The sequence below is a fragment of the Vulpes lagopus genome, chromosome 5, assembly GCF_018345385.1.
Source record: "Vulpes lagopus strain Blue_001 chromosome 5, ASM1834538v1, whole genome shotgun sequence".
NCBI classification, from domain to species: Eukaryota; Metazoa; Chordata; class Mammalia; order Carnivora; family Canidae; genus Vulpes; species Vulpes lagopus.
In genome coordinates, this window is record NC_054828.1 from 398,168 (window position 1) to 468,332 (window position 70,165).

At 55.7% G+C, this 70,165-nt stretch overlaps 1 protein-coding gene across 5 annotated transcripts; it reads right to left on the reverse strand.

The window, feature by feature from the left end:
- Positions 1 to 2,233: 2,233 nt before the first annotated feature.
- On the reverse strand, positions 2,234 to 50,888 carry SHANK3 (SH3 and multiple ankyrin repeat domains 3). Of its 5 annotated transcripts, XM_041755479.1 has the most exons (23): positions 50,577 to 50,888; positions 50,168 to 50,371; positions 49,564 to 49,635; positions 47,431 to 47,539; positions 47,201 to 47,352; positions 46,946 to 47,113; positions 46,710 to 46,826; positions 46,280 to 46,357; positions 45,295 to 45,361; positions 39,567 to 39,840; positions 36,221 to 36,414; positions 35,107 to 35,220; positions 29,837 to 29,912; positions 29,463 to 29,545; positions 28,845 to 28,969; positions 28,611 to 28,743; positions 27,572 to 27,652; positions 23,361 to 23,384; positions 19,725 to 19,855; positions 19,113 to 19,197; positions 12,902 to 15,161; positions 5,772 to 5,799; positions 4,588 to 4,749 (listed from the first exon to the last, which is right to left on the reverse strand). In XM_041755479.1, exons 1-23 carry the CDS (start codon positions 50,871 to 50,873, stop codon positions 4,729 to 4,731), a joined length of 4,893 nt encoding a protein of 1,630 aa, XP_041611413.1. In that variant the 5' UTR covers positions 50,874 to 50,888; the 3' UTR covers positions 4,588 to 4,728. The 5 variants fall into 5 exon arrangements, with proteins under 5 accessions (XP_041611409.1, XP_041611410.1, XP_041611412.1 ...); XM_041755475.1 differs by lacking the exon at positions 5,772 to 5,799 and having other exon boundaries at positions 2,234 to 4,749; XM_041755478.1 differs by lacking the exons at positions 4,588 to 4,749; positions 5,772 to 5,799 and adding an exon at positions 4,320 to 4,523.
- Between the last annotated feature and the right edge of the window lie 19,277 nt (positions 50,889 to 70,165).

A 70,165-nucleotide genomic window follows, 5' to 3' on the forward strand; every position in this document is an offset into this window, starting at 1 on the left:
ATGGAACCATTAGAGTTTTGATTGTGTAAGAAAACACCTATTCAGGAGTTTTTACAGGATTCTGATGGGCACAAAATTGATATGGTATTTAGGTCCATTCTCATGATTCCATGAGAATCATTTAGCAGAATGATGTAAACATTTATTTTGATGCCAATATGTACAATTTTCCAGAAATCACAACCTTGGCAAGTATTTAAACATGATGAAGATGTTAGTCATAAACTTCAAGATGAAAAGTAGTACCCTGGTTTTTCAAAACACTTAGAGTCACTCATAACAAAGTTGAAGACCCAAGGTCTAGATTCTAGAAGACAACTACTGTGTGACTTCACAGAGTAACACTCACTTCTGATTCTAGAAGGGGCCGCCAGTCACAGCACCTGCCCCATGGCCACAGGAATGGCTGGAGGGATAGGTGCGTGGCCCACCCAGGTTAATTTTGTCATTAACCCTAATGGAGGAAGCAAAAATCTGAAATGAGTGACGTCATTTGGCTTCTACACTGTTCCAAAGCACAGGGGAGAGAGGAGGGTACCAGACAGGACCCTGGGGCCAGAGGACGCGGTCCCAACGGCTACCGGGGGCTTGACTCTGGCCAAGCTAGGGCTCCCAGCTCCCCAGATGATGGGTTCCCCAGCCCCAGCCCCTTCCACCTCCCTCCCTCCCTGCCCTCCTGCATTCCCACTCTCATGTCCTCGGGCTTACCCCAGCCTGCTTCCTGCTCCTTGCCTCCGAGCCCCTACCCTGCCCCCACAACGTGATCCCGCATCCTGATCCCTAGCCCCCTCAGACTCCCCAGGGACGCCCTCTGCAGAGCGGACACCAAGGTGTCCACAGGTCCTCGGGCAGGGGTGCCTGGGCTGAGGGAGGCGAGTGCGCTGCAGCCAGGAAGAGTGCCGGTGAGTTGCCTAGGGGCCCCCAAAGGACATCCTGAGGCCATGAGGAGACCTTGGCCCCACAGCGTCTGGGGCTGCAGCTCCCCCAGCACTGAACCTGTGGGGTCCTCTGCTGTGTCTTCTCACAGGTGGTGAAGATTCTGACTCGCCTCCCCCAAACCTCTTGGGGTGGCAGTGCCATTTCCACGGAAGGTTTGCTGCCTCTTCTTTCCTTCTATGGAAAACTGACCCAGGCCCAGAGAGACCCAGAGCTCCGTGTGCAGCTCCGAGGACCCCAGCCCCTCCCCCACAGAGGCGCAGGCCCAGGGCGAGTCGGGGTCCCACTCCCATCCCTACACTTTGACACCCCCGCTGGCACGTTCTCTCTGACTTCCTTCACGGCCTCTTCTATACGATGACTACAGCTTCTAACTTAAAAGTGAAAATTAAAAATTTGAAAAAGTGGGAAATTTGAAATTGTGGGGCTTTCTAGATACACTGCCAGCCCCTCAAGATCCAAGCTCGGCAGGGCCTTCTCCAGTCCCTACCAGCCCATCCAGACCCACACATGCTGCCTCAAAGCACCTCCACCGGCCCGCACCTGCAGTCGGAGTCGGCTTCCCTTGCCACCTGCTTCGCTCCCTCTGGGATCTTCACGCCTCCCTGGTGGCGTCTCCTGCTGGCCCCGCCATGACCCGGTGATAACCCCGGTCCAAGTCCACATTTATCACCGTCGTGTCTGCGCCCCACCTTGACCCGGTGGGGCTTGGCTCTGCAGGCACTGCCCTCCCAAGGCCTTGCCATGGGCCTGCTCTGTGGGACAACATCCAGCACTCGCCGCACTGTGAACCCTTCTCCCACTCACCAAGGGGACCCTGCCCTTCCTGTGGACAGACCACCCCCACCGGGTGCCACAGCAGGCTGGCCATCTCCTTGGCTGCTCGCGTGACTGGGAGCTCAGAGCACGAGGCGAAGTCTGACCAAGGGCTGCAGCCACAGGGGCAGGACAGCTGGGGCAGACGGGAGGGGCTCCAGGGGCAGGAGCTACAGAATTCCGAAACAAAGGGCCTGGGGGAGGGGGGGCAGGCGTCACAACTGGACTTCTAGCTCAGGAGGGCTATGCAGCCAGCTGATGAACAGAGAAGCTTGCAGCTCAGGAAGCACAGGTTGAGGTCCAGAGCACTCGGGCAGAGCTGCAAGCCTGGCACGTGGACGTGGATGTTAAGGAGACGGGGTCAGGGCCAGGGCCCCGAATCAGCAGGTACTCATGTCAAGGCTGAGGAGGTCTGTGTCACCCTGTGCAAGGGTCAGCAGTCTGTGTTCCGAGTATCTCCTCAAACAGGCAACTGAGAAGGTTTCATTTCTTATAAATTTATTACATAATAATATTATAATAATTATTATCAATAATAATAATATAAGAAACATAGATCTCTGTGGGGTGTATCACAACGTCAGGGTCAGGAGGCCTCAGGACTGGAGCAGGGGTGAAATCCCCTGGATGGAACTCCATACAAAAGGAGGGGCGGAGCACAACTGACCCTGTAAAGTTAAAAACCCAAATTGAACGGAACCAAAAACCCACAGGTGAGTGTGAGACCGAGTGTGTATGTGGCAGTCTGTTACAGTGACTGCTGCTGTGTGTGTGACCTGGTCTGTCGGTGAAGGGGTTACTGGGTGTGACTCTGCCCAGGGAGTGGGGCCGGCGGGCCAGGGCGGGGCAGGCGGGCACAGACCGGCGTGCCAGGCCCCTGGGCTGGGAAAACTTCAGTTTTCTGGGTTTTTTTTTTTTTTTATTAAAAAAAGCTAGAAATATAAACAGAAACTTGTGAGTGACGTGGATGGAGCTTAGTCCAGACTCCAAACCCTAGGTTTAAAAACGTCCCAGGGCCCCCCACCCCACAGGTCATTGCTGAGTGTGAGGAGTCACAGTAAGGGGGGCTGGGGTGTCCTCTGGGGTCTTTGCCTCTCCCCAGGGCTTGTGGTGGCCTGACTCTAGGGGTCCTCTATGAGCCCCCCAGAAGGCCAAAGCAGGGGGGGCACTGCCTCCAAGGGCCCTTGGGAGCCTGTCCCAGCAGCAGAGCTTCACCAAGGAGGCCCGCTCAGGCTAGAGGAGGCTCTGCAAGGACAGGCTGGGCAAACAGCAGGTCCTAGGGTGCCTCTTTCTTTGGAAGTGGAGATGGGGTGCTTTCACGGGCACACACCCATGCACGCACCCTGTGCACACCGCTGAAGCCCCCACACAGAGTGGCCTCTGGGGACCACACTCCACTCAGGCACACACAGGGCCCCGATGCACTCAGCTGCACCCAGAGTTTCACACACTCGCACATGTGCGCACACACACAGGGCAGGAACGGGAGACTTTGGGGTCTGAGGCAGGGAGGCTTCTCTGCTGTGGTTGCCCGACAGTGTGGGGAGGAGGCCAGGCCCCTCCCGGGAAGGGGCCCCGTGAGGGACTCGGCTGGGGGTGGCCGCCGGGGCTCTGGCCTCCCCAGGGCAACGGTCTCCCAGGCCACCTGACCTAGCTAGTGCCCAGCAGGACTTGCGGCCTGCCGCCCCTCCTCTGCGCAGCACCTGAAGGGTCGGTGGGGCACACTAGAGCTCAGCGAGGGGAGAGGGCCCAGCCGGGCCTGGCGGGCTACTAGGACCCTGGCCAACCCCAGACCAGCTGGAGCGTCCCCCGCCCCATGTGGGGTGGCAGTGGCAGTGAGGGGCCAGAGATGGAAGACTGGGCAGCAGCAGCGCAACCGGTGGGGGGCTGTCGGGGAGGGGAAGGGAAGCTATTAAGGACAGAGATATTTGTTCCTTTTCTCGTTCCAAATATAGAGTGGATTAAAATATGCAAAACAGGGGGGCTCCTAGGCCCCCAACCGAGAACCCCAAGTCTCCCCCCTCCCCCCGAGTCACCAAGGTGTGTCCTGACCTCGCATGCTGGACTGGGTCCCCCCCCCCCCCTGTGGGAGAGCAGCCGCCAGGCGCTGTGCGGAGGTGGTCAGGCCGGAGCACCCACCCCGGCCCTCTCCCGCCCCAGCCGCCGGCCCCTCGCCCTTCCTGACCGTGTGCTGGGTGGGACTCGCCGGCCGGGGAGGGCACTAAGCAATGTACAGGGCAAGTCTCCGAGCAACAGCAAACAGGACGATTCATGCAACATTCCTGGCCCGGGCGCCGTGGGGGGGGCGGGCCGAGCCCGCGGCCCGGGGGCGGGGGCGGGGGCGGGGGCGGGAGGGGGCCCTGCCCGCAGGGCGCGGCCGGGGCGCGGGGCGGGGTGGGGGGGCGTCAGCTGCCGTCCAGCTGCCTGAGCGCGCGCTCGATGTTCATGCGGTGGCCCACGCGCGTGACGCCCAGCTCCACGAAGTCGTCCTTGGTGAGCGCCGGCAGGTGCGCGCCCTCGATTTCGTGGTCCTCGAAGCGGTCGCGGTGCTCGCCCAGGTGGATGCTCTCCAGCCAGTCGCCCACGTCGAACTTGCTCCAGAGCTGCAGCGGCTTCTGCTGGAAGGGCCGGCGCGGGCCGGGCGCCCCGGGGCCGGGGCCGGGCGCGGGCGAGGGCAGCGGCGACGGCGAGGGCGAGCGGCTGCGCGCGCTCACGCTGCGCACCACGAAGCGCACCTCCTTGGGCTCGTGCGGGATGGAGAGGCTGGACGACTTGAGGATGGTGGGGGGCGTGAGGCCGAAGGGCCGCCCCGCGCCCCCCGCGCCCGCCCCCAGCCCCTCCACCCGCTCCAGCGACGCGGGCTTCACCGGGCTCGGGGCGCGCCTTGCCACGGGGTAGCGGCCGCCGGGCCGCACCGGGAACGAGGCCCCGCCGCCCGGGCCCCCGGGGCTGCGCTGCGCTGAGATGGTGCTCAGCTCACCGAGGCTGCTGAAGAGCCTGCGGAGGGAGAGGGGGTCAAGGCCAGGTGAGGGGCAGGTGGGGCGGAGGGGGCGCAGCCTTGGGGCCACAGGAAGGCAGTGGGCTCCCAGGGCTCCGGCGAGGGTCGAGGGATGGGCGAGGGGCGCCGCTGCGTTGGGCCCCCAGGTCAGGCCAGGGCCCTGCACGGGGAGAGGGGGCCCCGGGCTCAACGGAGGGTGCTGTGAAGACTAAACCCAGTGGCGTGGCCCCCTTCAGGCCAGGGGGCCCCCAAAAGCTGCCCACCGGAGGAAATGTGGCCTCTGCCGCCAAAGGGCTGCTGCCCCAACCCTGACCCTCGGCCCTGGCTCTAGGTGCTGCGGTGCACCCAGGCCCTGGGCGGGGAGCCTCTGACAGCACCCCACCACCACCACCACTCCTACACGCAGCTCTGCTCTCCTGAGGAAACCCAGAGAAGCCTGGGCGGGCTTCAGGGATGGCTGAGTCATGACAAAAGCTGGTGGCTGCACAGACTGACCAAGTCCATGAGTCAGAGACAGACAGCAGGCAGCATTCGTGCCCACGCAGAGCAGCGGCACGTGCAGGCCAGGTACGAGGCAGCGCCACACCCATGGCACGGCCTCCCCGCACAGGGCAGCAGGCTCAGCAGCAGCACCCACACGCGGCACAGACATGCAGCAGCGGGGCAGGAATGGCGGTGGCCTGCTCGCTACAGACGCAGCAGCAAAGATGTGCACGCACAGACACACACACACACACACACAAATGGTACCTCGCTGCCCAACATCACCTGACAGGACCCCAGACCTGCAGCCCTCTCTCTCCAGCACGGCCATGCTGGGAGGCCCACCTGGGAGGACCTCCGGAGAAAGCCCACCCCCTTATCCCACCCCCTCCTCTCCGTTCCTAGCCCCAGTGATGCCCAGGGGAAGCCTCAGGGGGCTGTTGGTGGGAAGTCCCACGAAGCCAAGCAGAGCAGCAACCAGGGTGGCCGGGCGCAGCGCATGGACAGCGAGAGGCATGGGATGGGCATGCTCACTTACACAGCCGGCGCTCAGGACCACCGCGCAGCTAGACAGAGCAGCCACATGCAGATGGGCGGGAGAGAGCAATGAGAAAGAGTGTTAGCAGCCCAGGCCCAACAGCAGGCACGTGGCCCCACTGGAGCTACAGTGTGGCAGCCAAGGACACATCTCCCTGGCCAGACACCTGTGGGGGGAGGAACTCGCTGCAGTGGGAGGGAGCACACCTGGGGCTGCTGGGGGAGGGGGCTGCAGCCCCAACCCGGGCCCATTCGGGTGGGCTCCTGGTGGGGCTTTTCTGGTTTGAGAAGCCAGGCAAGAGTAGTGCCCATCCACCGGCTTTTCTTGGGATGCTGTGTGGCAGGTGCTCAGCAGCCCCTTGGCACTTGGGGACACTCTCTGAGGTCTGAGCAGCCTCTCTCCAGTGGCCAGCCCACCTCCCCCCCGCCGCCCCTGCCTAAGTTGGGCTAAGCACACTCCTCTGGGTACCCCCGCCCACCTCTGTGCGACCCTGGCCGGGGCAATCCCACAGCGCACGGGGCACCCTCGGCATCCTCTTGATGTGGCTTCATCTTTCCATGTCCCACCTGTGCAAGTGCAACCTCTCCCACTCAACCTGCGCTCTGGTTCCCAGCTTCCCCCACCTTCCACTGGTTCCTCTCCTCAGCCTCTGCCCCTGCTGCCTCTCCCAATGGCTCAGGCCCACAGCAGAGCCTCTTGAGGAGACTAGATCAAGCCTCCCCCTCACCTGCCCCCAGGGGACACCTGAGGTGGGCTCAGGAATGGGCACCAACCAGAAGACCCCTCTCTGTTCCCACCACACCTGGCCTCCCTGGCACCACCTGGGCTTTGGGGCAAGGCAGGGCAGCAGTGAAGGGAGAGGAGGAGGCCACCCAAGGGGATGTTGCAGGGAGGTGGTGGGTGCCCAGGGGGTTGACTGTGGGGGAGGGGGAGGCAGCGCTGCATAAGATGCTGAGAGGACGGTGGCCAGGAGAGGCCCCCTACGGCCCCCACACAGCAACCCCAGCCTGAGGACCTGCATCTCAAGAGGGAACCCTCCCCAGCCTACCCCAGAGGTTACATTTCAGTGGACCCATGTGGGCGTGCCTAGAGGCTCAGGTGTGACCGAAGCATACTGACAAGTTGGCAGGACCACAGCCAAGCTGTGAAGGCAGAGAGAACAGGATGGGTGCTCTGAGCCCAGAGCAGGGTCTGGCCTCCAGAATCTTTCTGGCCGATGCTGGAGCCTCCTCGTCTGGCAGAGGTAAGCTGGCTCTAGTAGCACCGAGGAAGAGCCCCCTGAGGAAATGGGTGCTGGGTGCAAGGAGATGGGCCCCTGCCCGAGGATACGGCTGGTGCCAGGGGTGCCATGAGGGCCTGAAGTGCCATGTTCCACTTGGCTGGGAGTGGAGAGAGAGAGCCTGTCTTAAGGATGCCCAGGGATGCTGGACAGGCCAGGAGGCCTAGAAGAGCCTAAGGAAGTCTGTGCTCCCGAGGCCACAGGACACAGCAGGGAGTGGCTGAGGGTTCCCCATGGCCCAGGTGCCTGCTCCTCCTCTTCTTCCTCTTGCGGGGACAGGGAACTATCACATCGCTCCCTGGGCAGGAATCCCAGCAGTATCCACGGCCAAGTTTCCGCGTTCCTCTGCACACCCATCACTGTCCATCGCCTCTCTTGGCTGTCTGACCACCTCCCGAGCCAGGACCCAACCATGGTGTGATCACGTCCCAGCACCTGCTGGCCTCCCAGAGGGGACTTCTGGGCTATCCACCCTCTAACCAACGGTACCTCACCCCTGAATGCCGGCAGCATCTCCTCCGGATGGCTCAGCGAGGCTTCATGCCCCGGACGTCTCCTCCACCAACATCTGACTGTGGTACTGCCTCACTACCTCGTTAACTATTCAGCCACTGAGGCCTGGCCTGGTCCCCATCCCCCACACACCCATGCAGTTACCAAGGCAGTAGCAGGACCCCTTGCTGACCCCTTCCTCTACCCCTTCCTTCCCAGCTAGGTTTCATGGGTTCTCCTTTCAGTTCCCACTTTCTCCTGGGCCGTATGGTCCATTCCCACCCCTTGGCTATCGTGAGGTGTGCAAAAATGCTACGTGTAAAGCCCAGTTAAGCTCCCCTGAGCTCCAGACCTCTACAGAGGCTGCCAGACATCCTCCCCACACCAGGGACCTGGGAGCCACCATCAGCTCCTTCTTTTCACCTGGAGGGCTCCTAGCATTAACCCAGATCCTCATCCTCATTCCCCCAGCCACCTCAAGGTCCAGACATTTCATGCTCACTCAGGCCCTCTCTCCTCATTAGCTAACTGTCCTCCTTGACTCCTAGGACCTAGCACAAAGTCAGGAGCACAAGTTACACTGGAAAAAAATGTCATCACACAAAAATAACTTGATGTGTCTCTCCCAGGCTTGGCTGCCTATTGGCCCATTGGTACCAACAGAAAAGACAAAGCCCAAGCTCTGGTCCTTGCCTCTGCCTCAGGCCTTCCGCCACAGCACTCCTGCAGGGCAGGTCTAGGCCCGGGAGCTTCTGCAGTCTGGGAGCCCCAGTCGGGGAAAGAACCCTCAACAGCAGCACAGAACTAGATACAGACCCGTAAGCTTCAAAGCACACTCTGTGGCCGCGGCGTCTCCAGCCTCTTGCCTTCCCACTGCCCACATCCGCTCACAGCTCCAACCTCAGCACATCGCCTCATCTGTGAGCCCTTCCTGCTCTCCCAGCAGAGTTCGGGGCTCCCAAAGCACGCAACCCAGTTTCATGCAACATTGCACTGGCCATCACACAACAGGTGTCAGCCCAGGTCCCGGAGGAAGCCCAGCTGCCCTTGAAACACCTGCAGTCACACAGGGTTGCATCCAAATCCCTGCCAAACATGTCAGCAGAGCAGGGTCCTTACCCCATCAGAGGGGCGTGTGTCTCCTGCAAGACACTAAGCGGTGACCTACTACTGACGGGTGTGAGGCCATGGCACAGAGCACCTCAGAGGGGTGGGGTGTGTAGGACAGACACCCCCTTCACTTTGTATTTCCAAAGCCATTTCTCCATGAACGTCTTCTGTAAAACCCGATGTGAGGGTCAGACAGCTGTAAAACTGAGAGCCACAGCAAAACTCTGTCCCTGCAGGGCTCAGACCACACGCAGGATTCCAATCCAACTGTGGAGCATGGAAGACAAATGGAGCTGAGTGCAGACGTGGCCCTCAAAGACCTCGGTGGGGCTCTGAGAAGACGGCTGTTCTGTCTACACCAGAGCTAGACCCGAAGCTGGAAGTGCAGAGTGGGTGCATAGTCTGCAACCAATGGTCCAGAAAGCCAGAGATCCTAGCCCTTCCACCCAGAAAGATGGCCCCAGGACAGATAAGCTGATCACTTCAAGTTACTTCAGATCTGTGGCATACAGGGCAGCTTAGGTTGCCCGAGAAGGTCTTAGGCTACGGGGCGTCTTGTGGCTATGGGGCATCAGGGCAGTCAGAGGGGAGGTAGGTGAGCAGGAAGGGGCACTGCCCCCCCCCCGTGACGTCCGTTGGGTGAGGAAGGGACAGGTCCGGGAGGTGAAACCCAGGGAACCCAGGCACCAGGGGACGAGGCTCGGAGGTGTGGCCCTCCAGGGGGAATCTCTGCCAGGACCGATCCTGGGAAGGAAGCAGCCCCACCCAGACGTCGGGACTTCCCACACCAGGAGCATTTCTCCACGACATGGTATCATGGGCAGCCCGTCGCTGAGAGAGATGTGCAGCCCACAGCCAGCGGCGGGGCAGGAGCCGCCCGGCAGCCACACGAAGGCCGACTCAGTGTGTCGCTGCGTCCCCTGCTCTGCCCCTGCCTGCAGCCAGAAGTGGAGGGGGGGCACTCCAGAGGGCCGTGGTTTCACCCAGGTCTGAGGGCAAGAGGGGGAACACCGCGGAGACAGGACACGTGACTGGGAGCAGGAGGGCATGTGGAGGGCAGGGGGATGGGGAGGCTACACTGACGAGGTCGAACTGCGTGGATGAGTGATTGCAGAATATCAAGGACACGCCGTGTGTCCTTCACACAACTGACACGTACAGGTGGCAATGTAACGAATGAACAGGTGCGCATGTCTGCGGGATGGGTTACTGCACAGAAACCAGTGTCTGTCACCAGAAGGGGCTTAACGACAGAGGCTGTGGGGGTCAGCTGGACGCCACCACTTACTGGCTCCAGGAGACCTCTTTAGAACCTTAGTGTCATTGTCTGGAAAATGGAAATTATACTACAGCCCATCTAACAGAAGGGTTATAGAGGTGAAATAATAGGATCTGATGTTTTCTAGTGCAGTATCTGGCACTCTTTTTTAAACAATTTTATTTCTTTATTTTAGAGAGAGAGAGAGTGGGGGAAGGGCAGAGGGAGAGGGAGAAGCAAACACCCCACCGAGCACGGAGCCCGACGTGGGGCTCGATCCCAGGACCCTGAGATCATGACGTGAGACAAGTCAAGAGTTGGACACCCAACCTACTGCGCCATGCCAGCGCCCCCAGAACCACAAAGGGCCTGGCCGAGTGTGCACCAAGTGAGAAACCACCATGCGGGAGCCCTGAGCTCAGAGCTTCAAAGTGATGCTGTATCACCCTCATGTCACAGGGGAGAGACTGCCGTTCACAGGAGTCAAGAGGCTTGTCCAAGACTACAGAGCTCAGATGCAACAGCTGAAAGTTGAAATCCAGCGCCCTGTGACCCTAAGCTGATGCCAGGGAATGAAGCTGCTGGAGATGGCAAGGGCCACGTCACAGGGGACCTCTGTTGTTTCAGGTTACCTGGCTTCTGGGACCCTGCTACCAGGACCTGATTGTCCTCTTGAGAACCACACTCCCTCACTCTCAGCACCCCATGCCCTGGCTTCTAGGAGAGAGACGATTCGGGCATGGCCAGCGGCAGCCTTACGTCCCGCTGACCCCAGTGATTCATTCAGAGGAAAGCAGGGGACCCACATGAAGCCAGAGCTGCAGTCTGGCAAGAACCGGGGAAGGAGGCTCACTTTCCAAAGGACCTATGGAATAGATGGGACGGAAGGTTTGCAACTGCCCTTCCCCATCCCGCGTCCAAAAAAGAAAACAAACAGCGTCCTGGTGCAACCCAGAGCCATGGAACAAGAGATCGTTTCCCTGACAGAGGAGAGATGCTGAGGCTGCCCAGCCGCCCCATGGGAGCCAACAGGCAAATGACCAGACCCGGGCTCACCTGAGCCTGATCACCTGATCATGGGGTTTGACAACCAGTAAATCGGAGTCCTGTATCTGCCCTTCGGTGGTATGTGTCCTAAGCCACCTCCCTAGATTTCAAATCACAAAAGACAGCTTGTGTTTAGCTCAGTTCTTTCATGTATTCAGCAAATGTTTATTGAGGGCCTGCATGGCACCAGGCACTGTGCTGCCCACTTTAAATGGCTTTAATTTTCATTGGGACCAAGGGACACAGGGGAATGGACAGGCTGGCAAGGGAGGAGAGGCAGAGATGAAGACAGGGGCTGGTCGAGGGTGGATCGGGGACCCCTTCACTCTCAGGGGTCAGGTCCTGCAGAGGCCCAGGATCCAGGCTACTCGTCCCATATGGACACCCTTGGCCACTGTCAGGACACTTTCAGGGCACTTTCAACATCACCCTGCTGGAAAGAGGGCTTTCTATTTAGCTGGGAGTTGGAAGAGCGGAAAGGGGGAGAGGGCCCCAGACCAAGCCCCTGAGATGACTAGAGCTGAAGGACAACATTCCTGGACCACTTAGGAGAGGCACCATGGGGATCCCTGGGTGGCGCAGTGGTTTAGCGCCTGCCTTTGGCCCAGGGCGCGACCCTGGAGACCCGGGATCGAGTCCCACATCGGGCTCCCGGTGCATGGAGCCTGCTTCTCCCTCTGCCTATGTCTCTGCCTCTCTCTCTCTGTGACTATCATACATAAATAAATAAAAATTAAAAAAAAAAAAAAAAAGGAGAGGCACCATGAGCTTCCCAAGCCCCAACTTATCATTTGAATCCTTAACTGGAAGAAGGCAAATGAGACAAACCCTTGTGAGTAAGCCCCGAATCCCTCACTGCTCTGTGAAGGCTGCCTTCCAAGGCCTTCTTCCAACGCCGATGGGAAAGGGCCCTGGAGGCTGGTATTCACGGAGCAAGAAGGAGGAGCCAGGCAGTAGCACCCCACCCATGCCTCACAAAGCCAGAAGAGGGAGGAGGGCCAAGGGCTGGCCCAGGAGGACCAGCTGTGCCTTAGACCAGCACCGGGGGCAGGAACCAGCTCTCCCAGCAGTGTCCATGGAGCCCACAGGCCCAAGGGGGATCCCCTTCAGGAACAGAGCCTTGGGAAGGGGGGTCCTCAAGGAGATACCCGAGGGATCAGCCCAGGGGCTCTGGCAGCATTATGGGAGCAGCACCCCAGCCCCTTGCTCAGCCCCTCCCCTTTCAAGTCCCCACCCCGGGTAGGAGGTGGGAAGAGAAGACAGAAGGACAGGGAAGGTACAGAGAAAGCAAGAGGGCAGATGGAGAGTGCGGAGGTGGTGTGACTTCCACCAAAGAGTGACTTCTGAATGTGCTGTGAAAATCGTACACCCGAATCTGTGCTTAAGGGACACTGAGGCAGAACAGAGAGACAGGAAACAGGAAGCTGGTGGGGGAACCCCAAAGGAAAAGGAGTCAGCGCACTCTAAGCCTCGAAAGGAAGCAAGGCAGGAGGCAGATACAGGAATGGGGGCACCAGCCACGTGGCCACCGGGGGTGGGGGCAGCGGGTGGGAACTCCAGAACGGACCACAGAAGGACCCTGACTAGTAGAGGCAGCTTCAGTCAGGAGCAAAAGAATAGGAGCCCACGTGAACCTGAGGCGGGGAGTCTCCGGGAGGGCCGGGGAGGTGCTCGGGCCCTGCCTGGGTCTGTCCCTCCAGGGTACCCAGCTCCCACTCCCAGCACCAACAAGGATGGAGAGAACAGCAGCCCTGATATTTCAGATCCCTGACAAAGCAAGGGCGAGTCAAGGACAGAAGTGAACAGGGAGGAGTGCCAAAGACGGGTAGGGGATGGGACAGAAGGGACCACGGAGGGGAATGGAGGAGGCCGTGAGGCACGGAGGGAAGAACACAGAGGGGCCATGGACATGGGACAGGACCCTCCCCACACTGCCCTGCTCACCGAGCTGCCGCGATGGGCGACTTCTTGGCAGGGTCCAGCAGGCCGCCCAGGCCACCGACCGGCTCTTCCCCCAAGGAGCGTGTGTCTTTGTTCAGCTGCTGCAGGCGGGAGCTGAGCTCACTGATCACAGTTGGTTTGTCATCTTCGGGCCCAGGGAGCCCCCGGCTCTCCACGGGGTCCCCCCACAGCTTGGACCTTCTCTGGAAGAGGTAGCGAGGGCGAGCAGGTCCGGCAACAGAGGCCAACCCAGCAGAGGCGGCGTGGTGCTGCTGGGCCATGAGCTCGCTGTCCGAGGACTGCTTCAGCAGCGGGTCCCTGAAGGTCACCGGCCCCTTCCCCAGCGGGGACTTGAGCTTGGGCTTGGGAGGCACTGGTGGCTTCTCGAGTAGAAAAGTGTGTCCATCGGCGAAGGAGGTGTGAGTGTCAGTGAGTTCCCCACTCTCTGAGCTCAGCGTGGACATGCTGGACACCGTGGAGATCGTGCTTGTGGTCTCCAGGTGGGGGTCGCTGGAGCTGCGCGTGTCGGCCTCCTCCACCCCTGAGTCAGCTGCAGACTCAGGCGCAGGCGGGGGCTCGCTGCTCGGCTTCCCTGAGGCCGGGCCTGGCACCGTGGTGGGCGAGGGACCTGGACCAGGAAGGGGGGTGGCCAGCAGGACCCCGTTGGCAAACTCTTCAGGAGGCGGCACCAGCCCAATGCGGGCCAGCTCCTCCCTGGTCTCCTCATCACTGGAGGACAGCTGGGCGGGCGGCAAGTTCACGGCAAACACCAGCTCTGGCTCCTCCTCCGAGCTGCCCTGGCCCGGCCCGGGGTCTGTCGGCGGGGCGCTGCCAGGAGGCTGCGCCCGGGGGCTAGCCAGGGGCTCCGCCGCCACTGCCGACTGTGGAGGGGCGGGGGCCAGCTCCGGGGTGCTCGGCCGCTCCTCTTCAGCCCCCAGCCCGCTGGGCTCCTGCCCGTTGCTGGTGGCATGCACGACGATGAGACCAGCCGGCCGCTGCAGAGACGTGTCCAGGACACTGAGGATCATGGACTTCTTGTCCTCCGGCGACTTCCGCTCCTCCCGGGGTGCTTTCTCCGGCTCCCTGCGAGCAGGCACAGGGACCCAGGCTGGACTTCTTGGGGAGAAGGCTGGGGAGGCCAGGGCCCCTCGCTCGGAGTCGCGGGCCTGCACATCCACAAATAGAGGCCCGGGACGGTCAGCGTCGGGGCTGTGCACAGGCGTGGGGGACCGGGAGGGCGCCTGGGAGGCCAGAGCCCGCTCCCGCGCGGCCAGGGCCAGGGCCAGGGGCGAGCTGGGGTCCAGGGGCTTGCCGGTGAGCGGGTGGATGAAGGTGGAGCCTGAAGGCCCAAGGCTCGGGCCGCTCACCAATGGCTTCAGAGCAGAGACGGGGGAGGGCAGGAGCAGGTCGCGGCCGGTGGTGGGGGCGGCGCCGGCGCCCAGAAGGCGCTCGTCGATGGAGCGGGAGGGCTGCAGGGAGGGCAGCTCAGCGCTCGGGGGGCTGCCCTCGATGGCTCCCACCGATAGGAACACGGTGGAGCGGCGCCGCTCCTCCAGCCGCCGGTCCTTGGCCGGCCCCGGGCCGCCGAAAGCCAGGCCGGGGCTGTCAGCGGGGCCGTAGTCGAGCCCGCCGGGCCGAGGGCCGCGGTGCGTCGGGGAGGGCTCGCGGGCAAAGCTGCCACCACCCGGGCCGGGGCTGCCGACGGCCAGGGCCGCGCGCTCCTGGGCGTCCTCCACCTGAAGCTGCTTCACCAGGGGGCTCTTGCGGCGCTGGGGCTTGGAGGGTGCGAAGATGCTGGCGCTGAAGGCGCCCAGGTTGGCGTACGGGCTGTCGGGGCCTGGCGGCCGCGGCCTCCGCTTAGGCCGCTCAGGCGGGGTGACGGCCGGCGGTGGCCGCGGGACGTCGCCCACCTCGGGCGCCGAGTCCTGCAGGATGATCATGGAGCGCGCGCGCTTCTGCCGCTCAGGGTAGGGCAGCGGCCCCAGGGGCGCCCCGGCCTCGTACAGGCCCGTGGCCCCTGCACCCAGGCGCGCCTCCAGGCCGGGCTTAAAGCTGGAGCGCACAGTGTCATAGGCGCGGCCCGGGGGCGGCGGAGGCGAGAAGGCGGGGGGCGGCCCCGAGTCGAAGTAGTAGGGGGCTGGTGGGGGGGGCGGTGCAGTCTGGGGGGGTGGCGGGATGCCTCGGCCCTCGCGCATGGAATCTTGCATGGACGTGCTCCTCGGGAAGCGCCCCTCCAGGAGGGACGCCAGCTTTTCATCCTCCCCTGTGGACAGAGGGGATCCAGTGAGACCCGCGGCCCATCCTGCAGACGGAGCAGAGCGTCCCAGGCAGCAATAGCTGCGAAGACACCCCCTGAGAACCTGGCGGGAAGCTCTAACCAGACTGGGACAACGGGGTCCCGCAGGGTGCGGAGGCTGGGATTGGAAAGCAAAAGGGGACACGGGGAGCCCAGAATAGGGAATCTGAGCAGAGCCCCCCAGTCCGGGCTCCTCCCTAGATACCCAGGCTCTGCACCCCGGGGGCCCCTGCTGGCTTGGGAGGGTTCTTGGGAAGACCTGGGGAGAGGTATTAATTAGTTCAGATGTAAGGCAGAGGAGGGCTCCACCAACAACCGAGAGGACGGAAACTCCGACAGCCCAGGTTAGGGCCAAGAGCTGCCCAAGCCCCACTGCACTGAGGGCCCAAAGAAGGACCCCCCAGTCATGAAGACAGAACTGCAAAGAAGAGGTAGGTGGCTGGTGCAGGGCTTCCATCCAAGACCGAGCAGGGCCACATCACAACAGTGGAACCAGCAGGTGTGCCCCAGTGGCAACCAGAGAGGGCAGGAAGGGAGGCAGTCAGAAATTAGGGGGACGCTCTCCCAGAGTGGGAGTGATGCACTGGCTGTGCTCAAAGGGACAGCGGGACTGTGGCCAGCTGAACCATGCATCTGGCAGAAAGAGAGCTGGTTCCCAGGGGAGGAGGTGCTTTGTGAAAAGACAAGCCCTGAGAGGCTCCATCCCAAAAACCCAAGTGGACTGACTGGGAGACACTGCTTGTCACTGCCGTAAGCTTAGTGGCTGGGTGTGGAGGAAGGAGGAAGAACTAAAATGGACTTGTAGACTAAGCACCTAATACATGCTTCAGTCCCACTGCCTCTGGGCCAAGCCCCGGGCCCCTCTGAAACTCAATTTTCTCATGAGCAAGACTTAAAACATGACGCACTCTGCCTGCCTCAGTGTGCAAGAGTTAGGGCCTGTGCAAGAGCAGGGCTGGGATGCTCAGGGCTCGCGCTGTCCTGCTGCCTGGCTAAACCTGGCAAGTCCTCCCTAGTGGCCCTGTGGACACAATGTGGATACCTGTGCAGTCGGTGTGTGCGGTTAGGCTGCAGTGTTAGCACCATCTGAGGAGAGTGGATGGATGGCCCCAGTGCTGACATACACACGGGTCTCCGGTAAAGGGCCTTGGGAATCTACACCTGGCTTCACCCTGTGCTTGGTCACATTTTTACGGACTCACTACAATACAGATTGCCTATTCTCAGCCACCCCTCCTTTAGCCACCAAGGCGGTCTGCTCAGGCCCCTCATCCTGCATGACAGCTCCTGCACCCCCGGCACAGCAAAGGGGGGGCTCTCAAGTAAACGCTGAAGCTTGAGCTCTAGCATTAGTAGTAACCATCTGACATTCCTTGACCTTTTGGCATGTCCATTTCCTAATCTCAGGAGAAATGCTGGCCCCCATTGTGGGACTGCCAGAGCTGGAGCCATTTAAAGCCTACAGCACAGAGCTGTGCACCTAGAAGCATCCCAGGAAGGTGGCTGAAGTCATGAGCATCGCTATCATGTATAGGTCTGCTTTCCAAAGACCCCCACCACTGGACACAGACCTTGTGCTGGGTTCATTCATTCGGGGTCTCCTCCCTACTGCATTTACTGGGCAGCAAAGAGTCACCTACTGAGCACCCACAACCCTGTGTGTGAGACAGAAAAGAACTCCACAAAAGCTGGTGCTCCTAAAAGATGCAGATTTGGCATGCCAAATTATAACCTAGGGTGAAGACAAGTCACTTGCCCGGGATGAAATGGGGAATGTGTTGTGATACCAGCCAAGGTGGGGTAGGGCCCTCCGCCCAACGAATAGTAGCAAGCACTTCTCCAGTATCAGCCACTGTTGCCTGGACTCAGCCTGAGTGCAGCCCACTGGGTGAGCTCAGGGTAGCCCTGAAGGCAGGCACTAGACAGTTCTCAAGTTTCTAGATCGGGACCCTGAGGTTTCAAGGACTGAATCATGTGCCCATGGCCACAAGAGGTGAGAACCTTGGCCAACATGCATGTTGGTGACGAGCAGCAGGCCAGGCCAAGGGAACCAAAGATGAACCCGTCTCACTCAATCATGGACTGAGCACAGGAGGGTCTGGAGGAATCAAGAGGCTCACACCCTGCAGGACAGCACTGAGCTGCACCGGGGCCGCGCTAAGAGAGGCCCTCTGGGCAGAACGAGGCCAAGTGCAGAACAGCAAATTCTGGTACACCCAGGTAAGAGGGAAACAGAGACAAATGTCCCCAGATGAAGTAGGTTAGGGCTAGGGCAGGTGCCCAGGCCCCCAAGGCAATGAAGAGCCCACTGGGGGTCAACCAGAGGGCTGTGGGTGGTATCTTCTCTACAGAAAGCCCCCTTTGGCCAGATCTGGACAGTCGGGTGGCCTCGGGTCTTACCAGAAGACAGGGGAGGCAGCTGTGTGACCTTGGGGAAGTCATTTTACCTCTTTACCTGCTTCCTCATCTGTAATATCACCTCAACAGGGTCATTGAAGTATTAAATGAACCAGTGTCCATAAAACACAATGTGACAGTGTTAAATAGGTGTTTACTATGATGGTGAACAGATGATGGATGTGGCACAGTGGACAAGGTAGATAGATGGACAAGTGGACTGGTCACTGAATGGATGGACAGGTGGGCAGGGGAGGGGAATTAGATGCCTAGAGTGACAAGCACTGGGTGGGGCTTGTGAGATGACCCCATCTGGGATCAAGAGAGATGGCTAAGTGTGGGGTGTGACAGTAGCTGTGGGGCATGAGGTCCCAAGGAGACAGGTGCAGAAGGCAAAAAGGCTAAGGACACAGCCTTGAGAAAGACCTACATTTGGTTTGGGGGGGAGGGGCATTAAAGACTGAATAGGTAAAGCCTAAGAACTGAGGGAAGGACCAAGAAATGTCCTAAAGCCTTGGGAAGGTGACTGTCATGGAGGAAGAGACAAACATATCAAATGCTAGTTGAGGTAAGAGAGGTCATGTGTCCACCGGAAGGAGTGCCCTGAGAACCCCCGGGTGAGAGCACGGTCAGTTTTAGGTATGGATAGAGCTAGCCTGCCCCGGGCTGAGGAGCAGGAGAGGGACAGGTGGCAGCAGGTATAGGCGCCTTCTGGGAAGAAGAGAGATATGGAGAAGTATGGAGAAGTACGGGGGGCGGGGGGGGGCGCGGCCAGGCAGGTTCAAGGGAAGGGGAAGTCTAGGAGGCACCCAGGGTAGGAGTAGAGGACATAGGGAGAGGGATGCTGGTGTCCACGGAAGGTACAGGAAGGTGGCACGCTGGACGGGGAGCGAAGGAGCTTAGCTGGATGGGGAGAGGTGAATGGGGGGGGCAGGGGGCACACGCTAGATGGGGAGAGGTGGATGGGGGGGCAGGAGGCACATGCTGGATGGGGAGAGGTCGACGGGTAAAGGTGGACAGGAGGTGAGGTGGGGGGAACAGTGGATGGGGCAGGGCGGGGGGCACATGCTAGACTGGGAGCAGTAGACGGGGGGGGCAGGGGGCTCACGTCAGACGGGGAGAGGTGGATGGGGGGTAGGGGGCACATGCTGGACGGGGAGAGGTGGATGGGGGGGCAGGGGGCTCACGCCAGATGGGGAGAGGTGGGTGGGGAGCAGGGGGCACACGCTGGACAGGGAGAGGTGGACGGGGGGGCAGGGGGCACATGCTGGACGGGGAGAGGTGGATGGGGGGCAGGGGTCTCTTGCTGGACAGGGGGACAGTGGATGGAGAAAGGAAGCGTCAAGGTCTCTTCCGCACAGTGTCTCTGGACTGGGGGAAGGACTGACCCACATATGTTCACAAAGAAGGAGATTCCTGGGCTGTGACCTGGGAGAGCAGTTCTCAGGGCAAAACTGGAAACCCCAGTAGAGGGTTGGGAGACAGGGTCGTCGAGTCCCACATCCACCGTTCCCACCGTACCTACAGACTTGGTCCGTGGAATCCCCTTCCGCAGGGAGCCGGGCAGCTTCTCTGGGCCTGGGAGGCCCTGGCGCTCAAACAGAGACTGTGGGAGTTGGTGGGTTATACAGAGGTTCTGGGGCACCGGGGCCCCCAGGTCTCCACCCAGCCCCAGCCATGCTCCTGAGCCTGGGACCAAACATACACCACCCCAGGGGCACTGGCACCGACGGAGCCCTGAGCCAGGACTGCGAGCAGGCCCTGCCCACAGGGAGCGTGGAGCACTGGGTAGGGTGACTGCGGATGTGGCTGGAGGAGTGGCCACAAGAGGTGCCCCCACAGGGCTGGGGGGTTCTAGGTGGTGCAGGGTGTGGCTGTGCAGGGGCTCCTGAAACCCACAGTGTGAGGAGAGCTCAGTGGGATGTTAAACTGGGGCCATTGTGGGGGCTTGATGCCCTGCGTGCAAGGGAAGCCACGGGGCCCTTCACCCCCAGCCCTGGAGAGCAGGGGCCAAGTGATGGACTCCCACCCCAGAAAAATGCACAGCCAGCCTGCAGGGGCCATGGAGCTCGGACCCCCAAGCTCCCCCCACCCCCTGCCTCCCCGGGCCCCAAAGCTGCTGGGGCGACTTACGCTGATCTCGGCAGGGGTGATCCTCCGACTGGTGGGCCGCTGTTTGACAGTGGCGGCTCTTGAGTCGGCATCCGCGATGTCTGGCCTCAGGGTCGGCTCCGTGGCAGCGGCCAGGATCTCATCCAGCTTCTCTGCACAGCCGAGGGAGGCACCACTCAGCCACGTGGATGCCAAACCTGCCCCATGCCCGTGTGGCCCCACTGCTGCATCCTCCCCCCGGGGCCCGGCACCCTGCGCCCCCTCCTCCGGACCCGAGCCTGGGGAGCCTGGGAGCCAAGCAGCACGCATCCCCTCTGAGTCCCACCCCAGCTGGGCCGCCGCGGGCTCAGGGGCGTCCAGGTCACCACTGCACTCCAGGACATGCCTGACTGGCCACGAGGGAGAGGACTGGGGGGTGGGGGAGGGGGACAGCATGCTTGGAGCCCAGAGGCTTCCTGAACTTGTTTCCCTTCGCCCCGTCCTGTCCTCAGCACCTGGCGTCTCTCGTGTGTCTGTGGCTCTGCTGCACCACAAGCTAAGCCGTTCCTGGAGGACAAGGCCCAGGACAAGGCCCAGGACAAGGCCCAGGACAAGGCCCAGGACAAGGGCCAGGACAAGGCCCAGGACAAGGGCCAGGACAAGGGCCAGGACAGGCCCAGGACAAACCCCGGACAAGGCCCAATGTACAGCAGGTGCCCACCGAAGACAGAACAAGCCCGGAACGGATGGATGGGATACTGCTGAAGACATAAGTCACAGTCCCGGGTGAGGGACCTAAAAAGACGACTCCCATTGAGACCAGGAGGCCCAAAAAACTTCATCCACAGAGAAGCAGCCCTGCGATGGGTGGGAAGTGGGAGGAGAGGACGATGCTGGCGGGGGAGGGGTGGGGGTTGGGGAGTGGGGGGCTGGAGGGACTCCCGGCAGTCCTGCGAGGCAAACGAGGCCAGAGCCAGGCAAAGGCACCAGGAGGCCTTACGCAGCCTTCTTCCCAAATCCATCATAAAGAAAAGCTCTGTTTGCTTGTTTTTTTTATTAACACTGTTAAATGTTTTTTAAAGTGGGGCTTTCGATTATCCATGTGACTTGAAAATTTTGTTAAGCACGTGTGTGAGAACCAGCAGTTCTGCGGGCACGAGGGTCGTGCGTCGGGTGCAGCTTGTGCAGCGGCGGTGGGGCCAGCTCCCGAGCCTCGGCGGCCCCACGGCACCCCACTCATCCCTGAGCCTCTGCCAACCCCAGAGGCCTGTGTCGGGGCCAGCCTGGCCTGTCACCAGGGCCCTGTCACCTCGCCAACACCTCCCCGGCTCCGCCTGGCTCTCCCTCTGCAGCCCACCCAGCAACTGCCAGGGGAAAGAAGTCAGCCCCTCCAGCCGCCAGCACCCAGCCCAGGCCAGACCCGTTCGGCGTACGGAGTCTGTCCTGACTTAACTTCCCTGTGACTCAGTTTCCTTATCTGATGAAGCAGTTGTGAAAATGGCAGCTGCTTCAGCGATGGCTGTAAGAACGGGCCCACACGCAAGAAGCGCTCCAGTTCCGCCTGGCTCAGCATCAGCACTGAAGACACACTACACCTCAACTCCTGCAGAGCTCGCGGGCTCCCAGGAGAGCCCATCCTCTCCCCTGCGTGTCCCAAGCACCCAGCCTGGGCCCCAAAGAACACGGGAGTTCAACAAATCCACCTGCAGACCAGCTCGCAGGCCCCGTGGGTGGCTCCCAGCGCCGCGGGGAGGGCTCGTGAGAGGGCCGTCCTCTTGTCTGGGTGATGAAGCAGGCAACTTCCCTTTGGAAGATTAAATCACCATCACTACCCTTCGTTCAGTCCCTGGTGACTTCCAGTTAGAAGAACTTCCCATGACCCTTCATCCCTTAAAACCATACAAAGAAGATGCTGATACTGCCCTTGTTTTACCCAAGAAATGAAGCTCTGAGAGAGAAAGTGCTCCAGACCACAGATCCAGTAAGAAATCAGACTTCACAACCATGTTATCCAGGAACTGCAGACATAAAGACATGAGTGGAGAGGAAACATTTCCGTGGGGCACGTGGGGTGTAGAAGCCGCATCTCTAGGCCCACGTGAAACCAAGCAGTGTGCACATGAAGTCAGCAGAGCAAGTACCACTGGACATGGAGAACAGTGCTGGGCCCCGACAAGAATGCTTTCCAGAAGGGAAAGAAGCAAGAATTCTGCAAACTACGACCTGGTGAGCTTGACAACAATCCCCACCATTATTAGAAAATACCTCTTTTTTTTTTTTTTTTTTTTTTTTTTTTTTTTAATTCATGAGAGACGCAGAGAGAGAGGCAGAGACACAGGTAGAAGGAGAAGCAGGCCCCATGCAGGAAGCCCAGTGCAGGACTCGGTCCCGGGACCTTGGAGTCACGCTCAACCACTGAGCCACCCAGGTGCCCCTAGAAAATAAATTCTTAAATAAATTATCTTACACACTTAAAAAAGAAAATAAGATCCATTAGGAAGCAGGTCTGGGGCACTGGGAAGGGACACTCCTGTCAGCCTCACATACACTGGGTGTAAGGATCCCGCATGAGGTGGGGACACAGATGCTGAAGCCACCGGAGCCCGAGCAGGAATGAGGGGCCACAGGAGTGATGCACTATCATGTCACTTCCCTTACACTTCCATTACAACTGAAAGAAGTGCACAGGCCACAGCATAACACCCTGGGAGCCCCGCTAATGAGCTAAGGACACAACCAAACTGTTCCAGAAATAGCTTGTGTGTCTGTCTCACAGGGCGAAGGAAAGCGTCCCTAGAGGGTACCTAGCTTTAATACCTGGAGAGCACTTCACCTGGCACTGGGGGAGGGGCAACAGGAGAGCTCTGAGGGTCAGGTTGCAGGCCATGCTGGAGAGTCAGGGCCCAGACACGGGGCACCAGTGTGTCCCTGGCACGGCAAAGTGAGGAGCAGACACCAGGCACACAGACACGTGCCTGAGACCACAAAGCCACCTCAGGCTTCCATCTGGCTCTGACTCCTATTCAGCCGAAGAAGAGTCTCCTGTCCACTCGAGACATGGAGGAGGCTGGCAAAGGCCAGATCCTGAGACCTCACCAGATGCAGGACCTCAGACTCTGCCCCCACATGGAGGCTGGACACATATAGGAAGGAGCCTGGAAGCACACAGGGAACTGCTAGAGGGGCAGGGGGCGGTGAGGTCAGCAGCCCAGGCTATGTTGGGCAGAGGGCCTCCAAGCTCCCCTTCCCATGCTACAGGGCCCAGACCCCTGCTCAGAAGGCACTGTCAGCAGCCCTGGACTTGACCCCACAATGAGTCGGCACAGAAATGGGATCCACGCATCAGGCACAGGAGCCCCCAGAAAACAGCAAGAAAGCATAGGCCCGAGCTGAGCAGACCCCCAGCTGGGCCCGCTAAACCCTTACCCCACCCAGCTCCAGGAAGTGGCACTGCTCTGCCTCCCCAGGCTGCCTCTGGGGCCCTCACATCCCCACAGAGCCACACCCCTGGGAACTCCCCCTCCATCCCTCCCCAGCTCCCTCCACTGTACCCACACCAGATCCTCAGGGACAAGGTCAACAGGGAGGCACAGCCCCAGCTTCTAGGCCCCCCTGACTTGAACGGAAACTTCCCTGTACAGGGATCAGGTAAAGTTGGGGACCCAGCAGATGACTCACCCCCTTTCCTTCTCCGAATGGAGGCTTGCAATCAAGAAACAAAGCAAAGGGGTAAGAGGCAGGCTTCGTCCCTCAGCATCCGGGCCCCTTCCCACTCCCACTTCCCATATTTCCCTCACATACATTCGCAGCCCTCCCAACAGCCAGGACCTCCCAGGTTCCCTGCGACGCCCGGCCTACACCCCCCATCAGACCCTAAGGGGCAGCTATGCCCAAATGCCGAGTTGGTATATGGCTTGAAACTCAAGGCAGAAACCACCACGAGCAGGCACATATGCTTGTGCACGTGCACATATGAGCGCGTGCACACACATTCATGCACTTCCACTCACACGCATGCATGGATGCGCTCATGCACACACAGACATGCACGCACATGTGCAGATGGCCACATACACTTGGTTCCATCAACTGTTCATAAAAAAGGCAACCCCTCTCCGCCAAACACCCAAGTTCAGGGGCCACTGACAGTTTCAGTGATCACCCCTGAGTGTTCTGTGCAGTGCGTTTCCAGCAAGGGGCAGGCCCATGTGTTTGCCAGACCACAGCCAATCAAGAACCACACGCGGGTATGGCACCTGCCCTGGCATTCTCATCGCAAGAGAAAAAGTGACCCAAAAGTTCCAGACTTCTCCAGAAAGCAGATGGACAGGAGGGGCTCAGACCCTCCGAGGCCCTCCCTGCCCAGAGTCTCCACTGTGTCTGCAGCCCCAGCATATTACTGGTTCAAGCAGATGAACATGTGGTGACCACAGGAGTCCCCCTCATGCCGAAGGGCACGGAGAGTGTCCCACCTTTCCTCCTCCTCCTGCCACCCCACTTACAAGGAGAGCTTCTACCCCAACCTGTTCCTCTCGTTCCCATTTCTGCCAGCCACCCCAGGCCCTCATTTTCTGGGCATCGCCTCTGCCCACACCATCTCCCACCAGGATGCTCTTTACCTCTTCTCGAAGACCTCCTGCAGGACCTGACTTCTCCCCAACACCCACCGAGCAGCAAGAAGCCACTTGGGCATGAGCTCCCACCTTTGCCACCTGCTTTTTCTGTGGCCTCACACTTCCTTTCTTTCCAGATGTTCAGGTCATCCTCTCAATAGACCACAGCACCCTAACAGCTTCTATCACTTCTCAACAGTGCAATGGAGAGCTGGCATGTTTATGCTGGTAATGAACCAACAGGTCTTATTTCCGTCTTATAAAAGCACAAGTGCTGGATCATGGGGTGATCCCTCGGGTACCTGGGGAAACCCTGATGCTGGCCTGGCTTCCTCAAACCTAGAGAAAGTCAGCCAGTGGTCTGGCTTCCCAGAACAGCTCTCCTCCAGGGGCAGCAATGGCGTCTCCTTCTCTGAAGGGAGCTACATAGAGAGTCTGGGTCCAGCTTCAATAAAAGCTATGACCCCTCACTCAGCATTATGGGTGATGGCTCTGTGCTAAGCTGTCCCTTTGTCCTCCCCCAGACTCTGCTTGGGTAAAACCTGGTGGAAACAATGCTGACGTGAGGCAGCAAGAGCGAGCCCCTCTGGAAGACAAGGGTGTGTAGACTAATCCTGCCACCCAGCAGCAGAAGTGCCCCAGACCAGTGCAGAGAGGAAGGAGGCTCTTCTTCTACTCACTGGTTTCTTCACACAGAAGCACCCCACAGAGCAGAAGGCCACTCTTCTGTTTCCACGGGGCTCAGTCCCCTGGTCCCTAGATGCCCATGCACCTCTTCAAGCAGAACTCGGAGGGTCCCTTCTGAACATGTAGCTGAACATGGCTACGTGACATGACATGACAGCCTCTGGAAGGAGACTCCCAGGACCCACCCACTACAGCCTTGGTCTGGTGTCTAGCCAGACCCAGCCACCCACTGGTACTGGTTTACTGATCAGTTTAGAGCCTCCATCAGTGTGATGGATCAGTTCCCCATGGCTAGTCTTGGACCCTTGTGACCCTGAGGCCAAAGGTCTACTGGCCTCTCTGCCTCACTCTTCAATGAGCACGTTTAGCTGGGTATAGAATTCTAGGTGGAAAGGCTTTTTTGATTCAAGACTTATAGGTTATTTTTCCATCGTCTTCTAGCATCTACTATTGCTGATGAGAAGTCTGCTGCCATTCTAGCCATTGATCCTTTCTGAGTTATCCAGCTGCTTTGGTAGGTAAAAATTTTCTTTTGTCTGTGGGGTCGTGAGGTTTTACTATGACAGATCTAGATGTAGATTTGTTTTTATTGCCTTGCTTGGAACCTCTTCAAAATAGAATTTCATGTCCTTGTTCAATTTCAGAAAATTCTTAGCCATTTACTCTACAAATATTGCCTCTTCCCCAATCAGTTTATTCTTTCCCTCTGGAATTCTCGTTAGACCCGGATATTCTCACTTGTCCTCCATTATCTCTTCTCTGCTTTTGATAGTTTGCATCTCCCTACTTTCTGTGCTGCATTTTGGGTAATTTCCTCAGAATGATCTTCTAATTCACGGCTTCTTTCTTCAATTGAATCTAGTATACTGTTTATCTCAGTCATGGATTTTTTTTTTTTTCATCTCAGGGACTATACTTTTTGTTTCAATAACAGTCCTTTTAAAATCTGCTTATTCTTTTTTTTTTTTTTTGTACTGTCCTGTCCTTTATGAGTTGTTAGTTTCCTTAAACATTGCATTTTTTAAGATTTTATTTATTTATTCATGAGAAACACAGAGAGAGAGGCAGAGACATAGGCAGATGGAGGAGAAGCAGGTTCCATGCAAGGAGCCTGATGTAGGACTTGATCCCAGGACTCCAGGATCACACTCTGAGCTGAAGGCAGACGCTCAACCACTGAGCCACCCAGGCATCCCAAACATTGTATTTAAACACCTTATTTTGTGTCTTTCTTTTTCTTCTATGATTTCCATTTCTTTTGATGCTAATGCCCGTCCCTGGGCTCAGTTCCAGTTTTCCCACTCCTCATGGGTTCACGGCTACGTGTCTTGGTTTTGCAGAAGCTTCAGAGCCCCGACCACTGCCCTTAGGGTCTATACACTGTCCCAAGCCTTTTTGGACACTAACTTCCTCTCACTTTAACTAATTTCTCTCTTCATTCTTGAGACCTGGGAAATTCCTCTTCCTTTGTTTTGAGTTAGCTATCTATTTTTGAGTTTTACTCTATTCAGAATATTTATGGGGAAGAAAAGTATGCCCGGTCTATCTTGGTGGCTGCCCTCCTCCTCCTACACTGCAGTCAAGAGTACCTGCTTGGAATGGGGTGGCGGGGAGGGGGAAGGTGGCTCAACCTGTGGCCAGGACAGGGTCAAGGATCACTCTATTAATAAGGTCAGCAGTAATTCTGGGGGACAGGTAAGTGTTCTTTCCATGGCTGGGGAAGAACAAAGCCTGAACCCAGGATTGAGGGTCAGTCTAGAACCAGGATCGGGGCCATTCCTGTGGCCAGGACTATGTCAGAACTCAGCCCAGGACCAGAGGCAGCATTGCTTCTAAGGCTAGAGCCACAGTAAAGTCTGGGACTAGAACTGGGTTTGAATTACAGGAAGATAGAGCATGCCAACAGTCATGTATATTAAGACATACCCATCGTTAACTGCCACATATGTCAGGACACAGTCATATTTATCTGGACATGCCTATGATGAAGCTACTAACGGTCACATATATCAAGACATGCCCACAGTGAGGCTATTGGGGGTCATCCCAGAATCATGCCCACAACATGCCCCGTCAAAGCCCTGACACACTCTTATTTGTCTCTTGAAGCTCACGGGGGCCTGTCCCATCATCACACTAGTGATGGTCACACAGCCCTATAAGGTCAGCAGCTCATTGTAACCCCTCCTTAGCTGACGAGTGAACAGGGGCTAAGGAGGCAAAAATAAGCACAAAGATCACACAGCTAGTGCCTGCAGAGCTGTGACAGGGCCCAGGAGCCCTGCTCCTTCCTCACTCTGATGCAGTGAAGGAGTAAAGTCAAACTGAAGGTGTGCAGAGCCAGAGGCAGCAGGTGCACATGCACACAAACATACTGGTAGGCCAGGTCCTGCTTCCTGCCCATCTCCAGCCCTCATGCCATCTGCAAGCCGTTCCCCTCCTCACCACTCCAGCACCCACCCATTTACCTTTGACCTGTCCATATGTCTGTCCTTCCTCCCTTCTGTCTCTGCCTAGCTATGGCCCCAGCTGACACTGCCTGGCCTCCCACCCTGGGCTGTCTGCCCACTGTCCACCCCTGCTGCTCACCAAGTTCCTCAAGTTCTGCCGTCATGGACTTGGAACGCAGAGTCAACGTGGTGCTGGGGGCCCTCTTGGGGGGCGGTGGGGCTGCAAAGAAGAGGGAGGCCTTGGACCTCCTGTCCAGCAGCAGGCAGCGCGGCGTGGCTAGGTGCAGGTGCCACTTGCGCTCCACCGCCTGGATCTCCTCGTACTCCCGTGAGGATGAGTCGCACTGTGCCAGGATCTTGTTCAGGCTGCGGCTAGATGCAAACTTCTTCATGGCGCTGGGAGCTCAGGGGGTGCCAAGGGCCCGGCGGGGCCAGGGTAGCTGGCTGGGGCCTCAGGAGGCAAGTGGTCAAGGGCCCAAGTGGGGGTCACAGTGCCGGCCAGCTCACGCCTGAGTGCCCACCCAGCAGGCTCTGAGGGCTGAGCCAGGGGGCACCAGAGCCATGAGGTGGGGGCTGGGAGGGGTCTCCCGGCAGGCAGGGCCTCTGCTGCTCCGGGGTTCTCCCCAGGCCCTGGAGGCCACTGCCCCTTGGGGACTGGGCTGTGGGCAGCCGAGCTGGGACCGGGGCCGGGCAGCCCAGGCTGGCAGGGCCTCCCAGGCCCAGGCTGTGCCGCGACGTCGCGGGGAGAAGACGCTTTTCCTCTTCCCTCAGGTGCCGCCTCCCCCTTCCCTCCGACAATAAGCGGCGGCAGCGTCAACCTCACAGTTGCTATGGCAACCCCGGCCTCCAGGCAGCTGCTGGCAGTGTCGGGAAGGAGGGCTCTTCCTCGCCAGGGGCTGGGGGGACGGCCGGGAAGGAGGGGGTGGGGGTCTGAGGAGGGGCAAGTGGGGTCAGGGGTCAGAGGCTGGGGGCCGGGGCTGGTGTTCTGGCGGTCTGACATGGGGGTCAGGAAGGCACCCAGGCCCTGAAGGCAGACACTCTACCTAGGTTGAGGCGTCTGACGTCAACAGTCTAGGGTCAGGGGGTGGGGAGAGGAACGTGGGCCTGGGGTCAAAGGTCTAAAGTCAGGCGTCAGAGGGGACAGTCTGAGCACAGAGGTCTGAAGCCTGGCCCCTCACCTCTGCGCCGAGCCCCATCCTCTTCGGGCTTCCTTGTCACAGACACAACCTTCATGACGAGGCGGTTCCCGCCCTGGCGGATCAGAGCCACCACCTGCTTGTGGCCAACCTTCACCACGTTCACCCCGTTCACCTGGGACAGACAGGCGCGTGGTGGGGATGTGCCAGGTGTGTCCACCTCGGGGCTCGGAGGTCAGCGCCCCACCTGACTGCACAGGTAAGGATGAGCCTCACCTCGATGAGGAAGTCTCCTGTGCGCAGCCCGGCCCTCCAGGCCACACCCTCCACATCCACCGACTCAAGATACTGGAGCGCAGGGAAGGCGGGCGTGGGCGTGAATTCCTCGATGGGGGTCTCTGCTGCAGGGCAGGGGTGCGGGGAGGGCGTTAGGGACCATGGCCCAGCTGGGAGCAGCTGCCACACAGGAACCTCCCACAGGTGGTTCGCCATGCTCAACAAAGGTTCCCTGAGGCAGGGCATCCTGGGAGCAGGGGGCCGCGGGCAGGGCTGCCCAGGGTACAGATCCTCCCCTGGCCCCGTGACAAAGGCCTCCCCCTCCACTACACATGCTCCAGTAGAGGTCTTGGAGACCGCCAGGGCCAAGGGACTACGGCCTTGTACCGAGACATTCCAGACCAAGAATACAGTCAGAGCAGAGGGGCAAGGCGGGGTGGGGCGGCAAGGCAAGGGGGCAGGGGCCAAACCCGCGGGGACAGAGGGAGTGGGGCAGGGGTGAGGCTGGAAGGAGAGCAGAGAGGAGGAGCAGAGACCAGAAATACCCGGGCAATGTGCAGCCCTGCTGGCCTGACACTTCAGCCCTACACACTCATGCTGCCACCTATCCTTCATTACCTTTGGCTCCCCGGAGCACAAAACCAAAGCCTTCATGGTCCCGTTTCTGTAGGACGGCCACCTTGTCATCAATGACATAATCACTGGTGGAGGAAAGCAGGGAGGGGTGAGGAGAGCCCTGCCAGAGAGCACAGCAGGCCAGGCCAACCCTGGGTGTGCCCTAAACAGGACCCCACAGGCACAGCCCACCCCGCCAGCTGCCCTTGGACCACACAGGAAGGCAGAAGATAGCAGTGGGCTGGGTAGCACCTCCCGTCCTCTGACCTTCTCATCCCCAGGCCTCCTCAACCAGCGTACATCCTCCCTCCATGTCTGACATCCCATCCGCATGCATGCCTGCCCTTGCCCACCTGCCCACCCGCCTCCACCTGTACCTGTGTGAGGTGAGGCTGTCATAGGAGCCCACTGTGTAGTGGCGGAAAAGGCGCTTCGTCCGGTCCTCCCGGGTTTCTGAGGGGAGTTTCAGGAGCTGATGGAGGGCCACATCCTCCACCTGACCTGAACTGCCCCTCAACCATGCGGGTCACCAGCCTCGGCCCCCCCCACACACACACACATACACACATCCCTGGCCTGGTATTGATGTGGGGGACCCAAAGGTCCAAAGGTAAGAAGGCTGAGAGGACCATGCTGGAAACCCTGGCCTCTTGGGGTCAGGGTCTGTGATGAGGAAGGGCTTCGGCTCAGGCGCCTCCTGAGTGGCTGCACACAGCAGATGGGGCCAGGCCAGGGCCATCTTCAGAGAGTGTCAGCAAACCCCAAGGCTGAGCAAAGAAGGTGCATCACACACGTGTGTGACCTGCAGTCATGGGTAAGTGCTGTGTTCACGTAGGCGTGTGTGTATGCAACCGCAGTCACACGCAAGTGCCATGCTGTAGACAAACACACTGGCATAGAAGTCACTCTGGCCTCACTGAAACTCTCTCAAGAGCCCACTGATGCTCAGCCTGCCAGGGTCCCTTCCTCCAGAGCCAACCTCTGAGTGGGCAGGAGATCCAGGTGTAGGGCCAGGTCCCCTTCCCCTACGTCACTGCATCCCACAGAGCCTTGTCCCGTCTGTACTCTTGATCTCAAAGTCCTACACAGCGGTCACAGGGCTGGGCAGCTGTCCATCTTCTGTCCTACCCATGGCCTCACCGAATTCCCGCAAACTTGCAGTTTCCAGTCCACACCTGTAGCCACAATCCCCTGTGCCAGACTTTCTTCTCCAGCATCCTAGCCCTCACTCCTGCCCCTCCTGGCTTCCAGCTCTCCAGAACCCTGGAAGGCCCCCAAGATGGCTTGACCACCACCTCCTATTTCATCCATAGCTCTTTTCCCATTCCCTATCATTCTAGCATTTCTCAAGATTCATTCATTCATTTAACGAGTATTTACTGAGCGCCTACTGTGTACCAAGCACTGTTCGTCTTAGGCTCTGAGAATACAGCAAAGAACAGAACAAAGCCTCCACCCCGTGGTGTTTACCATCTATCTGAAGAGGGAGAACAGGAAGACAGGAAACAGGTACATGTGTAACATGGCAAATGCTGGCAAATGTTGGGAGAGAAGCAAGCAGGACAGGGGTCTGGAGAAGGTCTACAGTTCTAGGATGGTCACAAGAAGGCTCATCAGGAAGGGACAGGTGAGGAGGGGCACGGCACGGCAGGGAGCAGTCTGAGGACTCTGTGGACAAGGGCTTTCCGGCAGCAGGGGCCCACTGGGCAAAGCCCACATGGCAGGACTGGCTTGGGATGTTCAAGGGACAGAAAGCAGCCTATGCAGCTGAAGCAGAGGAAGAGAGAGACAGAAGAAATGAGATCAGAGAAGGAACCTACAATCAACTGTGAGCTCCTCGTAGATAAGAGGAGCGTCTCGTCTCATTTATTTCTGTGACCCCAGCACCCAGTACAGCACCTGGCATAGAACAGGCCCTCTAAATGTTAACTGGAAGGATAGACAGGTGGACAACTGGCTGAGTAGATGGATAGATGGATGGATGGACGGACAGATGGGCGGATGGAACAAGAGACAGGTAAAACAGATCAGATCAGAGGAGAGATATAGAAGTGGACAGAGGGAAAGAAAACAGGTTAGGAGGCTACAGATGGATCAAAGGGTAGTGGATGGGTAAATGGGTGGATAGGTGGGCTGGTGCATTGGCAGAGACAGGATGGCTGTGTTGGTGGTTTGATTAACATATTGATCAATATATGGATAGATGGTTGGGTAGGTGGATGGACAGAAAGAGAGGCTGGCTGGGTGGGTTGACAGAAGAGTAGACAGATGGCAGGAAAGGTGAGTAAGTCAAGGGACAAGAGTAGATGGAGCCATAGCTGGATGGAAAAAAGAAAGAATTCCTACCCATATCACAAGATGCTGGTATCAGGAAAAGTACTGTCCCTGCTTCCAGGACCCTGCCACTAGTCTGACTGACTCTCAGTAAGTCAACAGATCCCTTTGAGCCTCTCTTCGTAGAACAGGAAACTTCTCCTTGGAGGGTCCTCTAGGTTCTGACGGCCTGTGATTTATCACCCTAACCCTCCCAACAGCTCATCTGCTCCCTTCTCTCCTCTTCCCACACACTGCCTGTCATGCACCTGCACCCGCCATCCTGCTGCTCCCAAGACCAGAGCAGGCCAGGCCCTGTCCCTGCCGGCGCGGCAGGGCGGGGGGTGGGGGCCTTCGGACCCCTTCTTGCTTCTGTCACGCCCTTCTCCATACTGACCCAACTTCACGATGTTCATAGCGCCCACCTGCAGAAGGACCTCCTCAGACTCCACAGTTCATCAGCCTCCGGTTTTTAGATTTTGCCAAACAAATTATATTTATTACATAACACAAATTCACTTTCCAGTTTTATTAATCAGACACATAAAAGCCAACTGAAGTGAAAACACACAGTAGACCCTCCAATACTGGAAAATACAGGGAAGGAGGGGGAGGAGAATTGGGGGAGGGAGGGAGGGAGGGTGGACGAGTAGGAGCGGGGGAGAGGGAGGATCTGGCCAGGGCTTTCCAGGCGTCTTACAGACCCTTCTGTGCACACAGGGCTCCCCTCACTTCTCAGCTCTCTGCCCTCCTGCTCCCGACAGATACCAGAGAGGTGCACCCTGATGACCCTGGGAACCAGCCTGGCCCACACATGCTGGCACAGAGGCCCCTTTTTTGGCTTCTAAGTCCTTCTCTGTCCCCACTCCAGTCTCAGAAACAGATCTTCCTTTGGATCTGGGCCTGTTGGAAGCAAGTTCCCATTCCGGGGCTGCCCTCCGGCCTCTGGCAGAACCCAGTCCCTGGGTCCCAGGTCAGGGACTATCTGCCCAGAACAGCTGGTGGCTGGGTCTTTGGCTGAGGACAGAGATTACTCCTACCCCTTTGCAGCAGGCAGCCCCCTCGGGCCTCTCCCCCTCTGCCCACCTGCCCCTTCCAGGTGCCTCCTGACGCTCTTTCAGGGGACAGACCCCAGAGCCACCCTGGTCTGGCAGCCCTGCAACTGCCCCGAGGCCTACAGCTCCTTCCCCAGGCTGTTCCTCGCACTCACCCATCTCCGGAGCTTCAGCCCACCCCAGCCCTCTCCAACTCCTTCTCTGCCCTGCCCGGGCCTTCGCCCCAATCCTAAATGCCCCGCACAATCCAAAAGGCAGATGTCTCCCACAGCACTGCCAGAAGCTGCAAAGCTCCTCCACCTGGTCGCACAGCCACCTGACCAGCCTCACGCTCCCTGCAGCAGCCCCGCAACCCCTCCGTGCACACACGACTTTCACTCACCCAGAGCCCCCAAGGTGTGGTGGCCATGGCACGGACCCTGCAGGCCACTGCCCACAGCACACACGGGACTCTGCCCTCCTAGAGAGGAACCACCGCCCCCATCTCCCCCACCTCCTAGACCTGCCGGGACGAGGCAGTGAATTCTCATACGTAAAAGCACTTAGAACTATGCCAGACACCCTAACGCAGCTAGGAGCATGCTAGATGCCAGCACGTGTGGATCTAGAACACCAGGCCACGTTCCAGCAAACAGGCTCTGCCCCCCATCCCCATCAGCTGACCACCCCGCGGACTCCCAGCTGTCCTATGTCCTACAGGGCTGCTCTCCGACTCCTTCGGGCCAACCCCGGGGGCTCCTCCGGGCCCCCAGCGGTCGCAGGAACACAGCGACGTGGCTGCTACAACTGCACACCTGCTCGTCTCCACGCAGAGCCAGCCTCTGCGACCCCACTCCCAGCGCAGGGCCCAGCACACACCAAACATGTAATCAACGTTTGCTGCTGTTCTCCGCTGCCAGCTTCCTTCCCAGCTTCAGACTCCGCTTCTGGGTCTGCACAGTTGTCAAACCAGATACTTTGCTGTCCTCCCATAGGGGGCACAGGACCCAGTCCCTACCGCGCACGGGGGGCACAGGACCCAGAGGCCCCTTCTGCCCCACTTTCCTCTGTGAACTTGGCACCGGGACCCAAACCTCGGAAAGCACTCCCCAGCTGTACACACTGGCCCACGTACTCTCCACGGGCAGACAGCAGGGGATGGGTGTCCCTTCCAAGGTCCCAGCCACCAGGAGGGCTGACAGGGCAAGACAGGAAATGGTTGAGAAAGGGAGCAAAGGCTCCTGATCAGGAGCAGGTCAGCAGCCGCACCTCTGCCTCCCTGGGCCTCGGCCCTGCTCCCTGCTCCACATAGGGCCGAGGTCCAGGCCACACAGGGGCTGGCTCCACTTGGGAAACCCTCAAGCCAGGGCCCGAGCCCTCCAGGTGCAGAGGGAGGCACGCGCACACACACACACACACACACACACACACACACACACCCGATCTAGACATGCTGCTGGTAACCACCACTGGCCACCACTCAGGAGGGGGCTCCCTTGGGACACCAGTTCTCCACGGCAGAAATAACACTCATGGGTCGAGGGACCTCCTCCCATCACAAGGGTACACCCGTGACAGACACACAGCAAGCCCTGGCCTGGGGTCCTGTGAAAGGAGCAGCCACCTCAGATCCCGACACCTGGAGGGGTCCTTTCTGGAGGCCCAGGCTAGTCAGCAAGGACTGAGCAAAGCTGCTCCCCAGCCTTGGCCCTCACATCCTCCCTCCAGGCTGAGGCTGCAGCATCCCCCACCTGCTGCCCTCAGACCATGCTGGCCCCAAGGCACCCACGACAGCCCCTCTGGGCCTAACTGGCCTCATTTCCTCTTGGCTAGTCCAGGCCTCCCTACGCTGCCCACTTGGACAATCTGTCCACTTTGGAAAGACGCCTCTTTTCTCATAGTGACCTCTTTAACCGTCTGCCAGCCACACGGGAATCTCGCACTCCAAACACCCAGTATTTCTGTAAGGACTATGTACGGGGGGGGGGGGGGGGGGGTTATGGTCACTGGGAGTCCCCCGTGGGATCACAGAGGCGTAATCACGATGTGCGTCCTACGGACAGGCTGCACGTGTCTTTACGGCTGTGAAGCGCCAGCATGTGCCCCTAGGTCCGAACAGGGTATGTGTGTGCTGTGTGTCTGTCGTAGACACAAGTTTGTGTCCACTTTGGATGTGTGTTTGAGTTTGCAGTACTCTTTTCTCTGTGAATATCCACGGATTCGGCTCCACACGAGACCACAGGGGAGCTGGAAGGGGCGGTGCCCCTCGGTTGCTGCTTAGGGGACATGGGGTCACTCACCATGCCGTGTGTCATACTGCCTCATCTGCACCTCCTCCACGCAGTCAGCCGGGAACCAGCCCGTGCGGCCTTTCACGGTCCCCTCCCAGAAACCGCCCTCCCCAATGCTGAGCACTGGAGGAACAGAAGCCAGAGAGCCGTCAGGGCAGAGCAGGACCTCCCGAAGCCCACCCCAGCCACCACCACCCCAGGCGCAGGCTCTGCCCACCGCCCCCCTGCTTGACCCTTTCTCTCCTCCTCTCCCCTTCCCTCCCTTCAGCCTCCCGGTTGTTTCCCTGGGAAGATTTTGGGATCCACACAGGAGATAGGAATGAACAGATGGACACAGCATAGGATAGGCATGTGGGGGACAGAGAGACACACAGATGGACACACTCGAGGGGGGACAACAGGCAGAGGCAAGGGCCACAGTCCTGCTCCTGCCCCCCCAGCGAAGCCCTCTCCCCCCAGCTCTTGAGCCAACACCCACCCTTGCTCTGTTGCCCACCCCAGGGGTCACCGCCAGAGGCTCAGGGTCATTGTGCTGTGGCCAAGGGGTTAGGCCACACAATGGACCAAAGGGAAAGGGGGGCCTGGCCCCACAACTGTCTCCTCAGACTCCCATGGGCGTGAGGCCCCTGTGAGGATAGGACCCCAGAAATGACAGGGGCCCCCAGAAGGAGAGGAGCTTGTCATGGCACAGGATCCCCCCAGAACACTGGAAGCGTCAGTGACAGAAACCTCCCCGACACGCAGCCGCCCACGTAACGGTCCCAGGTGTCCCCTACAGTGGGACAGGCCCCCCGCCCCATCTCGAGGATTTCCAACGAGGAAGTCCCAGAAGTGACCCCGGACACCCGTCATGGGAGGAAGGTCCCCGATGGCACGGGGTCCTCCCATGACAGCGACCTCCATCGTGACACAGAAACACCCCAGAATGCGAGGAGCCTGGGTGGTGACAACAGGGAACCCAGGGCGACAGGGGATGCGGAGGGACCCGGGGCAGGCCCGCGCCCTGACACGGAGCCCTTCGCGGCGACCCAGGGAGTCCCCCGGGGCAGGTGCGTCCCGCGAGCGCCGCGGCTCCGAGTTCGAGTCCCGCCCCGCCCGCCCCGCCCGCGCCCGGGCCCCTCACCCTTGACGGCCTCGCCGCGGTGCAGCGGGATCTCGCCCTCGCCCTGCGGGCTGTGCGCCTTCACGGCGATGAACTTGCGGCCGGGGACCGCGCTGTAAAGTTTCCGCTTCGGGCCCCGCGGCGGCGGCGCGGGGGGCGCGGGGGGCGCGGGGCCGGGGCCGGGGGGCGCGCCGGGGCCGCCGGGCCCGCTCGGGCTGTAGACGAACACGTAGGTGACGGACGCGATGCCGGGGGGCAGCGGGCACGCGAAGCCGGCGCCCGGGGCCTCCATGGCGCATGGCCCGGCCCCGCCGCCGGCCTCACCGCAGCCGCCGCCGCAGCGCCCGCCGCCCGCCGCCCGCCGCCGCCCGCCCGCCCGCCGGGGGCCCGGCCCGGGGCCGCTCCATGGGCCGCGCCGCCGCGCCCGGCCCGCTCCCGCCAGCGCTCGAGCCGCGCCCGCTCAGGGCTCGGGGGCCGCGGGGCTGCGCTCCCGGGCGCGCCGGGCTCGCTCCATGCCGCGGCCGCCCCCCGCCCCGCGCCCCGCCTCCTCCGCGGCCGGCTCCTCCCTCTGCGGGCGGCGGCGCCGGCCTCCTCCGCGCCTCCCCGGCCACGGCGCGGCGGCCCCGGGGGGGGGGGGGGGGGACGGCGGCGGCCCCGGGGGCGGGCCGGGGGGCGGGGGCCGGAGGGCGGGGGACCGGGGGGCGGGGGGACGGGGAGAGGGCGGGGCTCCCCGGGGGGGAGGGGGACGGGGGACGGGGGGACCGGGGGGCGGGGCGGACGGGACGGGGGGGGGGGGGAGGAGGAGGGGCGAGGGGGAGCGAGAGGCTCCCCGGGGGTAGGGGGACGGGGGGGGGGGGCGGAGGGACCGGGGGGCGGGGCCTGGGGGACCCGGGGGCGGGGGGACGGGGGGGGGCTCCCCGGGGGGGCGGGAGAAGCAGGGCCGGGGAGGGGCTCGTCGGGGGGGGGGGCTGGGGGTGCAGGGGGGGGGCGGGGGGCTGGGGGGGCAGGGCGGGGGGGGGCGGGGGGCTGGGGGGGCAGGGCGGGGAGGGCTCCCGGGGGGCAGGGCGGGGGGGGGGCGTGGGGAGGCTCCCCAGGGGGCGGGGGCAGGGACCAGGGGCGCTCCCCGCTCAGGCCTCGGCCCTCCCCCACCCCCACACCTGCTCCCGGGGCTCCAGGCCCACCACCTTCCCCGTGCCAACCCCGGGGCTCCAGGTCCCGCACCCTGCGCTGCTCCGCCCGCCGCCCCTCGTACCCAGGCAGCCGGGGGCGCACCCTCAGGCAGCCGCCAGGCTCTGGTGGGGGGGAGGAGGGCACCTTCCACCCCTCGCCCCCCCCCCCCCCCCCCCGTAACTCATGGTGCTCCCCTACCTTTCACTTGCTCTACTCCTACCCATCCGTCCAGGTACCAAGTTACAGGTCCCTGGGCCAAGACCCCGCATCGATGCCCGGGGCACTGGGCCCCACAAGGCGGGCAGCGAGGGGCTCCACACCAGGCCCCGCCCACAGGGGGCGCTGGAGTGACCGGGGGTGGGGGGAGACGCGGCCTCCCCCCACATACCCTCACCACCACCACCTTCCACCAGCCTACCTCTCCCGGGAGGTCTCCCTCCAGGGTGCCCCACACTTCCCCAGCCCCCTCCTGGCCACTCAGCTGGAGCCCCCTTCCCTGAACCACTGCCCACCTAACTGCTGCTTAGTTCTGGGCCCCAGCGGTCAGTGCTGTTCTGACGCTGCTAGGACTCCCTGCCATTAGCTCCTACCATGTCTGGCACTCTAGGCACCTAGTAAATGTAGAAAAATAGTAATATCCTGCCGTCCCACACAGACCAGGTCTCAGTTGTGTGTGTGCCGAAAGGATAAATGAGTACATAAAAAATAAATGAAAACAATGGCATCTACACGTTTTCATTTCTGACACTGAAACATCCCCAAGTTTGTACTTTTAGCCCCTGTGCCGTCCTAGCCTTAAGAAATCCATGGGACGTGCAAAAGCTCTGGGGGAGAACTGAGATGATTTGGAGCAGGACAGACAGCCTTGGAGTCTGGGCAGAGACACGGAGAGAGGAGACATCACAGATCACAGCTGCACAAGCAGGGACAAAGGCAGAGGAAGAAATTGCTTTTATAAGTTCCTGCTGCACCCAAGCCTTCTGCTCAACACTCAGGCTTAGAAAATCTGGGAACCAGGTCTACCAGGGCCCAGTTACTCTGCTTCCTAGCTCCGTGACCTTAGACAAGTCCCTTACCCCATCTGAACATTGGGACCCTCATCCGTAAAATGGTGTTAATGGAACACAGTCTCATATGTGGCCAAAGTTAAGTGAAATGATCCACACATGATGCTGAGCCCAGCTGTCATCTTGAAAACAAAATGCTGTTTATGTAACTCATTCAACAACGTCTCCTGAGCACCTTCTATGTGACTGGCTCTGGGGAAGCTGTAGGAAGATAGTTCCTGCCATCAAAGGTCCAGGAGGAGAGGTGCCTTACCCAGCATTGTCTGGACTGTGTTGTGGGCCAGGGGGTCGCAGTAGGGACCCCTCACCTGCTCAGGTTCCAGAAGGCTTCCCAAAGGAAACAACTGTGTGGTATTGCCCTACCTTACTGATGAGAAGCCCTGACACAGAGTGGCTAGCCAACCTGTCCAAGGCCACACAGTCAGCAGATGCCAGCTCTGCACTGGACCCCAGCCATCTACCTGCAGAGCCCACCCTCCCACTCCCCACTGTCCAGCCCTCCGAGGCCAGTGGTGGGCCTTGGCTTTAGCCAAGGCTTCTTCCTCTAAGTTCTGGGGATGCCAAGTCCCTCCAATGACTCCGATTCTCAGGGTCCCAGTGCTAATGGTAAGGGGGTAAAGAGAGAGCCAGAGAGTCTTGTTATACAGGGCTGGAGGAGCTGTGGAAAGCCAGAGACTGCCCCCCTTGGAGACAGGGCTAGGGGTCACTAGAGGCTTCAAGCCCTCATAGAGATGAAGCTCCATTCCCTAACCCTAGCCACACACCACCCAGCCCACCTCATCTCAGCCTTTCCTCTCCTCCTAGCAATGCAGGCACCTCCATAAAGCACAGCACTGGCCAAATCCTCTCCTCCAACGTCCTCCCTGAGCTCCCCTCAGGGCAAGTCCAGCTCCCACCCGATCGGCACGGGGGAGCCTGCCCCAGCCAACAGGACCTCACCTTCTTTCCCTTCCCATCCAGGGAGGCCTGTCAGGGCGGCCTGGGAGCCCCCCACCCCAAGTTTCAGCCCATCATTGTGGAGGTGCCAGGCACCACTAGGTCTCTCCCTGCTTCTTCATGCTGGCTCCTCTGCTTGGGTGCCCCCACCCCACCCACCCAGACCCTGCCAGGGCCTCCCAGAGCCCTCCTACCTGATCTTGCTCTGGCTGCCCCTGCCTGCTGTGGGGCCACCGATGTCATTTTCTTGGTCACCATCCCGATCCCGGTCTTTCTCCTCCTGCAGCCGCTGGAGCAGCAGCTGATGGGGAAGGCTTCGCAGCGAAGGTCCAGGAGAAGCTGCCGGTTGCACCTCACCCTTCAGGTTGATGTCACTGGCTGAGCGCTGCAGGGGCCGAGGGGAGGCCAGGCCACTGGGGCCAGCCAGCCGCCGCCGCTTTGCATAACTGGGGGTTTCCCTGAATGGTACTGGGGTGGGAATGGGGGGGTACAGATGAGACTCTGGGCAGCCAGATAAGGCTCTTACTCTCAACTTACTCTGGTTTGCTTTCCAGATTTTAAAACTAAAATCCTATATCCCAGGAACTGCCTCAGTCCTGGGTTAGCTTATGACTGAAGCTACCACTGGGGGTCACATCCCAAACTGCCTCTAACATAAGCTTCAGGGGCAGAAGGCTGCTCCTCCTGTCAGGCAAATGAGATCTTGGGCATGCTCAGATCTGCTCTTGGAACTGCCCATTTCACAGGCTTCGGCAGAGACAGAACAGGCCACATGCGACAAATCTCACCAGGCTACTGCTGTACTGGACCATCTATAGTTGACTATAACGAGGGAAACCGTAAAAGATGTTCTAGATCACGGTTTGGCAAACTTCTGTAAAGAATCAGATAGTAACTATTTCAGACTTTGCAAGCTATATAGCCTCTGTCCTAAGGATTCAACGCTGCTGCTGTAGCACAGAAACAGCCACAGACAATATATAAGCAAATGGGTGTGGCTGAGTTCCAATAAAACTTTATTTAAAAAGCAGATGGTGATTAAAAAACATGATCCAACTATATATGCTATTTACAAAAGAATCACTTTGGATCCAAAGCCACAAGCAGGTTTAAAATAAAAGAATAAAGGAAGATATTTCATGTAAATAGTAACCAGGAGAGCTAAGTAGCTATATTTATATCAGACAAAACAGACTTAAAAAGTGTTAAAAGAGACACAGGACATTGTATGTTGATAAAAGTGTTAATTCATCAAATATATTAACAATTATTAACATATATACACCAAACAACAGAGCATCAAAATATGTAAAATAAACATTAACACATTTGGAGAAATAGACAGTTCTATAATAGTATTTAAGACTTCAACACCCTACTTTCAATAATGGGTAGAACATCGAGAGGGACAATCAGTAAGGACATAGAAAACTTGAACCAATTAGACCTAACAGATATGTATATAGAACACTACAGAAAACAAGAGCAGGATATACATTATTCTCAAGTGCACATACAACATTTTCTAGGAATAGACTATATGTTAGGCCACAAAAACAAGTCTCAATAAATTTTTAAATGACTGAAATCACACAAAGTATCTTTTCCAATCACAATGGGATGAAACTAGAACTCAAGAACAATAACAACAACAAAAACTTAAAAAATTCACAAATACGTGACAATTAAACAACACACTCTTAAACAACCAGTGTGCCAAAACAAATCAGAAGGAAGTTAGAAAACACCCTGAGAAAATAAAAACAAAAACATGCCAAAACTTAAGGGATGAAGCAAAAGCAGTGCCAATAAGGAGATTCATAGCTATAAACAATCTGTAGCAAAAATAAATAAATAAATAAAATTCTCAAATCAATAACATAAGTGCTCCTCTTAAGGAATTAGAAAAAGGGAAGCAAACCAAACCCAAAGCTAGCAGAAGGAAGGAAATAAGGATAGACAAAGATAAATGAAACAGCAAAATATAGAATCAACAAAAACAAAAGTTGTTCTTTGAAAATATCCACAGAACTGACAAACCTATAGCTAGACTCACTTAGAAAGAGGGACACTAACTAAAATCAGAAGTGAAACTGTGGCATTGCTACCAATCTTATAGAATTAAAAAGGATTAAAAGAGATTAGTGCAAACAACTGTATGCCAACAAATGAGATACATTAGATGAGATGAACAAAGTTCTAGAAAAACAGAGATTATGAAAAGTGACTCAAGAAGAAATAGAAAATCTAAACAGACCTGTAACAAGCAAAGAGAAGGATCAGTAATCACAAATCTCCCAACAAAGACAAGTCCAGCACCAGACAGCTTCACTGGTGAATTCTACCAAAACACTTAAGAATTAAAACCCATCCTTCTCAAATTCTTCCAAAAACTAGAAGAGGGAAGAATACTTCCTAACTCATTCTATGACCAATTGAAAAATAAGCAAAGGACTTTGACATTTCGCCAAAGAAAATATACAAATGGCCAATAAACACATGAAAAGATGCTCAATGTCATTAGCCATTAGGGAAAGGCAAACCAAAACCACAATGAGATACTACTTCACACTGACTAGAATGGCCATAGTAAAAAAAATTAAAAATGAAATATAAACCAAACTGATGATTACAAGTGTTAGCAAAGATTTGAAGACTTTGAAATTCTCATACGTTGCGGGTAGGAACGTAAAATAGTGAAAAACAATTTGGCAGTTTCTCAAAAAGTTAAATATAGAATTATCATATGGCCCAACAATTCCCCTCCTAAGTTTACACCCCAAATAACTGAAAACAGGTATTCAAACAAATACATTTCACACATGTTCATAGCAGCAATATTCATAATAGCTGAAAGGTAAAACAACCCAAGTGTCCTCTTAAAGCACATGTGGAAAAACAAAATTTTATATATACAAACAATGGAATATTATTCAGCCATACAAAAGAGCAAAGTAGTGATACGTCCTACAACGTACGTAGACGAAGCTTGAAAACAAGCTGAGTGAAAGAAGCCAGACACCAAGAGTCACACAGTGTATGATTCTATTTATGTGAAATACCTAGAACAGGTGAATCTATAGAGAGAAAGTATGTTAAGGGTTGACAGAGACTAAAGGGGAAGAGAATGTGGAGTAATTACTTCGTGTATGCAGGGCTTCCTTTTGGGGGGATGAAAATATTTGAAATTCAATAAATGTGGATGTATAACACCGTGAATGTATTAAATACCACTGAATTATTCAGCTTAAAGTAATTAATTTTATGTTACGTGAGTTTAACTCTAAATGAAACATAAATCCTTAATTTTAAAGCCTCCATTAAAAAAAAAAAAAAAGCAGATCGTTGGCTGAATTGGGCCTGCAAGGCCTCACTCGCCAAGCCCTAGACTCCTGTTAGCAAAGCGTGAGCCATGGACCATCAGCCTCACCTCGGAGCTGAAACTCATTGGAAATGCAGACTCTCAGGCTCCACCCAGAGCCACTGAGTCAGAATTTACATTAACAAGGTCCCTGGGTCCAGTGTGAGGAGACTTTCCCTCCGGCACGATGGGACAGCACGTCCGTGGGAACCTGCTACTTGAAAGCACGTGCGGGAGAGATAGCGACGGCGACTGGGGGCCCTGGGTCAGCCCAAGGCAACAGAGGTGAAGAAGCAGAGGTAGCTGCTCCTAGGCCAGGGTCCCTGCCTCAGGCCTATCAGTCTAGAGAGGGCTGCCAACAGGCTTCCAGGGGTCCTGTCCCTGGAAGGCAAGACCCCCCACGAGGGCCCCCTTCCTGGGGATGGATGGGCAGAGACTCCCTCCGGCTCTTCTGTGTGCAGACCCACCCAGGTCCCCCAGCTGGGAGGACAGACAGGGCAACTTGTGACTGTCATCAAGGGAGTGTCCTTGGAGTGAAGGCGTGCAGAGGGAGTAGGGGTGACAAGGACAGGTGCAAAGACAGCCTCTGCCCTAAACCCCCTTTATAAAAATGGACTAATGCTAATCACTCCTTGAGGGCTTACTGAGAGTAAACGAGAGAGATAACAAGGCTTATAGCAGCAAAGACTCAAGAGTATATTACCTGTGGCCCAGGGACATGTGGCCATGTCACCCGAGTGTATGCACGACAACCCGAGCAGGTTAGGGCACGTGGCCCACAAAGCCAATGCCCACACAGGGTTGCCCGCTCTGTACCTCAGCTCAGCAACGACATGCCTAACTCCAACCTGGCAAGCACACCCTTAGCCAGACAGTAAGCTGTAGAACTGGTGACCCGAGGAGCCTAGCATCTCTGTCCACATCAAGCAGCTGGAGCCTTCCTCTCTCTTGGCCAGGACCAGACACCCCCCCTCCCACCAACCAGTTGGACCAAGGTCACCTGCCAGAGTCAAGACACATAGTCAAATCCCACATGAGATCAGAGAAAAAAAAGATGTACAAATAACCATAAAGAGCCATATTTTACTTAAGAGAAACTGAGGCACAGAGGTCCTGAGCAGCTTTCCCATGGTCGAACAATCATAAGATGAGGGGATCCCACATGTCCACAAACCAGGGTTCTCTCCCAGGCTAACAACCACCTCCAAAACACTCACCAGCCCCAACCAGACCATACCCGAGCTCTCACTCTTGTCTTTTGTCCCTAAATCAAACCTCAAATCTTACCATGGTTCTCTCCCAAGCAGAACTTGGACCCAAATCCTATGCCCAGTCATTAGCTCAGTCGTCCACTCAGCATGTACCTACTGGGACTAGCTGTGCTGGAGCTGCTGCAGCTGTGGAGCATCTGCGTGCCCCCCCCCCTTGGAGACTCGATCCATTATCAGGGTCCCCTGGCCTTCCTGGGACATGAGAGACTCATAACTAAGCCTCCCTGGAGGAAGTCTGTTCTGGAGAGACTCTGCAGAGGAAGAGTCCTAAAACATGAACTTGACCTTAATCTTAGCCCTAGTCCAAAATCCAACGCCAGCCCTGACCCTAACCTCACAACAGACCAGTCCTAGTCCTTTGCTACCCACTGTCACTTAATTTTTTTTTTTTTTCAATGAGGACACTGCAACCCTGGCAGAAACGGGAGCCAGGAGTCTGTGCTCCAGAGAGAACCATGGGCAGAAAAACGTAGTCCACCCAGGACAGAGGGAGCTAAGAAGGGAGCCCCTCCTCGGCCAACTAGCTAGAGAGGTCGCCTTAGCTCCACCCACTTCACACGGGAGACAGAAGGCCGGGTTCCCAGGACAGGTCCCGCATCCACCACTGCTGTAGCAGTGGGTGGCGGCCTCCTTGAGGCTCCAGTGGGATGGCTGTGCCCATCTTCCTGCCCGCCCTAGGGTCAAGACCGAGTGGCATCTCCTGGTTTTCCTCTGGGACCACAAGTCAGGCACACACTGGGCTCCCCCCAGTGCACTGGTTCAGGACTCGGTGCCCTGAAGGTCGCTCTTTCCTTTTCCACTTGTACACCCACCACTGTGTTTTGTTTACGTGAGCTTATCCTACTGAAGCACGCCACAGGCCACGCAAAGTGGCTCTTGCTCCAGACAGGAGCAACACACTGAGGGTCAGTGGCTGAGATCCACTGCTCCATGTGCCCCGCTGACCTTTCAGATGACCTAACAGGAATGAGCCTTGACCCTGACTTCAACCCCACTCTCAACCTAAGTCGATCCCGAAATTCAACAATGGCCCCAACCCACAGCTCTGCCCTAACCACACCTTAAGCCCTCACTCAGACCCTCTGTTCACACCACAGGGGCCTCTCCCTCAGCACACGCCCCCTACCATCAGGACCACTGATGGACCGCTGACCAAGGCACAGCTGCAAGGGAGAGGCTCAGGGTGTGGAGGCTCCCTGGCACCCTCCCCACAGCCCCCCGTACCTGCTGGGGCCCTGACAACCCCCACAGATCCACATCCAACAGGGCCCTGGGTTGGCCAGAACTCACCAACATCTGAGTCTTTATGGGTCTTGATGACCTCTGCGAGCTCAAAGTTCCCTGCGATGATGGCCACCTGAGGGGGAGGGGAAGAAGTGGGGTTCAGGGGTGCCAAACCTTCCCCCCTCGGCCCCTATGCATCCTGACGGGGCTCCTGTGTGGGGTCTCCCTTGCTTGGGTGCCCCAGGCTTAGACCCTGGCCCCATTCTGCCCGGGACTAACCGGCTTCCTGGGACATGAGACTTTCAGAGCTAAAACCAGGACAGTCCAGGCCTACGGTCGCCCCACTGGTTCTCCTAACAGCCGCTCCACACGCACCATCACTCCTACCTCAGCCATGGCCCACCGCTGCCTCACCCCCGTCACCTCCCTTCTCTTCCCTTGGTCCTGCATCTAGTCACCCAACTGGCCCTTCCAGACTCACCCAAACCCACCGGGATCTTCTACTGCCGCATCTGCCCCCCTGACCGGACAGCCACAGAGGACCTACCTGTTCTCCTCTCATCTCAGAGGAGACGGCCCTCATTTCCACTGAGAACAGAACCCCAGCTCCCTCTGTGGTCTAAAAGTCCCCAGAATGTGGTCTTTATTCCCCCATCCCCAAACTCCAGGCATACAGTGACTCTTGGCATGGTCACACCATCACCATGAACCAAAGCCAGCTAGGAAGCATCACCTGAAGTAAGTCAGGAACTGGAACCAATCCTCTCACCCCTGGGTTGGCCTCTGTACCCCAACCCGTCTCTGGCAGGTCAAGCCCACACTGGTTGTCCCCTGACAGAGTCCTATGACCCTCCTCTCTCCCTGGAAGGAAGACAAGGGAACCATCCGCAGTGAGCCCTCCCTCCATGAGCAGGGCGCTGCACTGGCCCCCCCTCCTCTATCTGGGCCAACCCTGGGGGGAGATCCCTTCTTGCCTTACAGGGAAGAACCAAGGTCCAGAAAGACAGACCCCCAGGGGTCAGCCTCACTCTCCTGTCAACCACTCTTATACCTGGAAGGCTGTCTGGCTGTTGTAATTGCGGACGTCCTTGTTAGCTCCGCGGAAAAGCAGGACGCGAGCACAGCTCTCCTGCGGAGACAGTTGGAGTGGGGGTCACAGCTGGGCAGCTGGAAGGGTGCGGTGAGGACACAATGGCACGCGCACACACTACGACACACGCATCCACACTCACGTGTCCAGCGTACATATGCGCAACACAGGGGCACACGCAGATGAGCTCTACACAACACATGCGGGTCCCTCCTGGCCCAGAGAGCCCAAATGTGCATGATTTACACCTGGGTGTTTGGAACACACGTGGAACACGTGCGCTCAGGGAACAGAGGTGCACGCATCGGCCTAGAAGGCCACAGCCAACAGCAGGACACAGAACAGGCACTTGTGACGTAGCACACATGCGTGCGGACACATATAGTCACACCTGGTTATAAAGGGCACAGATGTGCAGGGCCGTGTTCCCTGAGGCGTTCTGAGCCCCCATGTCAGCTCCGTAGAACAGCAGATGCTCCAGGTGCTGCACATGCCCAAAGCGGCACGCCTGCGGGGTGAGGGAGGCGCTCCTGGGTCCCCGAACGCCATCCAGGACTCCCCACCCCTGGCTGACAGGGCCCAGGCAGAGGCGAGGCCCCCAGCCCGCACCCCATGCTCCCGGCGCACCTGGTGGATCTCCTGCCAGCCGTTCTCATCCGTGGTCCCCAGCTGAGCGTGGTCGTGCAGCAGCAGCTCACAGCACAGGGCATCCCCACCCCCCAGGGCGCTGTGGTACAAGGGCGTCAGGCCGCGGCTGTCCTTGTAGTCAGGAGAGGCACCCAGGTCCAGCAGGGTCTGAGGGCAAGGAGCCTCGGCGTCCACGGGGGTCCAGCCTCCGCCCTGCCCCCGCGCCTCCCAGGCGGGCACCGCACCCACACTGACCGTCAAGGCTGCCGCGTTGCGCCGGCGAGTGGCACAGTGCACGGCCGTCAGCCCGTCGCGAGTGCGGAAGTCCAGGTGGGCACCGCCGTTCCTCAGCACCTTCAGCAGGTCCGTGGCGTTGTCCAGCTGGGCCGCAAGGCTCAGAGGACACTCTGGGTTCGGGAGACAGATGAAGGTTAAGGTCCCAACCACCACTCCAGGGCCATGCCCCTTCCCGCTCTGCTTCTCACCTCCTGAGTCAGGATCGTGGAAATTGGGGTCCAGCCCCTTGTCCAGTAGGCGGGCCACCTTGTCCGTGCTGTGCAGCTGGACGTAATCCATGAACTTCTTCAGGTTTGCCTGGAACACCCAGCCATCCAGGTCAGCCGAGCACCACGGCTCCGATCGTCTAAGTGTCACCCACCTTCCACCAGAAGCCTCAGGCCACCTGTCACCCTACAGAGGCATCAACTATCCCACCTCCTCACACCCGTCACTCTGCATCATGACCTGGTCGCCCCCTCATATCACCTTAAGTCCTGGACTCCCACAGGGCTAACCTCAGCTCAGCGGGCCCACAGGCTGCCTGAAGTACTTGCCCGGATCCCCGGCCCATCCGGCCCCTCATCAAGGCCAGGTTGCCCTGATCACACCCCCACGCAAGGGCTTCCTACCCCAGCCTCAGCCACTGCTCTGGCTCCCCTCCTCGGCCAACCTGCCCAAACCGGAAGAGCCCGAGGCACCCAGGCAGGAGCCGCACCCCCGCCACAGCCCACGTCCTCATCACCCCAGGGACCCTACCCAAGGTGGTCCATTCCCTCTTCCTCACGAGATCACCCCAAGGCAGACCCCCGAGGCCCCTCCTCGCCCATGGGCGGCCCCTCCCGTGACAGGACTTTGCCTGCCTCTCGCTCACTGACCTAGTCGTGCGTTCATTCACTGAGCAAAGCCTCACTGAGGCTGGTGCTACAGATGCTGCACGCCCGAGGCAAGGTGCCCTGGCTTCTAAAAACACTCAGATTGTATCAGAAATAGGAGGGCACCATGGGAACCGCTCCACAGAGGTGGTCCCCGAAGGCGGGTCTGGACAGTCAAACAGGAGGAAGGGTGCTCATGACAGGGGAGAGACCTTAGCCAGACCCCAAGTGGATGGTGTGATGCTGGGGGCTGGTTAGCATCCAGGAGGCAGAAACACGGGGCTAGGGTAAGGAGTTCAACATGATCGAAAAAAAAGTGGACCCACTGGAGGTCACTAGTCAGCAGTGTCATCAGGGTCCTGTGAGGTGCTCAGGACGGTTTTAGAGAAGAGGTAACCACTTTGGGAGGAACCCAGAGTGACAGGGTCACACAGGGGCAAGAGGAGAGAGAAGGCACCGTCTCAGCCCAGCCCCAGTCATGGCCTTGATCCCCACGTGCCCCACCTCGCATGGAGTTTCCAGGGTCACAGAGGGGGTCACTGGGGCCCAGAGGTGACAGTGCTCAGATCCTTCTCCTGGAGAAGGAGACACGCTCCAGAGATTGTCAATGACATGTCTAGCAAGCAGATGTCCACTGGTCACTAGAGCCCGAGATGGGACCAGAGGAACTCTGACTGTGGGTAGCGGCTGTGGCACCCACACTGCCTCTCCTACACTCCAAGAAGGCAGTGAGGCAGCCCCCAAAGAACATTTGGGGCCAGGCCCAGCTAGCAATGGTGCTCAGTAGGTGTGCCTAGGCACAGGGCCCCAGAGTCAGGCACATCTGGATTCAGTTCCAGTTTCACTGGCTGCGCACCTGGGAGCAAGTCACATAACTTCTCTGGGACTCAGTACCTCCATTTGGAAAATGGAACAATAAAAGTCCCTCCCAGGAGAAAACTAACTAGATGCCTAAGTATGAGTGCCCAGTTGGCTGACCGCTAAGGGCTAGGCTCCTTGTTCTCCCCATGCTGTCCCAGCTCCCCCAAATGACAACATCAGGTGCTTACTCACTTCCATTCCACCCGGGATCTCCCCAAGACACCACGCCCTATCATACCCACCCTCCCCCCCACCCCCCCAAGCCAGAGGTGGTGAGCCAGAATCTAGGCTGACTGGAACCCGTCAGCAGACCACGGCCACAACGAGGACGGTGCTAGAGTCTGCACCCAGCCCTCCAGCTGCCCCAACACCTGCTCTGGGCCCGTGACACGAGAGAGAACAGATGAAGCCAAGCTGGCGGGACTGTAGTCAGCCCCAAGCCGCAGTGGGGTACTGCGAGCAGAGGGAGGGCTCTTAGAAATTTTTCAAGGGCATTTTTGATATCAAAATCCAGTGAAGTGTGGGCTTAAGGGAACACCGCCCACGGGGGCCAGGTGGGGCCAGGTGGCAACCTCCGGGGTCCCTCCTCTGCGGCTTCCTCCTTACCTTTGTGTGAAGCTTTGCAAACTGCTTATCATCGATGAGGTTCTGCGCGTACACTCGCCTCTTGTATCGAAACTGCTCAGGTAAAGGGAAGGCAGAGAAAGGGCGCACCCTGGGCTGAGCGAGTGCACGACAACCCCAACCAAGCCCTGCTTAGCGGGCCTCACACTGCCTAGGCTGCGCTCACACGGGACGTCGGCCTGCTGTTCTGGAACCTGCAGCTGCCTTTCTCGGTCGTCCCCATCCCCAGGATTCCCTGGAAAAAGCTGCTCCTCTTCCAAGGCCCGATTGCAGGCTTCCCTCCCAGACTTGCCCTGAGCGGAACCCGGTGTCCCTGCACCGCGGGGGGCCAGGCCGACTCTGGGCTCCGCCACCGTCATGCTTGGGGGGGCGCTCAGCGCCCTCGCCGCCGCCACCCGGACTACGAGCTGCGTCCCCACGCCCGACAGTGCGCCCCGCATCCTTTCCGCTATGAATGGGTGAGCGGGCGAGAGTCGGGGTGCCGGCGGGGGAGGGGGCGACGCGCGTTCAGGCGAGGCGCTGGGTGCGCTGGGGCGCGGCACGGCCCCTGGGGTCCCCGCACCCGCGCCCCGGGCCCCGCGCTCACCTCCAGGTAGGGCAGGGGCGTGTCCAGGTTGGGCGGGTAGTCCTGCAGGAGCCGCTCCTCGTCCAGGAACTTGCCGGCACGGCCCCGCGAGGGCGGCTGGAAGAGCCCGTAGTTGAGCGCGTCCTGGAGGCTGTGGCTGAGGGCGCACAGCACGCGCTGCTTGGCGGCCCACACGGGCGCGGCCGGGTCCAGACGCAGGCACTTCTGCGGCGGAGCGGGCCCGTGAGCGCGCCCCCCGGGACCCCCGGACCCCCGGACCCCCGGGACCCCGGACCCCCGAACCCGCCCAGGGGCGGCGCTTCCCCGGCCCCGCCCCCGCCCGGCCGCTGGGGAGGGTCTCGGCCGGGGCGGCGGGGGAGGGGCGCGGGTCCCGGGGCGCGGGGGTCCCGGCGCGGGGCGTGGGGCTCACCGTCTGCTGCAGGTCCGGGATGCCGACGCGCACGACCACCGCGCTGGCCCCGGGGCCGTCCATCCCCGCGCCGGCACCCGGGCCGGAGCCCGGGCGGCTCGCGGCCGGGAGCGGGGCGCGCTGGGGCTCCGCGCGGCGCCCCGGCCCCCCCTGCCCCCCCGCCGGAGCCCCGTCGGCCGCGCCGCGCGGGAGGGGGCCGGGGGGGGCCGGGGCCGGGGCGGGCGCGGGGGGCAGCTGAGCCGAGGGCTGCGCAGGGGCGGCGGCGGCGGCGGCGGCGGCGGCGCGGCTCAGCTGCATCGGCCCCGGCTCAGCGCGGCGCCTGCCTTCCCCGGGGGCGGGGGCGGCGGGGGGAGGGGGCCGCGCCGGGAGGGAAGCGGGGGCGGCCGGGGGGCTGCGCCGGCGGCGGGGGGCCGCGCGCGGGGCGGCCGGGGTCCCGGGGCGGGGGGGGCCGCGCTGGCGGGGGGGCCGGGGGCCTGGGCCGCCCCGCAGGGCGGGGGCCCCGGGGGCCGCGCGGGGGGCGCGGGGAGCCCTAGGCCTCGGCGCGGGGGGAGTGGCCGCGCGCGAGCATCCGAGGACCACGGAGCAGGGGTGCGCGCGGCGGGGGTCCCGGGGCTGCGGTGGGGTCCGCGTCGGGCGCGAGGGCCGCAGAGTGGGCGGGGAGGGGAGAGAAAAACAGGAGAATTAATTTCCGGAGGTGGCAGCTTCTCCCCCATTCTACCCACCTCCCCACCGCACTCAGGGCCGGGCCGGGGGGGTGGGGGGCGGGGGGTGACGGTGACCAGCCCTACCGGGTACCGGGGCGGCGCGGAGACCCCGGGTCACGGAGGCCCAGGGCCCCCGCCCCCGACTTCACCCCCAGACCACCCTGCACGGAGCTCCGCGCGGCCCCGGGCTCCCCCAGCCGACTTCGGGGACTTCGCCCTGGACTCCAAGCCCCCCTCTTCCAGGCCTCCTGCTCTGCCTAGACCCAGGCCCTGTCGCCCCCTCCCCGTCACCTTAGCGACGACAGGATGGGGGCACGACCTAGGAGGACTGGCTTAGGGGAGGGGGCGCTACTAGTCTCCACCTGCAACGGGGAAGTGAATTTTAGTTTTACACGTTGTCGTGGCAACGCGGGAGGGGGTGATGAGTGGGCGGAGAACAGGGGAGCACAGTAAAGAAACTAGCTCAGGCACCGCCGCCCCGCGGAGCCCGCCACCGCCCCCCAGCCCTGGTAAGCCTCACAGGACTACCCGGGGCTGCGAGACCTGGGCCCCCAAGACTTGAGAGCAAAGAGCCACAGTGGAATGCGGTAATAGCCCTGGACTCCTGCAGAACTCCCCAACATGCGTGAAGCGCCCCAGAACACCAGGCCCTGACCCCCTAGCCAGCAGCTCACCTTCTCACTGGACACACCTGACCACGTTCACAGAGCAACCAAGCGTGAGCACACGCTCAGGTCCCTGGTAGAAACAGTCCCTGGGCCCCCCAACCTCACCCAACCTCCTCCAAGAACAGCCTCGGATCCCCCGAGGCTCCCAGGAATAAACCTAAATGAACCCCCTACACACAGAGAGAACCTCCCTAATCCTCCCCATGACAACCTGGAAACACCCTAACCCCCCACGAAAAGTACTTGGCACCCCCTCCAAGAACAGATCCCCCCTCCCAGAGCCACCTTGACCACTACCTGCCCACCACCAAGCCCCTTCCCCGCCAATACCCACCCCTATGCCCCCAGAGCAAGGCCCTATTCCCAGGGCCCGGCCCTAAGCCCTGAAGGAGCCCCTGGCTCTCTCCTCTTCCATCCGCTACCCCTTTAGGAAAAAAATCTCTACTTCCCAGGACTTCACTGACCCCACAGAGCCGAGTCTCCAGCGCAGTCTGTGGGTCTGATCCTGCTTTCTCCTCAAGCCTGGGTGGACCCTCCCTGGCCGGAAGCATGGCCCCAGGATGCCCAGACCTCCCACCCCCTTGTCCAGACTCTTCCCAAGGCCACTGGGCTGGCCAGAGTGGGGGAGCTGAGGGTCCCCTGGGGACTGAGGCAGGATGGGAGGGATGGGGAAAGGGGGGAGCAGGAAGGAGCCTGTCAGAGGCCACTTTATCTGCAGGAAGCACCTTGGGAAGCACGAGGGTTGGCTTTCCTGCGGCCCAGCCCCAGAGAGAGGAAACAGTGCTCCTAGCCCCTCTCCTGTCTCTGCTATCTTCCTGTCCCTAGCGCCCACCAAGCCAGCAGGCCCACGGTTCCTGCCCCCCCAGCCCCCACCTGCCTTAACTCCCAGCCTCTGATCCTACTGTGGCTGGCTGCTAGGCTTCCAACATGCTCACCAGAGCCCTTGGTTCATGGTGGAAGAAGGAAGGAGGCTGCCCATCTCCTCAACACCCATCCGGGCAGCTCAGAGCTCTGCACCAGTCCTGCCAACTTGCCCACCCATCCTGGACCTCAGGGGAGCCTGGTCAGCCTTCCAGGCCTCCCCCTACCAACCTACTGCCCTGGGTGAGTCCCACTCCGGCCCTGCACTGCAGCCTTAAAACCTTTGGGGAGAAAAATCTCATATTTTGTTGATGGGCAGTCAACCGATTGTGGTCCCCAGGCTCCGCGGGGCTGGCACTGCCCAGGGAGGTACCAGGGCCTCACTCAGTTCCGAACTGGTTCCACAAAGTGCCTGGCACAGGGGACGGGCACATAATGAGTGAATTCCCAGCCTGCACATTCCCCAGCTCCGCCACCACCCCAGCAAACAGCAAAAATAACAGAACCCAGAAGCACTTTACCCACATTACGTCCTTCCATCCCCGCAGCACGGTGGGTTTACAGAGGACCGAGCCGAAGGATAGTGGGTGTCTTTGCCCTTTATTTTGTTGAGAATAAAAGAACTCGGCCCCTCACCACCACCCCCTATAAATCCCGAGCAGCCCCCTGGTCCAGCAGACTCCAGCTCCCAGGCAGGGCCCCCCTTTGCCTGCCAGCACCCACCTCCCTCTGCCAGACCCAGGGCCCTCTGCTTCCCACTCCTTCCATCCAGGCCAAGATTCCAGAAGGATCTTTCTCACCATCCCTGCTTCTTTCCCACATTCTCCCACCACACATATTCAGACGCATACGGGCCTCATAGGTCCTTGGGGATTTCATGTGGGCAAAGCACCCCCAAGAGTGCCTGGCACATCCCACAACCACGCAGCTACCCGCAGGCTGCGGCCCCCATGGAGGCCCTGGCCTCGCCACAGCCTCCCCTCACCCCAGCCCACACTGTGCCCCCTCCCTCCTCAGTTTCCCAAACCTCCATCATCTGATGCACCTTCAAGGTCCAGCATCCGAGGCCCACACCCTCCTGGCCCTTGTGGCGGGCTCCTCTCCTGGCAAAGTTTTTTGCCACCTTTCACTCCCTTTTATTGCCCCTCCCTCCCTGACATTCCTGGGGCCCACTTCCTCCCCCTCATCCCAACCCTGCCCCCCTGAGGGCTTCTCCTGGCTGTCCCACCGCCCAGGTTTCCTTGACACCTCGGTTGGGCCCATATTCTCAGCCCTCCACTGGCCTGGCAGCCCTTCTCCACGGGCTGCTATGTCCACCTGACCCCCTCCCGCAGCACCTACTCTCACCTACTCCACACTTGACGTGCCGATTATTGTCCAGTGTCCGTCTTACCCCACAAGAACAAGGCTCCCCAGGGGTCCCTGACAGTCTGCGGCCCAGGGGTCACCGCTCCACGTGTCGCCGAGTGGATGAACCAAATCTGCACCCTGCCGGCTCTTCTCACTCCATTTCCCTCCAGATGAGATCCCCACCCAGACTCCAGAGCAGATGTGGAAGGTGGGGATCCTTGGGCGTCCAGTTGACTGGAAAACTGTCTGGGCCTGGTGTATCTTTTGTGGTTAGAGTTTTTATTGCTTCTACTTATTTGATACTTATCAATATATTTAGGTTCTATGTCATCCTGAGTCTGATTCGTCAAGTTTCACTTTTCAGGGAATAAAACCACTTGTAAAGAATCAACTTTTAATTTTGCTAATCATCTGTATTTTCTATTTTGTTTTATTCTGTTCTATCTCTACTTCTTTATTGTGTTATGATTCTTTTTGTAATTTCTTGAGTTGGATATTTAATCCAATTTTTAGTCTTTCTCTTTTCTGACAGTAAGTGTTTAAAGCTATACCTTTCCAAGTGCCACTTTAGTTATGTCCCTGAAATCTTGATAAGTAGGATTTTTAATTTTACATTGTTCTGATTTTCTAATATCAAATTTTTTTGGCTTGGGAATTGCTGAAAGTATGCTTATTTACATGTTCCAATGTATACTAGGTTTTTTTTGGAGGGAGGACTAACCATTAGTTACTGATTTCTTATTTTATTGCATTACGGTCAGAGGAGGTAGTCTGCATAAATACTGATCTTTTGGGATTCTGTGAAGACTTTCTTTGTAGCATGTACATGGCCTATTTCTGTGAAAATTTTCCATCTGTTCTATAGGAATTGTTCGGAGATAGATAGATAGATAGATAGATAGATAGATAGATAGATAGATATGATCTCCATTGTATCAAGCTTGTTAACTATATTATTCAAATATTCTATGCCTTTTCTAATTTTGCATCTACTCGATTTATAAATTACCAGAAGAGGTGGGTTAAATCCCACTACTGTGATACTGGTTTTAGCAATCTCTCCATGAAATTTGCCAGTTTGGGTTTTATATGTTTTGAGACTTGGTTTTGAAGTGCTAAGAAGTGTAGGATTATTATAGCTTCCTGATAAATTATTCCTTTTGTCATTTAACAGTACCCCCTCTTTATCCCTAATAATGCCTTTTGCCTTAATTTTGGTTTTTCTAGTAAGTAATCTACTACAGCTCTTTTTCTGAGTATGGACATCATTTGTATTTTTCCATTCTTTTCCTTATATCTTAGGTATGCTTCTGATATATAGTCCATGTAGCTAAAGTCTTTTTTGTGTAAATCAATCTTACAGTTTTCAACCTCTAACAGTGTGTTTATTGTGATTGATGAGATGTTTTAATGGATTTTTATTATCTTCTTTTGTCTTTTTTTTTTAAGATTTTATTTATTTATTCATGAGAGACACGGGGGTGGGGCAGAGACACAGGCAGAGGGAGAAGCAGGCTCCATGCAGGAAGCTTGATGTGGGACTCGATCCAAGGATCCCACGATCATGACCTGAGCTGAAGGCAGAAACTCAACCACCGACCACCCAGGAGTCCCTGTCTTTTTACTCTGTGCCTCTTTTTGCCTCCCTTTCTGTCCTCTCCTGGATGGATCAAATCATTTATTCCCCTTTCCCTCAACTCCATTGGCTTGGAAGCTATGTGCTCTCCATCACTTTCATAAATACACTTAATTTTCAACATACATAATTAGCAAGTTCTGGGCAGCCCAGGTGGCTCAGTGGTTTAGTGCTGCCTTCAGCCCAAGGCCTGATCCTGGAGACCTGGGATCAAGTCCCACGTGGGGCTCCTCTCCCTCTGCCTCTGTCTCTGCCTCTCTCTCTCTCTCTCTCTCTCTCTCTCTCTGTGTGTGTGTGTGTGTGTGTGTGTCTCATGAATAAATAAATAAAATATTTAAAAAAAACAAGTTCTAAAGTCAGCTATGTAGAGAGAGTCTCTTGTGCTCCCTCCTATGTAACAATAAGAACTTAGAATACTTTCACCTCTCATCCTTCAGGTTCTTGATCCTGTGACTTTTGCTCCAAATCAGTCATTCTCATTGTTATTCTGTCGAGCAGTGGGTGCATGTTAGATTGGATCGTACCTTAGCCTATTTCTTCACTCACTCTTCCTTCAAGGGTGAGGTCCATTCTTCCTGAAAGCACATACTTCAGATATTTTTAATGAATGTCCAGTAGTGAAAAATTCTTTGAGTCTCTGAAATGTCTTATTTTGCTCTCTTTCCTAAGTGATAATTTAGCAATGTAGACTTCTAAATTTGACAATTATTTTCCTCTCAGTACTTTTTTTTTCCCCTCTGTGTGTGCTCTATTCTGGGTAACTTCCCAATTCTGACTTCCACCTCACTAATATTCTCTTTGACTATGTTTAATCTGCTGTTAATTCTGTCCATATTTTTTTTTCCATAGAGCTTCCAATTTCAATGACCATAGATTTTATTTCTAGAAGCTCAATTTGGTACATTATCAAATCTGCTTGCTCTTTATTTTTTTTTTTTTTTTTTGCTTGCTCTTTATTTTGGCTTTTATCTTTTTATTTAATGCAATTTTAAAACTTCTTCTCTTGTCTTTAATCATTTCAAATATATTTATTTTAAAATTTCTAGTCAGTAGTTCTACTATATGACCTTTTCGGTGGTGTAATCTTGCTCTCTGTGGGGTCTACCAACTTTCACTCATGGCAGATTATTTCTGTGAGAATCTTATTATTTGGAGTTATGAACTCAGTTGGGCCTGTATTTATGTGGGGATCCTAAGCAGCCTAAATGTGTCCCTTCAGAGAAGCACCACTATCCTATCATGACTTGTATGTTAGTTTCTTGGTTTGGTAGTCCAGGGACTACAAAGAATAATAAAACTCAAGCTCTAAAACTGATGGGAGCAAGCAAGGTTTACAGCCTCACTTTTCTACATTAACCACCACAAAGATTTGTAAAAATTGCTTAAATAAAAAAGAATGGTAAAAATTATGAAAATAAATTAGTTACTAAGGTATTTGAGAGCTACATGTCATTCACTGAGCAAGCCACTATTACTGCTCTCATGTAACAGATGAGGAAACAAAAGCCATCAAGAAAAAGTAACTCAGGGATGTCTGGGTGGCTCAACGGTTGAGCGTCTGCTTTCTGCTCAGGGCATGATCCCAGAGCCCCGGGATCGAGTCCCACGTCGGGCTCCCTTCAAAGAACCTGCTTCTCCCTCTGCCTGTGTCTCTGCCTCTCTCTCTCTCTCTCTCTCTGTCTCTCATGAATAAATAAATAAAATCTTAAAAAAAGAAAAGAAAAAAGAAAAAGTAACTCACTGTGTCTAAAGTCGTGCATGATTAGACAGTAGAGAATCTAGGACTTGAACCATGGCAGCGGGCATGTGACCCAAGTAGGGCAAGTGACAATCCTGCCTTGGGATTTTACCTCTTATAACTGTTTCTCCACTCTTGGGATACATAAGAGATGTGAACTCAATAGCTACTGGTAACCAAGATTCCAGCCTTGAGAAGAGAGCGACTCTGAGGGAGGTATAGATATGAGAGACGGGGAAGGTTCTAAAAGGGTAAGTCCCTAAACACTCCCTGAAATCTGAAAAGATTTCAGTTTCTCTTGAATTTGGCCTCAAGAGCCAATAAATTTCCCTTCTGGGTTCAGAGTCCACACAATGGACAGGTTGGAGGGCTGTCCTTGGAGCAGATGTCTGGATTAAAATCCCAGCTCAGCCTCCAAATACCCCCATGGCCTAGAAAAGCTTCTTAGCTTCCCTCTGGCTTTCCTGTGTCTCCAGAGCACCATTCTGCACCCTGGTAAGTTGAGGACAATGGTAAGTATTATTTCAATTGCTGAGTATGAAGCAAGTACTTACCTTCAGGGCTCATGGGTTGGCTCCTGGCCTTCTGGGCTATTGTGTGGGCTAAAGGAGGTAAGTGGGCATGAAGTGCTACCATACGCCTGGTACACAATAAACACTAATTTTTATTAACATTATAAAGCAGGGGATCCTTGGGTGGCTCAGCGGTTTGGCACCTGCCTTCATCCCAGGGCGTGATCCCGGGAGTCCCGCGTCAGGCTCCCTGCGTGGAGCCTGCTTCTCCCTCTGCCTATGTCTCTGCCTCTCATTCTCTGTGTGTCTCTCATGAATAAATAAATAAAATCTTTAAAAAACATCATAAAGCTAGTTCCGATTTGGTTTCTGTCATCTCAACCTGAGTGGCTTCTACTAAACATTCTTCATATGTAGTGGCAAAAGTTGGAGTGATGTGAAGGGATGACTGATCTTTGTTGTATATTCTTAGAAAGAGCATTAGTAAATATTATTTTAACAATGTAACTAAAAGTCAGAAATATCTGCCTAATGAATTTCACATTTAGGATTCCAATTACCTTTTCTTTCAAGACTGTGAGGTTTGTTTGTTTTTTAAGATTTTATTTATTTATTCATGAGAAACACAGAGAGAGAGAGAGAGGCAGAGACACAGGCAGAGGGAGAAGCAGGTCCATGCAGGTAGCCCAACGTGGGACTCGATCCCGGGTTTCCAGGATCAGGCCCTGGGCTGAAGGCAGCGCTAAACAGCTGAGCCTCCCGGGCTACCCCTGGAATAGCAATTTAAAGGAAACTCTAGAAGACATGATGCAGATGGGATCAGAAGATGGAAAAGCCAACAGAAGCTGAATCGTTGACTACATAGCCCCAAAGACACGAAGGCTGCTGGGGAAGAAAGCTGTCTCAGCACAGTGGGGCCCTGCTGGAGTGGGGTGGGGATCACTGAGTCTAGCTGCAGGTACAGAACTGTTCCCTAAGTGTAGTGGAAGGGACTGGAGGGACCTCTGGGCCACAGAAGTGGACTGTCACTTCAGGGAAGGCTTAGCTTTAAAAAAAAAAAAAAAAAGAGTGATTCCTAGCTTATCTTGCTCAACTTTCCCAGTGACCAGGTAGCCCTGGCCTACTTTCTGCTGGACTACTCTTCCACCTCCTCATCCCTGCCCTCCTAGGGATGAACTTCACACAGTTCACTCTTTCTGTTCTATATGAGACTCCATTTTACGAAGATACCACACTTCGGGGCACCTGGATAGCTCAGTCGGTTGAGCGTCCAACTCTTGATTTCAGTTCAGATCGTGATCTCAGGGTGGTGAGTTTGAGCTCTGCATCAGGCTCTGTGCTGAGGGTGGAGCCTGCTTGGAATTCTCTCTCTCTCTCTCCCTCTCCCTCTGCCCCTCCGCCACATTCTCTCTCCCTCTCTCTCTCTCTCAAAATAAATTATTAAAAAAGAAAATACCACATTTTGCGTATTAATTCATCTGTTAAAATATATATTTGGGTTGTTTCTTGTTTGGGATAATTATGAAAAAAACTGCTATGAACATTTGTGTACAACTTCTTGTGTGGACTTTTGCTTTCGTTTCTCTTGGGTAAATACTTAGAATGGCTGTATCTTATGGTAGATGTATGCTAACTTTTTAAGAAATTGGCAAGCACTTTTCCAGAATGGTAGTATCCTTTTAAATTCCAAATTTTTCCATTTCCTCCACATCCTTGCCAACACCTGGCATTGATTTTTTTTCTTTTAATTCTAGCCATTTTAATGAATGTGTAGAGGTATCTATCTCCTTGTGTGTTTAAATGAGCATTTTCCGGGCAGCCCAGGTGGCTCAGCGGTTTAGCGCCACCTTCATCCCAGGGCATGATCCTGGAGACCCAGAATCGAGTCCCATGTCGGGCTCCCTGCATGGAGCCTGCTTCTCCCTCTGCCTGTGTCTCTGCCTCTCTCTCTTCTCTGTGTGTCTCTCATGAATAAATAAATAAATTATTTAAAAAATTTAAAAAATGAGCATTTTCCTGGGATATCTGGGTGGCTCAGCAGTTGAGCATCTGCCTTCGGTTCAGGGCGTGATCCCAGAGTCCTGGGATTGAGTCCCACATCAGGCTCCCTGCATGGAGCTTGCTTCTCCCTTGGCCTGTGTCTCTGCCTCTCTCTCTCTCTCTCTCTTTCTCTCTCACTGTCTCTCATGAATAAATAAATAAAATATTTTTTTAAAAAGAGAGACACAGGGATCCCTGGGTGGCGCAGCGGTTTGGCGCCTGCCTTTGGCCCAGGGCGTGATCCTGGAGACCCCGGATCGAATCCCACATCGGGCTCCCAGTGCATGGAGCCTGCTTCTCCCTCTGCCTTTGTCTCTGCCTCTCTCTCTCTCTCTGTGTGACTATCATAAATACATTAAAAATTTAAAAAAAAAAAGACTTTATAAAAAAAAAAAAGAGAGAGAGAGACACAGAAAGAGAGAGGCAGGGACACGGGCAGAGGGAGAAGCAGGCTCCATGCAGGGACTTGACCCCAGGACTCTGGGATCATGCCCTGAGCCAAAGGGAGACATTCAACCACAAAGCCATCCAGAGGCCCCTCAAATTTTTTTGTTGTGGTAAAATACATATACCATTTTCGCCAGTCTTAAGTGTATAGTTCAGTAGCATTAAGTACATTTACATTATTGTGCCATCTCCTCCATCTATCCAGCTCCAGAACTTTTTCATAATCCCACATGGAAGCTGTGCCCATTATGCAATAACACTCCATTCCCCTCTCCCCAGCTCCTGGGCCCACTATTCTGTCCTCTGTCTCTGTGGATCTTAATGCTTTAGAATCTTCTCAGCACCATTTTTTAAAAGACTTTCCTGTTCCACTGAATTAATTGCCTTTGTTGAAAATCAGTTGATCACATATATGAGGATCTATTCCTGGTGGTTTTATTCTTTTCCTTCAATCTACACTTATACTTTCAGTTATACCAGATTGTCTTAATTTCTATAAAGCCTTGAAATCAAGTAGTATAAGCCCCACAACTTTGTTTTTTGTAATCTTGTTGGCTATTGTAGGTCATTTTCATTTCTAAATAAATTTTAGAATCGGCTTGTCAATTTTTTTAAATTTTTTTAAACGTGATGGGAATTATATTGGTATCGAATTATCTCTATAAATATATCTAGAAAGAATGGATTCTTAATGATATTAAATTATCCAGTGTGTGAACATGGTAAACCCTTTATTTATTTTGGTCTCAGCAAGGCTTAGACATTTTCAGTGTAGAATGCTTACACATTTTTGTTAAATTTATTCCTAAGAATTTTGTTATTTCACATTATTGCAAATGAAAATTGTTTTATTTTTATTTTTAGAATGTTTTTAAAGATTTTACTTATTTATTCATGAGAGACACAGAGAGAGAGAAAGAGAGGCAGAGACACAGGCAGAGGGAGGAGCAAGCCCCATGCAGGGAGCCCAACGTGGGACTCCATCCCGGGTCTCCAGGATCAGACCCTGGCCTGAAGGTGGCACTAAACCACTGAGCCACCCGGGCTGCCCTATTTTTAGAATTTTAAATTATTTTTTAACATGCAGTGTTCTATTACTTTCATGTACATGATATAGTGATTCAACAATTCCATACGTTACTCAACGCTCATTGTAATAAGTGTCCTCTTAATCCCCTTCACCAATTTCATCCATCCTCCTACATCCCTCCCTTCTGGAACCCTCAGTTTGTCCTCTATAGTTTGAATACTGTTTTTGTGTCGGTCTCTTTTTTCTTTGTTCATTTGTTTTGTTTCTAATTTCATTTTATAACTGTTTGTTGCTAATATTGACAAATACAATGAATTTTTGTATATAAACTTTGTAGCCTGTAAACTTATTAAATTCACTTAACACTAGTAGCATTTTTATAGGTTCTTTAGGATTTTCTATATAAACAATCAGGTCAAAAAAAAAAAAATAAAAAAAAAAATAAAAAAAAAAATAAAATAAACAATCAGGTCATCAGCAAATAGCAAAATACTTTCTCTTTTTTAATTTTCATGCTTTTTTTCTTTTTCTTGCCTTATTGCAATGGCTAGGACCACCAATACAGTGTCATATAGAAATGGTAAGAGTAAGCAGCCTGGCTTTGCTCTCAGTCATAGGAGTAAAACATTTATTTCACCATTAAGTATGATGTTATCTGAAGGATTTTTTTGTAGATGGCCTTTTTCAGATTTAGAAGGTCCTCTTTTAGTTGTAATCTATAGAGAGTTTTTCATCATGAACAGATGTCTGACTTTTTTTTTTAAGATTTTGTTTATTCACAAAGACACAGAGAGAGAGAGAGGCATAGACACAGGCAGAGGGAGAAGCAGGCTCCCTACAGGAAGGGTGGGACTCGACCCTGGGTCTCCAGGATCACACCCCAGGCTGCAGGTGGCACCAAACCGCTGCGCCACTGGGGCTGCCTGATGTCTGACCTTCTTCAGGAACTTTTTTGAAACCTTACTCAATGATTCTGCTTTATCTCATTGGCCAGAACTGGGTTTGGCTGCAAGTGAGATTAGGAAATGAAGTTCTTTCTTAGGTAAACACATTACTGCCCTCCATCAAAATCAGGGCTCTGTTAATGAGGAAGAAACCATGATTGATATTAGAATAGGCAGAATCTAGAATAGAATTTGTCACCTTGCATATACAATTCTATATTAACAGTTAATTACATTCCACATTTTGAACTTACTATTCTATTGTCATCTGGGGTCTACTGCTGACATTGGAATAAATGATGTTTTGGGATCCCAGGGTGGCTCAGTGGTTTAGCACCTGCCTTCAGCCCAGGGCATGATCCCAGAGTCCCAAGATCGGGTCCCACGTTGGGCTCCTTGCATGGAGTCTGCTTCTCCTTCTGCCTGTGTCTCTGCTTCTCTCTCTGTGTGTCTCTTATAAATAAATAAGTAATCTTTTTAAAGAAGAAAGAAATGATATTTTAAGTTGTTATTCTTTCTGTAGATAATTTGTTCTTTCTGGATGCTATTAAGATCCTATTGTCTTTAATATGATTCAATTTCAATTTATGTGTAGATGTTGTTTTAGTTTTAGTTGTCCTATTTAGTATTTGTTATGATTCCTGAGTCTTAAGGCTTATGTCTTTCATCAAATCTGGAACGTCTCTGCTACTATCTTTTTAAGTGTTATATCTCCTCAGTATCCTCTATAAAAATATGTTAGATCTCGTGGATGAACCTTGAAAACATTATGTGAAGTGAAATAAGCCATTCATAAAAGTACAAACATGTGATCTACTTGCATGAGGTATCTCGATTAGGCAAACTCATAGAAACAGAAAGCAGAATAGAAGTTACCAGGGGAAAAAAAAGAAGTTACCAGGGGCTCGGGTTGGAGAGAATAGGTAGCTATTTTTTTAATGGGTACAGAGTTTCTGTTTTGTGTGATGAAAAAGTTCTGGAAATGGATAACAGTAATGGTTCCAGAACATTGTGAATATATTTAATGAAATTGTAAGGTGTGAAATTTTTTAAAGATTCAAAAAGTTTTAAATATGTTAGACCCTTTCATTCTAAAACATTCTCAGGCAGCCCGGGTGGCTCAGCGGTTGAGCGCCACCTGCGGCCCAGGGCCTGGTCCTGGAGACTGGGGATCAAGTCCCCAGTTGGGCTCCCTGCGTGGGGTCTGCTTCTCCCTCTGCCTGTGTCTCTCTCTCTCTCCCCCCGTATCTCTCATAAATAAATAAAACCTTTTTTAATTTTTACTTATTTTATGATAGACACAGAGAAAGGCAGAGACACAGGTGGAGGGAGAAGCAGGCTCCATGCCAGGAGCCCGACACGGGACTCAATCCTGGGACTCCAGGATCACGCCCTGGGCCAAAGGCAGGCGCCAAACCGCCGAGCCACCCAGGGATTCCTAAATAAAATCTTAAAAAAAAAAAAACATTCTCATCTTCCAGTCTGTTTTGTACTCTTGGTAATTTCTGTAGGCTCACCTTCTTTTTTGTTATTTAAGATTTTATATTTATGTATTTGACAGAAAGAGACTCGGTGAACAGGAGTAAGAAGGGGCAGAGAGAGAGGGAGAAGCAGGCTCCCCACTGAGCAGGAAGCCCAATGCAGGACTTGATCCCAGGACCCCTGAATCTTGCCTGGAGCTGAAGGCGGACGCTCAACCACTGAGCCCCCCAGGCGTCCCTCCTGTTCACATTTGCATCTTTTATCTCTGTGACCATTTTTAGGATACTTATATGGTTTGTGATTTTAGATTGTGATCTCATGTTTGGCTAATCCAATCTGTGAGAACCTGGAGAGACTGAGTTGAGACTGAGCTCCTTCAGAGCATTTGCACTTGCTCCTGCTAGGTGCCCCAATGCTGCCAACCTACAACCACTTCAACTCAATTCCAAACCACCCAGATAGCATATATTTAAAACCCACCTGTTTGAAGAGAAACTATCTTTATGAATTCTGAGGATTTAATTTTCATCTTGTGGTGAAATCGTTACAAAATCTTTTATTTCTCTTTTATGAAAAGCAGATTTTTTTCTAGTCTTTCTAGCCTATTACTGAAGTTATAGGCCTTTAAAAGTCCTGAGAATGTTCCTGATATCATGCTTTCTTGCCTTCTTACTTTTAGTTTCCTCTTCATTTAGTGTCTCTGGGGTTATCTCTTGCTTTCTTTCAAGCTCAGCTATATACATTTAAAAGAATGCTTATTATATTTTAGTGAATATTTCCAAGTGTCTTGCATTAGATTATGTTGTTGGAAAGGTTTTCTTTTTATTTTTTCTAATTTTTGTGAAGTAATCTCTACACCTAATGTGAGGCTTGAACTCAACCCTGAGATCAAGAGGTGCATGCTTTACCGACTGAGCCAGGCACCCCAGAAATGCTTTTCATATTCAATCATAGCAGTCAGCACATATATGTGCTTAATGATTGTTTGCTAGACAGATGTTAAATAAATGCAGAAATAACAGAAGGACATTCTACATTTTAAAATGTTTATTATGGGCCCATACACACACAAACACACACCAAAATAGGAGACACTAGGAATATAGTAGTGTACAAATGGGTCCCACCTCGTCATCTATGTCCTCTCATTCACTTGGGACTTTGGTGTCTTTTTTTTTTTTTTTTAAGTAGGCTCTATGCCCAAGTCAGAGCCCAACTCAGAGCTTGAACTCATGAGAACAAGACCTGAACTGAAATCAAGAGTTGGACACTTAAACGACTAGCCACCCAGGCACCTGGGACTTTGGCATCCTGATGACAGATTGCTTGCTCACCTCAAGTTCTGACATTTCCTATGTCCCTCCAAGTGATCCCTCACACACTGGCCTCACAGTTCCCCAACCTCTCATCTCACTGACTGCAAAAGCTAGAATTTGGATACAGATTACAGACTCATGTTTGGCTAATTTGAACAGAAAGGGATTTAATACACTGGAATTAGTGCCTACAACGTCATTGGAAGGACTGAAAGAGAAGCATCTAGTCTGAGCTTCTAAGAATGCCCCCCACCCCCCGCCCCGTAACTCCATAGAAGTGGTCCCCTAGGGGGTTACTCTTTGTGCCACAGTTGACAAACTGAGGTGAAGGAAAGCTGGTGCCCAACTGCTGACTCCAATTGACCACATTCTCAACCCCTTTTGTATGTAGGTAGGGCCATGTCAGAGTTCTGGAACTGATATGTGCTGCTCTAGGTCTGACCCATAGATGCCTCCTGCTCACGCCTGCACGCTTTCCCTTCAGCCTTCTGCTTGCTGGATGTCAGCATCCAGGATGTTGAAAATCCACATGTTGAAAATGGCAGCACTTCCTTTGCTCTGGTCCCTAAATGACTACGCAGAGCAGAGAGCCCACCAACCATCCCTGCCAATGTTGCAAACTGGACTTTGTGTAAACAAGAAACCATGGGTTGTATTAAGTCCCTGAGATTTTGGGATTTAGCTGTCAAAGCAGCTGGTGTTTCCTCAAATGATATAAGAGGGGAGCTCTAGAGGCCTCACTGTGCTTCCTGCCTTGGACGTCGTCGCCTGGACGAGCAAGGGGTGTTGCGCTGGCTGCTCAGTACACCTCAACAACTGGGGAAGTTAACACAATGTAGATTCACAAACCCACCGTGTCCGCTGTGAGAGGGACTGTGGCCCAGAAGGCGTATCTCACCTGACTTCCCAGGCCTCCTGCTGGTCACTGGACTATAGAGGCATGAGAATGGGAAATGGCTTTCACTCAGAACCAAGTGCCCAGCAATCCCCCCTGAAAGCCTCAAGTGTCCCTCCCCTCCCCGCTCCCCACTGAATAGCAATCCTAGCAAAAAGCTGCACCTCCTGGCAGGGGAGGCCATGGGCAAGACTTAGCGTGGCCTTGAGTGTTTCCTCCAGGTCTCTCCCTCTGGCAGAGGGCTCCGGCTCTGTGAATGACTCATGTCCAGGAATTGGGAGAGGAGCTGGAGTGACTTTCCTGTGTTGTGAGTCAAGTCCGGGCCAGTTCCTGAGACCCAGGGTCTTTCCACCACCGCCCAAGCCTCTGCTGGCACTGCCTTCTGTTTGTGTCCTGGAGGGTGACTTCATGGCCCATGGTCTCTGAGTCCACACCAATGTGTTCGACCATATGATGACCACACCTGCCCGGCCACAGGGCCCCTGCCACCCCATTATCTCCTCCCTTTGTCTCCTCTCCGCCCTCCAGCTGCCAGCTCCCCCAGAGCCTTTCAGGGGTGTTGCCGTCGCCCTCCCTACTCCAAACTACACCCTTTACATTTTGGTGAGGGGACATCTCAGAGGACATTTGGGGACAACTGAGCAGGTCAAGCAGAATACCTTCCTGTCTCAGTCTTTCAACATCTTTTTCTCCACTGCTAAAAAGAAACAAGCTCCAAAATGGAGTCACTTTTGCTAAGCACCGGCAACACTTAGCACCTAACCTAAGGGCAGTCTCAGCCTCTCCCGGCAGTGGAACTTCAAGCCAGCGAATCTAGACTCTCCTGGTCACCACAGTTAGGTTATGAGCATGATAAGCCCCCGGCCTCCCCTAAGGGAAGTGGCCTTGCCTGAAGCAATCCACCCCTCTAGCTGCCTTGTCCCCCTATCGTCTGCCCCTAAAGCCCTTCCAGGTGTGCAGCTCCTTGGAGGCCCCTTCTTGCTGGAGGAGATGCCAGCAGATCCAAGAGTCACTGAATAAAGCGAATTTGATCTTTACATTTATTCAGTTGAATTCCGTTTTCCATTGCCATTAAACCGAGGAGTCTTCCGCGCCTCAGCGTCATCACCCGGGCTGTAATTGAGCCCTGGTCTCAATTACTCGGGGGCAGTCACCGCCACCCCGGCCCTCGGGTCCGTTCCACTGATGTGGGGCTGTCTTCCTCCAGTCCGTTCCTCAGGACCCTGCCGAGGGGGTATGCAAAACGGTGCGATCATCTTGGCATCCACGTCTTCTCTTCTGTGTTTACATGAAGTTACCCCTGTCCTGCCCAGGAAGGCTGGACTACGACCCTATGACCCCCGAGGAATTTACCATGCAGCCTCCTCTGCCTCAAGCCCCGGGGGCCCAGGCAGGATGGCTCCCCAGGCCTGCACCAGGCTCTGGGGGGGGGGGGGGGGGCGGCTGCCACACACATGGGGGCCAGAGTCCGCTGCTGCACACCAGGTCTCCGTGAAGCACCGTGTAGGAGGAACTGTCCCGCACCCGGTCTGGGCAGAGCGTCAGACATCAGCATTCCTCGTGGGTGAACTTTAATGACAGAACAATGTCTGGGGACCCCGTCACCTGCCCAGCTGAGTGTCATTCACAGGTAAGGGATCTGTAGCCAGAGGCTGACAGGGATCCGCCTGCTGCATCTGTGAGGTGCTCCCTCAGGGGCTCTCCCCTTGCAGGCAAGACTGAGTAAAACCTGACAACCTGACCCTGCTTGTAACTCAGCAGACAAGCTGTCCTCATCTCTCCACCTTGTTGTCAAGCTATCTTCCCTAGCGCCCTGTGGAGGATCCAGGGTGTCTGGAAGTCCTCGTGCTCCTGGCCCGGCACCACCCTAGGACGACATAATGGTGAGAAGAGTAATACAGACTTGCCACATGCCAGCTGAGGCTAAGGCTTGCTTACGTCAACTAGCTTATGCCCCCCGCCAACAGAGCCCGAGGGCAGCGGCTCACAACTGGGCAGAGGCGGGAGAAGGTGCTCAGACACCAGGGAAGGCCTCACTGGGAAAGTGACATCCCAATGGACCTGAAGGAGGTAAGGAATGAGCCAGGCTGATCTAAGGTCAAGGGTTTCCGATAGAGAACAGCAAGCTCAGAGGCCTGAAGCTAGAGGATATCTACAGATTGGCAGTGGGGCGGGGGGGGGGGGGGGCAGAGGGACAGGGCCACAGAGAGCCACACTGCTGCACACCAGCCCCAGCACTCCTTGGCACCCTGTCTCTGGGAGCCCTCCCGTTCCCCTCTCCACCCCATGGATGCCATGTGAGCCTCCCAGTCAGCACCCTCTTAAAGAATCGTTCACAATGCTTGTTAAAACGGGAAGGCAGTTGGTGGGACTGCAAGCTAGTGCAGCCACTCTGGAAAACAGTGTGGAGGGTCCTCAAAATGTTAAAAATAGGGCTACCCTAGGATCCATTAATTCCACTACTGGATTTACCCAAGGAATACAAAAGCCCTAATTCAAAAACATATATGCACCCCTATGTTTATAGCAGCATTACCTACAATAGCCAAATTATGGAAGCAGCTCAAGTGTCCATCGACTGATGAATGGATAAAGGAGACGTGGTGTGTGTGTGTATATATACATAATGGAATATTATTCAGTCACCAAAATGAATGAAATCTCGGAACGCCTGGGTGGCTCAGCAGTTGAGCCTCTGCCTTCGGTTCAGGGCGTGATCCTGGAGTCCCGGGATTGAGTCCCACATCAAGTTCCCTGCGTGGAGCCTGCTTCTCCCTCTTCCTGTGTCTCTGCCTCTCTCTGTGTGTCTCTCATGAATAAATGGATAAAATCTTTTAAAAAAAGGAATGAAATCTTACCATTTGCAGCAACATGGATGGAGCTAGATATTATAATGCTAAATGAAATAAGTCAGAGAAAGACAAGTATCATATGATTTCACTCATATGTAGAATTTAAGAAACAAAGCAAACAAACAAAAAGAGACAAACCAAGAAATAGACTCCTAACTAGAGAGAACAACCAAGTGGTTACCAGAGGGGATGGGGGTGAAATAGATGACGGAGGTTAAGAGGACAGTTACCACGATGGGCAGTGAGTGATGGATGGGACTGCTGGACTACAATATTGGACTGAGACTAATATAACACTGTGTCAACTACCTGGAATTTTTTAAAAAGAATACATTTAACCAGTTAAACACAACAGGCACACTTAATTCAGGACCATCACAGTAGGTACACATACCACTGTGATGGAATTTTACGGTGGCGGCTCAATTCTGATTGCAGCACAGGCAAGTAGGAATTCATAGTGATACAGTTCAGAACACACTACCCCAAAATATGACACCTTGCATCCTGAGTATGTTTTTTTATTTTTTTTTTAAGATTTCATTTATTTATTCATGAGAGACACACACAGAGAGAGAGAGGCAGAGACACAGGCAGAGGGAGAAGCAAGCTCCAGGCAGGGAGCCCGACGTGGGACTAGATCCCTGGACTCCAGGATCACGCCCTGGACTGAAGGCGGCGCTAAACCACCAAGCCCCCCAGGCGTCCCGTCCTGAGTGTCCTGAGTATGTTAAGCTGACATAGTTTGAAGCAACAGCAGCAGCAGGAAGGCCATTCTGACCTCCGCTGCCCGTGTCCCCTGAAACAGGCCATGAACCCCCCTGTGAGAGGTACTCCCCCCATCCCCAGAGAACAGGAGCGCTCTTATGCCAAAGACAAAGGAAAGGATCCCAACACACTGGCCTTGCTGAGCTTCCCCCATCTACCACACTAACCCTCAGACTCCTTAACCTGCCATATTCTCCTGCAGCTGTCCAGGAGCCACCAAACCTAGAACAAGATACTCAAGTTTAACAGATTCTTTGGGTCATTTCCTTATGAAGTCTCCCATGTCAAGGAAACCTTATAAAATTAAATAAATGTGTGGGCTTTCTCCTGTTCATCTGTCTTTGTC

Excerpts from the sequence above, each read along its gene's own strand:
- SHANK3 (XM_041755475.1), bottom strand. The coding sequence starts at position 50,873 with ATGCAGCTGAGCCGCGCCGCCGCCGCCGCCGCCGCCGCCGCCCCTGCG. Across the intron at positions 23,385-27,571 it reads GGCAGAACTTGAGGAACTTG|CCTCCATTCGGAGAAGGAAA; the intron begins GTGAGCAGCAGG and ends CTTGATTGCAAG. Across the intron at positions 15,162-19,112 it reads TCCACGGACCAAGTCTGTAG|GGGAGGATGAAAAGCTGGCG; the intron begins GTACGGTGGGAA and ends CTCTGTCCACAG.